The 61,803-nt window shown below is 44.1% G+C and overlaps 1 protein-coding gene across 2 annotated transcripts; it reads left to right on the plus strand.

Moving 5' to 3' along the window:
- Positions 1 to 9,288: 9,288 nt before the first annotated feature.
- SEC11C (SEC11 homolog C, signal peptidase complex subunit) lies at positions 9,289 to 25,515 on the plus strand. 2 transcript variants are annotated; one of them, XM_080919718.1, is made up of 6 exons: positions 9,289 to 9,456; positions 17,462 to 17,571; positions 20,498 to 20,647; positions 22,700 to 22,819; positions 24,667 to 24,724; positions 25,322 to 25,515. In XM_080919718.1, exons 1-6 carry the CDS (start codon positions 9,370 to 9,372, stop codon positions 25,373 to 25,375), a joined length of 579 nt encoding a protein of 192 aa, XP_080775844.1. In that variant the 5' UTR covers positions 9,289 to 9,369; the 3' UTR covers positions 25,376 to 25,515. The 2 variants fall into 2 exon arrangements, with proteins under 2 accessions (XP_080775844.1, XP_080775845.1); XM_080919719.1 differs by having other exon boundaries at positions 22,700 to 22,802; positions 25,322 to 25,454.
- The last annotated feature ends 36,288 nt before the right edge of the window (positions 25,516 to 61,803 follow it).

Genomic DNA, 61,803 nt, shown 5'->3' on the forward strand with positions numbered 1-61,803 from the left:
CACATTCACCAGAAATTTCACTTCCGTCAAGCTGAATTTGAGTGGGGTGATTTGATTATGGGCATTTGCCACATGCTCTTAGCATTCTTACTAATCTTTGGCAGATTTTCTTGAATAGTCTCAGGATTTCTCACATCAAGAAATGCAACTTATGAGAGAGCAATGGCTTCTTTTTTGTTTCAGTCCCCAGAAGCTTTGGTTTGAAAAGCAAGTGTCCAGGAATTTTGACTGCTGTGTTTTCATTTCTCCCAGACCCACTAGAATGCACCAAACATTGTACATGTGTGTGCTTATGCATGTGCATTTAAGACATTGCACCTTCAATGTAATTTTTTTTTATGTCTCCATTACTCCTTGATTCATAAGGTCTTCATTTTTAACTCTGGCATTGGAGTCTAATACCAAATGGTTTACCATTGGGTCTTTTGCCATTGGACCCAAGCCTGTATTCATAGGCTTTTAGAGGACCAGGACCTTGATTTAAAAAAGAAATTGTAACCTCTACTGTGCCGAACCTTTGAATAAATAACCGAATAAATGACATCTTATTGTCCTTACCTCTGTTCCATCATCTTCATTTTGGAGCATGCAATTTCATCAAAAGGCACCATTCCATCCAATTTCCAATATAGGACAATATCTTCATGCTGTTCCTATAGCTGGCCAATCCTTCGTAGATGGAGCTTATACTGCTCCTTCATACTCTAAGGCTCTTTTCCATCTCAGGGCTTTTGTGACTGCTGATCCCCATGTCTAGACTGTTCTTCTCTTAGGGTATAGAACACCAGTCTCTCATCAGTTGTAACATTTGAAATAGTCGAAATGATCTTTGTTATTATTATTATTATATTATTTTGTTATTATTATGTTACATTAATTATATTATTACATAAATAAAATAATATAATTACATTTTATTATTATTATATTATATTATATATTACTGTCTTCCTACTTGAATTAAACATTATGCAAGCACTCAGGTTCTAGAACAATGTGAGTTGTGAGGACACACTTCTGTGCCTGGCTCTTTTAAAACAAATTTGTTTATTTATGTATGTGAGTACACTGTTGCTTTCTTTAGACACACCAGAAGAGTGCTCTCTGGTCACACCTTTATGTCTGGCTCTCTTTTTAAAACTATTTATTTATTTATTTATTTATTTATTTATTTATTTATTTATTTATTTATGTGAGCACACTGTTGCTCTCTTTAGACACACCAGAAGAGGGCATCTGATCCCATTACAGATGGCTGTGATCCACCATGTGGTTTCTGGGATCTGAACTCAGGACCTCTGGAAGAGAAGTCAGTGCTCTTAACCACTGAGCCATCTCTCCAGTCCCATGTCTGGCTCTCTTAATACTGTCATTTGAACCCACCGAAACACTGTCCTAATATTGTCAGCTACACAATATTGTTTCTTTGGGAACATGGGAGTTTTGCAAGGTCTGAGAGTCAGGTGGTGAATTTTTGACTTCAAAGGTCAAAGGTGCCATTCAGATGTAGGATTAAAGGGAAATGGATGGGAAAAAAGAAACCCAGAATATGCCATCTTTGAACTTCCTTCAAAGCTCTTGTAATTAAGTCACAAGGAGTGGGTTGGAGGGGCCAGTGAAAGTTACAAGGGCTGTTCTGGCATTTGCTACCGTCCAGCTGAGCCCCGAAGGTGGAGCACCCTATAAAATACTTGTCCTTTCCCAGAGTAATAATTATTGCATGGAAGAGCATCATTTGGACCTGAGGGTGTCCACAGTTCAGCCAGTGTCCCCAAGCACAATAGTGGACGACAATTTGAGTAGCTGGGGTTTGAAAGTTGTCCAAGAAAGCCCTCAGACAGAATGGGTCTACTCAAAGAACGCCAGGGTTTCAGGCAAAGTCATTAGTGATTCTTGTGGGTAGGGGGGCAGATGCCCCAGCAGGACCCCAGTACTCCAGCAAAGCAGCAAGGACATAATCCCACGACTCAGACTCCTAAGTGAAACAGGTTACACTTCAAAGGACAAATGGACACGACGGGCAGATCAGAAGTGCAAGTCTGTTAAAAAGGGCTCGTGCCCCAAGCCCTGCCGCCTGGGAGCGAGGGCAGGGAGAGGCGGGAGCTCCAGAGTCATCTCACCTTAACGGAGTTAGAACTAGGACAGAACTGCATTTGGCTGCTGCCATGCAGTCTGCAGACTTCCAGACTCACTGAATTGCAGGGAACAAAGCTAACCTTTGCATTTGTGGGAGGCCATGGTTGCGAAACTTGCCAGAGTGCATTTGAAACTGTGAACTTGTCTCTACAGATAAAGAAACTGAGGCTTGAGTGGTAAGGTGGATAGCTCAAGGTGACTCTAATCTCACATGGGAGGGGACAACCTACACGTGCTATGCCTTGCTCCCTGGGCTGCTGCCTTCTAATAATCAAATTCGTGCAGGAAATACTGAGAGTCATCAATAGACCAGTGTAAGAAAAAATGCCTTGTTGGCATCTTAAAAAAACCAAGTAACAGTAACACCACAACAGAGTATGGCCTTGCGGTAAACACCTTTAGTCCTAGCACTCAAGGGGCAGAGGCAGGTGGAGCTCCATGGGTCTGAGATTTGATGCCAAGTTGAAAGAGCTTTGGGCTTTTTCATGACCATCACGTAGCATGGGACATAAACAACGTCTTGTTACTGAATGTCATCTATGTCACCTTCCACTCTCACCCCTTGCTTTTTCTAACACCTTTTTTAAAAAAGTGGTAAAACTCCTTGTAGCAACTACAAGAAAAAAAAAAAAAAAAAAAAAAAAAAAAAAGAGAGAGAGAGGTAATCAGAGCAGTTGGCTGGGGTAGGAGACCGTGGTGATTTGGGTGATGGCCCCTCACTTTCAGAACACTTAGGCAGCAAGATAAGGAAGGGCTGAGGAGGAGGGAGAGGCAGCCCAAATCACTTCTCCTTGGTATGACATCCTGGATATCCCTTCGTGTATGTCTTCTGAGGCATATCCTTCTTCAGCTGTAGAAGATGGAGAAGGCAGAGGATGACTAAGAAGGCTGGTGTCTGGCATCATTAGCCAGGTGCCTCTGACTCAGACCTGCGATGATCAGTTCCTTCCTAGCCAGTTGCTCCAGTGTTTCTATTCAGGCTGACTAACATCCCAGTCACTCATTAGCTGCCATCAGATGAATGCTCCTTTAAGAGTGGAGCTCATCTTTCTCCATCAGGTACCAGCAGATCATGGTCCAGAGTTTCTGATGGTACTTGTGACCTTCAGACACTTCTGGTTCCACTAATCTCCTTGTGCAGGTGACAACCTGAACCTGACAACTGGAAGAGGACACCCCACCTCACCCATCCACCAAGACTGTGTCTGTTTGCGTGGTCCCTTTGGTCCCAAATGGAATAAGAATCGAGAGGGTAGTAGATTAACAGTCAGCTTGGATTTGGTGGACCTGAGTTCAAGTTCTACCTTGCTATTTCATAGCCTGCCATGTTGGAGAAGTTGGTTGTGAACTCAAAATTCTCTGTTATCTAAGATATAGGTTTTGTACAAGAATAAAATTGATGCTAAATAGAAAGGTGCGCTTGACTGATACAGAATTGTCCATTTTGATAACTCATCCTACTCAGAAAGCCCACAGGGAGGTGCTCAAGGGCTCTAAAGCCCACAGGGAGGTGCTCAAGAGAACTCAAAATTCTCTGTTATCTAAGATATAGGTTTTGTACAAGAATAAAGTTGATGCTAAATAGAAAGGTGCGCTTGACTGATACAGAATTATCCATTTTGATAACTCATCCTACTCAGAAAGCCCACAGGGAGGTGCTCAAGGGCTCTAAACTAGAAGATGTACCTTGATTAAGGCCCACCTAGTTACTTTGTTGCTCTGTATGGTAATCATGGCTTCATGCTAGAGATTTGATTGGTTCTGAAGGCTGCCATTCATCTTTGAATTCTTAGCGGATCATTTGGTGCATTAGGGAGAGCTAAACAGCTGTGAATGGGAGTTCTTTAAGTAATTTCATTTCTGATTATCTCACCTGAGGGGGTGGGGAAATTATTAGAAAGGGGTATGTGATGTCAGTCTATGTTTATGGCATTTAACAAGAAAATGCACATGCCTATTTCCCCATAGAAAAAAAGGAGAAATAAATAATACCATGTTTCAGTTTATAACCACCAAGTAGCAAGAGGGTATGAGGTGCCTGCTACATGGTAGGAAACTTCTCAGAGGTGTGGCTTGCTCTGATGAAACTACCTGTTCAAAAGCAAACAGGCAAAATTGGTGTATTTCATTTGGCTTATTTTTCAGGTCACAATGCATCATTGATGAAAGTTATGACAGGATCTGAAACAGGAACTTGAAGCAGAAATTATGAAGGAATTCTTCTTGCTGAATTACAGGCTAATGCTCAGCTCCCTTTTACATATAGTTCAGGAATGGTGCAGTCCACAGTAGGCGGGGCCCTCCTACATCAATTAGCCATCTGGGCAATCTCTCACAGACACACCAACAGGCCAACCTGATTCTCTTAAAGTTATTTATTATTTTTTGAGATGTATGTGTATGGGTGTTTTGTCTGCATATATGCCTAAGCACCTCCAATGTGTACCTGATACCCATGGAAGCCAGAAGAGAACATCAGACACCTGACACTGAGTTAGAGATGGTTGTTGGCCATTATATGCTGGGAACTGAACCCAGGTCCTCTGCAAAGGCAGCCAGTGCTTTTAGTTACCGAGACATCTCTTTTGGCCCATAGACCTGATTACCTTCAATGTCTCAATTGAGATTTTAGGTTATGTTGGGCTGAGGTTGTCAAATGGGACAGGTAGAGAGAGGAGACTGCTCATTGAGGTGCCAGTGTGACTCACCAAGAAGCCAGTTGAGGGACTGATAAAATTCAGTGTCAGGCAGTCTGCAATAAATGGGCCATTACAACTTGCTTGGTGTGAGCAGGACACAGACTTCTGCCTGCCACTGGATGTATACTAAAGGAGCAAAAACCGAACAAACTCTCATTAAATGTGGAGGAATCTCTTTCATCCTTCTGCTGGTGGAGCACTGTGTCAGTCAGTAAAGGAGGAATGTCCCCAGGGTTCAGCTCTTTATCGCTCAGCAGGGCAAGCAAGAGTAGATTTGGAAAGATGATGTAAAATTATTACAGGTCCAAGCTGTAGGTTTATCTCCTTGGGCTCATAGTGGATACATTTGAACTTCTAGACAACAGTGCAACAACCTTGCACTTCTAAATAACAAGACACAACTGGGCTTTGCATGAGGGATGTTCCTACTTTCTCCCAAATGAGGACACTTACAGTGTGTGTGGGTGCACACATGCGTCTATGCTATGCGTGTGGGTTGTGGTAAGCGTTTACTACTGAAAGCAACCAACAGATTGAAAACAAACTTAAACAAGAAATGCCCCATACATAGTGGAAGCAACCTATAGACACAGGCTGATAACACCTATGTGCAGTTTTGACTGCTATTCTGGGTCAGCTGATGATCAGTAAAGTTAACTTCTTCCCTTGTCAATCTCTGTAAAGATTTCTGTAAAAATAAATATAGAGCAAACCTCCCTTTCAGGGACAGTCAACTGGGACAGATATCAGACACATGCAAAAGGCCAATGACAGGCCACAGAGCACAAACTACAGCCAGAAGGAAGACAACGGAAGAGAAAAGGAGAATTCAAATTTGGGCTAATTCTTCGTGTAAACTACTGTAAGAGGGAGTCTCCTGCAGGCTGCAGTGGTCCACACTGCTCTCTGAGCTTCACCATGCCACCCAAAGATGACAACAAGAAGAAAGATGCCAGAAAGTAGGCCAGAAAAGACAAAGACCTAGTAAATAAATCTGGTGGCAAGGCCAAAAAGAAGAAGTGGTCCAAAGGCAAAGTTTGGGACAATTTGAACAATCTTGTCCTGTTTGGCAAAGCTACATATGACAAACTTTGTAAGGAGGTTCCCAACTATAAGTTATTACTCCACCTGTGGTCTCTGAGAGACTGAGGATTCCAGGTTCCTTGGCCAGGGCAACTCTTCAGGAGATACTCAGTAAAGGACTCATCGAGCTGGTTTCAAAGGCACAGACCCGTCATTTACACCAGAAACACAAAGGGTGGAGATGACCCAGCTGCTGGAGAAGATGCATGAACAGGTTCAATCAGCTGTACATTTGGGAAAATAAAACTTTATTGAATCAAAAAAAAAAAAAAAAAGAGGGAGTCTCTTTCATTCTTTGACATGACATTGACATCCTGTAATTTTCAATCAACATTTTCTTTTGATCACAGAGGAATTAAAAGGCATCCCAGATGGCTCCATACATTGTAATCTCCAGTCTCTACGCAGCGACAATCCAGCTTTTTTGCTGGTAACTGGAGCCAATTATTCCAACCATTTTCATGCATTCTAGTTTAGAGGTAGAAGGAACTGCAGGAATTAAAAGGCTACTTCATCTTCTGTGTCCCTTCTGAAAGCATTCCTCTTCAAGGGATAAGATCTCCAAAGAGTGGAGCTTGAGCTATCAAGGTGAGAAGCCAAACTACTGAGAGTGCATTGTCGGGTTTAAGGGTGAGAGGGAACACTCATTTTAATTTCTGAGCCATAGATTCAGGCTGTGGAAACAGCGCCAAGCCAAAGTTATTTAAGTAAATATTCCGTTCTGTTGTAGAATCTCTCAAAAAAATTTTTTTTGAGCCATGGTCTTGCTGTGTAGCCCAGATTAGCAGTGAACTCATACTCCTGTCTCAGACTCTTGAATGTGCTGATGAGGTGTGTTTCATTACACCCAGCCTTCCATTGCTTTTATCTTCAGCCCAGTTGCACATTGTCTTAGTTAGGGTTTTACTGCTATGAACAGATGCCATGACCAAGGCAACTCTTATAAGAACAACATTTAACTAGAGCTGCTTACAGGTTCAGAGGTTCAGTCCATTATCATCAAGGCAGGAACATGGCAGCATCCAGGCAGGCATGGTGCAGGAGGATCTAAGAGTTCTACATCTTCATCTGAAGGCTGGTAGTGGAAGACTCACTTTGCAGCCAGTTAAGACTAGGGTATTATAGCCCATACCCACTGTGACACACCTACTCAAACAATGCCACACCTCCTAATAGTGCCACTTCCTGGCCCAAGCATACTCATGAATGATGGAGTACGTAGTAAAAAGCAGCTTTCTGCACAGGCATGAATTGGTTTCTGTATGTTCTATGGTATAAGATCTATTCCCTTGATTGGAAGCAATACTGATGTGGCATGAAGAGCCATGATGGTAAGGCACACTGTGAGCCCACAGGTGGTGTGGCTGGCAGAAGCATCAGAGACAGGAAGGCAAACCCATAAGCAGATCATGTGACTATATTAGGGAACACAAGTCTCTGCTCTGTCCAGAATAGGATATTCAGTATAGCTGATCTGAGGGTAGGTGGCTGCCTAGTCCAACCAAGGAACTGCCACATTGGGGCACATTGTTGGTCTCTACTGTTTTCAGAAAAGGCAATCTCTAGTGGCACTATTCAGGTCAGCCATAGGGGGAAGGAAAGCCCATGTTGTTGGCCAGTGCATAACCTCTGTTTTGCCACACTGTGCTCACCTAAGTTATGGGAATATTGAGCAAGCACTGGAACGAGGGGAGAAATGGCTGCTATTCATGGATACTTTGGTTTTGTGGTTATATGTTTATGATGTGAGACAGATGTAGTCCATTCACTTGGGATAGGAGTATTTTTGTGATTTGGCCTATTTTGAGAGGCCTTTGCATGTGCCTTTTCCCAAACCTCCTTGTCCCCATTATCAGTTTTCCCATCCTGATCCTTCCCATTCCCATCAGTCAATTTGCAGATCACTATAGCCTCAGGTCTCTGGCATTTCTTCTGTACAGGAACCTACAGTTGTGCTAAGAGGGAAGATTTTCCTCTTGGGTGTCAAATGGGCCTTTGTGCTGACCAGCTGTCTCTTTTTAGGTCATGCTATGATCTAGACTGAGGTTTTTTTTTTTTTTTTTTTTTTTTTTTTCTTTCTTTTCAGAGGTAGCCATGAGGGCAGGACTTGAAGGGAAATGAAGGTGTGTCTTGAAGGAAAGTAGGCAACTTGTTAAAGAAGCCAGAGTCATCTGCTCATGCAAGATACCTGGTTTCTCACATGGCATTTCTTAGATGCTGTATCCATCCACGCTAATGACCACATGGGACATTAAACAGTCCTTGGGCTGCATGGTGATCTGAGGTTCTACTGTGTGAAGGGCTATAAAAGACTCAAGCATAGCAAACATGGAGCTACATTTTCCCCCAGTGTCCTCAAATCCTGCCTTCATTTGACGCTTGAGAGTTTTTAGTTTTCCTATCTGCAAGAACACTTTGAGATAATGTTGCATCCTGAGGTCAAAATGGAGATACTGTATAGTTTAGCTATGTCTACCCAGTAGAATCTAAGTTTTAACAGGGCAACTGTCTTTATATTCTTCACCAATGTTTCTCAGTTACCTAGAACACCACCAGACCCATTGTAGCTGTTTACTAAAAAATTGAGATTAAATAAATAAAACAAAGAATAAGAGAGTGAGTGAATGAGTAAATCAAAGATAATCTAGGTTCAGAACTGGAAATTCTGGACTTGTAATTTGAGATCTATTCCATACTCTACAACTTAACAGTGGCTATGGCATAGACCCTTTCTGGGCCTGTCCACCAAGCATAAAATAAGATGGTTACTTATTCATTCAGTGAATATCCGCTTTGATTAACATCTATAGTAGCCTCGGCTCACAGACTGCTCCATTACAATTCTTTCAAGAGTTATATTCTTTCACAGTGTGGAACCTCAGTTTCAAAACTCCCGCTTCTCACAGGCCCCACCCACCCAGCACGCTAATCTTTAGGCCCCGCCCTGATTCTTCACACTCCGCCCGCAGGGCAGAAGCCCCGCCTTCTCTAGCTACAGTCAGCCAATGGCCGAGATACACGGGTAGGAGAAAGCGAGGAAGCTTTAGGTGTCCGGTTGGCGCCTGACCAGAGTCTTGGAGTTCTGCTCTTCTCAAGCAGTCACTTCCCAGAGTTTCCACCTAGACACGAGGTTCACCAACTACCTTACAATCTCCTAGAAGGGTGGGCTGAAGCTTCACAGCCCGCTCGCCACGCTCCCCAGGAGCCCTGGGTCTTCACTGGCCGAGGCTCTTTGCCTGAAGCATTCTGGAAGTTGTAGTTCTTCTTCTCTCCGTTTTTCTAGGTCCTATGGGGGAAATGAGTCTCACGAGACTACAATTCCCAGAAGCCCATGCGCGACTACGGTCACGTGGCCACATGGACACGGGCTGGCGGGCGGGGCCGGCCGGTGCTCTGCAGCTTAGTGTGACAGACAGAGCCCACCGCCGTCTGGGCCCCCAGAGACCCCGCCATGGTTCGTGCGGGAGCCGTGGGGACGCATCTCCCCACGTCTAGCCTGGACATCTTTGGGGACTTGAGGAAGATGAACAAGCGACAGGTAACAGAGGCTCTGGTGGGGGGCGCGTCCGTTGCACCGGGACCGCGGTGGCTGCAGGAGTTGGGGCTTCTTCTGTGAAGCTCTCTAGGGCAAGGACAGTTCTGTGTGACCGGAGCTCCCTGTCACCCAGAGGCCCTGGGTTCAGATCTTCCCAGACCCACGTGTGAGCAAGTGATTGCATCCCTGCATTGATAGGAACAAATTGGGGAGGGGGTGCGAGAAGGGGAGCGCAATGGATGTCATTTGCGCTTGCGGAAGTGAAGGGAGATGACTGGAGCGCAAGTGACAGCTGTCTGCGCGTTTTGAGGGCCACTCAGTGAAGAGGGAACAGCTTTCTCTGTGTTGCTCCAGAGGCCTGGCTGCGCACTGTTGCAAGAGGCTGACCGAGGGGAAGGGGAGGACTTTCTTACTGTGGGGCTGTTCAAGGATACCTCTCAAAAGGTGTTTTTTTTTTTTTTTTTGCCTTAGTTAGGGGGGTGGTTATCTTGGAGCATGCATCAGGACGCAGTGTTGTTCCTGAATTCTAAGTGGTGCTCAGTCATCATAGACCGAACCAACATTCATAAAAGGATTTCAGAAGTTTTTTTTCTAACTCCCCGAGACCATCCTTCCTGCAGCACCGTCTGTATAAAAGGCCATTAGGGCTGGGGGTCCTTAGACAGCTGGGCTGCAATTTTCACTGCTCTGTAAGAGACCCGCTGAGGCAAAGTCTCCTCCAACTCCCTCTTACTATGCACCATCATTTCCTCCATCAGCCCTGAAAAGTATGGTTGGGTAAGCGTCTAGGCACTGTAGTGCCTCAGTATCTTGACAGATCCCTGCTCTACTATTACCAATGATGACTCACTGTGGTAGGTAAGAAAAGTAAGGTCTTTCTTGAAGAGGGGCTGGATGTTTTTGAACATGGTGTCTTCATGATTTGGATGGCACCTAGACATATTTGTTCCACTATGTAGATTCGGGACCTATGAGAATGAGAGAGTACCTATCTCCCTCCCTCTCCTTTGTCTTCCCCATCTTCCTCTCTCCCTCTTCCCCCTTCTTCTGTTTCTCTCCCCACATCTGTTTTTTTCTTCTTTTTCTGTAGAATTTCAGAAACACACAGCCATATGGGACAGTCTGGTGACTTGAATTTCTTGACATGATTAAGATCTGGTTCTGGCTAGCTGTGCTGAGGAGCTTCTGTGATCTGGTGGCTAAGAAGAGTTAGGGAAAAATCACTAGCTTGGGACAGCAAAGCCTAATGTCTGCTCATAGACACTGTTCACAGGAAGATCAACTTCACTTTAGATTTAGATTATTGGGCAAAGTTTGAATGTGTGGTACTGATTACTAATGGCTGTCATTGCTAATTAGCAGGTGCATGTGTCTGTCCCTCACTCAGCCTGCCCATTGCATCACTTGGGCCGGTAGCTTGTTGTGTGGTTCATTCTGCTGGTTTACCAATTAAAATTTAGGAGCTCAGTTTCTGTACTGCTGTTTGTATAGATGGAAAAAGAATCCCTTTGTCTTTCCTGCTTGCTTGCTTCTTCTTTTCCCTTCATAACAGGATCTTGTGACACCTTGTCAGGCTGTGAGGCAGGACCCTCTTTCTCTACTGCCACCACTTACTAAATAAGAGCTACATGCAAGACAAGGGCTCTTTGTTTCTGCAGTGAGGAAGAGAGGAAGTAATACAGTGACTGGTGTTTTTGCTGCTCTGTGGCCAGAATATCTGGCCTGAAGTGTTTGCTTAAAACTCCTTAGAACTTGCTGATTCCAGTGACTGGGTGCAAGTTTGCTTTAAAACTCGGTTGGGGTCATTATTTGATGAGCCAAAATGAGGAACAACACAAAACGACATGCAAATGCGAACAGGGTATATTTGGAAGGGGTTCGGCTTGTTTATAGTTTGGTTAAAATTATGTTTCTTGGTTGCCAACCCTGCACTGAGATTTGTGGATATTTTAAAGGTAGGGTTTCAGAAGTATGATCCGTGGGAAGTTCCACTGTTAGGTTTTCGTGTGTTTGGCTTTCTCTTTAGTCTTTGTCAAAGGAAGTGTTATTAAGGAATTGACCTTCTTACCTCTCAATGATTTGTTTTCAAGCACAGAGAATCAGACTGGAAAATGTGTTATTAACCCAGAGTTTTATTCAATAAGGGTAAGAGCCTGTAACTTGCGTTTTGGCAAGGTAGAGACTGATGGTCTGAAAACCTATTAAAAATATTAACACTTCTTAAGTAAAACTATGGTTTGGGACTTTCCCAACTAAATCTGTAGTTGATAATGAAACAGCCGTTGTTTTCACACTGTCCTCTAAGTCAAGCAGAGCAGGTGGAGAAGGTTTGTAGCAAAAGACATCTGCTGTAGAATTTCTTTCTTTTCGTTGTGGTTTTGCTCTTCTGGGAATACTGTGATCGTTTCATAATGTGAAAATGGATACAATAGGCAAGTGGTTAAACATGGTGTGCAGCTTGATTATTGAATTATAGTTCTTTTCCTACTTTCATATTGATTGTACCACATTGGAACACAGTCCAAGAACGGAGTTGTGTGTGAATTCTCAGTGCCTGGGAGGAGACTCCAACAAGACAAGAGCCCTGTGACCTCAGTTTTTTCAAAACACAGACTTGCTCTGTCTGGTACTGTTATGCTCTACCCAGGTGCAGCAGATAGGAGTGAGTTTGCTTCAGCTGTTCTCATTCGTATGCCTCCATGTGTCTGCAACATGTGGCATGTCCCTTACGTGATTCTTCCTAACCCTAGAGTATGAATTGCCTGATGCTCTGAATAACGTTGGCTGTTGCATGGGACTTTAGTCTGCCTCATTTTTAGGTCCCACTCTTTCAGGTTCATGCTGTCAGCTAGAGTGATATACAGCACGAAATACCAAAGTTACTTTAAACTTCTTAGGTCCTCCTTTCAGTTGACTCATGATTGCTTCAAGTCCCCTTTCCACCGGATGGTGATATTGGCATTTCCTTTGTTATATCATCTCAGTGCATTTCCATGTTTGAATACTCTCAAAATTATTCATGTTCACATATAAGATCCTGGAATCAGTCTATGCTTACCGTATGGATTTTGAAGAATTGTCTTAGTGTTTTTATGTTGCTGTGATGCAACAACCTGATCAAAAGCAGCTTGAGGAGGAAAGGGTTTTTCTCACCTTACAACCTGTAGTGCAACATCCAGGACATTGGGGTAGACACTTGGAGGCAGGGACCATGGAGTGATGCTGCTTACTGGCTTGCTGCTGATGGCTTTCTCAGCCTATATATATATATATATATATATATATATATATATATATATATATATATATATAGGCTATATATACTCTCTCCAGAAACCTAAAAGAAGAACCAGTGTGTTTTAATCCTATGGCTGGGGAAGTAGATACTAGGAAAATCCCTAGTCAGCCTATCCCAGGCTAGTAGTAAACAACCTTGTCTCAAAAAATCAAGATGGATGGTGTCTTAGGGTTTTTATTGCTGTGAAGAGATTCCATGACCACAGCAACTCTTATAAAGGAAAATATTTAGTTGTAGCACTCAGGCAGACATAGTGCTTAGAGAGGTAGCCAAGAATTTCATATCTGGATTGGTAGGCAGCAGGAAGAGAGAGTGACACTGGGCTTGAGCATTTGAAACCGTAAAGCCCACCCACCAGTGACACACTTCCTCCAACAAGACCACACCTACTCCAAGGCCCCAGCTTCTAATAGTGCCACTCCCTATGACCCTATGGTGGTCATTATCATTCAAACCATCACATAATGGCATCCTGAAGAAAGATGCTGAGGTTAATCTCTGGCTTCCACACAGTGAGCACCAGCGCGCGCGCGCGCACACACACACACACACACACACACACACACACACACACACACACATGGGGGGGAAGGAGAGATATCAATGACTTGTAACTCTAGTGTTCTAAGATCACCTTTGGGTGTGCCTTGGATCATCTCCTGTGCTTATAGTTTGCAAGAGGTCTTGTAGCTGACATCTTTTCATTCAGCATGCTTAGTATTTGATACAAAAGTTGTTTACTCATTATTTGAAATAGTGGAGTAATCGCCCTTTTCTACCTTTTCCTGGGCTGATAGTAATCTTTTGATAGTAATGTCGGCTGAGGGTACTTACATCAACTTTTGCTCTCACACAGTGTACCCAGGAGTACAGTACTACTCCTGGGTCTCGGCATTGCAGGAAGGTGAGAGTATTATGGATCTGAACCTTCCAAATGTGTACTTGCTGCTTATATTTCCTCCCTGGGAAATTACAGCTCTAAGGTTTTGCCTGTTGTTGGCACTCTAGTTTCCCTATAGCTGGTTTGTTTGCATTCAGTGTGTGTTAAAGGTGTTTGTCATTATTTAGCAAATGGAATGCTGACTGTTTCCAGACCTGTGTATTGAGAATACAGTTCCGAATAAGGTGTGGAATGATCTCTGCCACTGTGAAATTCACAGTCTGGCAGGAAGACGAGCGAGCAAGTGAGTGAGGGTGCAGCTGGTGCTGATAGATGCTTCGAGACGCGGGCTGCAGTGAGAACAGGAAACAGGAAGGCGAGCTGGCCTGCGGCAAAGACTGGCAAGCTCCAGTGCTTTGCCAGCTTTTATAAAATTCTCTTGGCACATAGCCGTGCAGATCCTTTTAGATGTTGTCTGTGGCTACTTTCCCAATCCAACAGCAGAGCTAAGTGGCTTTGATAGTTATTATGTGGCTTATAAAGCTAAACTATTTACTATCCAGCCCTTTGAATAGAAAGTTTGGTGACTCTTGATCTCCCACACTGGGGAAGGCTTCCCATGTGCACTGGTGTTAAAAGTGGAACTTGAGAACCAGTGAGTTTTGGCTATGCCAAGAGGCGAGGGAAGGAACTTTCTGGGCAGAGCAAACCCCTGGGTGAAGGGCTTGAAGAAGAAAGGCATATGTACTGTTTGAAGCATCGGTAGATACTACTCGCATGACTGGGCAGGGCAAGCTTCGCCAGCCAGAGCTGGAGAGTAGGGTGTCTGTCAGGCTGGGCATCTGAGGCCGAATTAAGAGAGTAGGCTGCAGCTGAAGGGGTTATGCAAAGCACAGGGGTGACCAGCTGACACTGAAGGCAGGAATACATGTGGAGACCTGTAGGAGGCTCTTACAGTGACCCAGCGGGGCTCCGTTAATGACTTTGATGAGAGTTATAGCAATGGAACTACTTCGGTATTAGAAGGTCAGCTGTGTGTTCAACTTGAAGTATTTTAGTTCCCTTTAAAGCTTCACTGTAGTTCCAGGCAGTTGGGCGTCTCAGCGTTGGGAGGAGTTAGCCTGATGGTGCCGGTGGCAACATTTGGAGGTTCAGGTGGAGACAAGGAACTGTCAGGAGGAAAAAGTATTCAGTGGATGGAGTTTCTACCTAGGGCAGCAGCTCCTTTGAGACCTTTGGCTGTGGAGGAGAAGGGATGTCAAAGGTGGAAGAGGGCAGAATTTGGAAGAAGACTTCATGGTGGAGTGTCTTAAGCTGATTGGATGGAAAAGATGTGGAACAGTGGCCAGCCCCAACCCACTCCCCACCCACCCACCAGAATCTTTCAGCTAAGGTCCAGGGAACATGAATGCTGGTGTTTCCTGCCATGGATTCTGTTGGACTGCTTTCTTGAGCTCTCCTTGTGATTCCAGTGTGTTGGTGAGGACCAGTAGAAAAGCACAGTGGCCCTTGAGCTATGGTCACAAGCCAGCAGCTTCAGTATCACCCGGGAGCTTATTTGAAATGTACTTCTCACGCCTGACAAATGATTGCAGCATGTGTTTGAAAGCTACTGCTGTGAAGGATGGCATGCACTCAGATGTCAGGACCCTGTGAAGCCACACCACACTTCCCTGCTATTCCTGACTGTCCTTGGCTGCGTTTTGAAAACTGTATTTTTGATGACTATTAAACTCTTTTAAAAACTTACACTTATCGACTGTGTAGCTTTATGGGGTACAGTGTGAAGTTTCAGTCGTGTTTGCATTGTATAATGATCAAACACAGTGATTAGCATCGCTGTCACCTCAAACATTTATCAGTTGTTTATGGTAAAGCTTTAAATATCTTGTCATCTCAATATATACAGAGCACCCCACTGTGCTAGAACACCAAAACTCAAAACCAATCTATTCTGTTTCAGTTAACGTTAAATTTGACTATTTGAGGAAATGATGTTTAGAGCCACATGATTTATCTGGCTCCTGTTCCAAACTTACTTCTAAAGGAAGTGCGCAAGTCTGATAGATACTTAAGATGGGCTCTAACTTAGCTAATTTTACTTCTTCTGAAATGCACTAAAAAATGTTTAGTCATCAATTATTTCAAGATAGGGAGTCCAGGCAAGGAAACAAGATTACCCAGGTTCTAGAAGCTGGAAGACTGAGGAAAAAAATGGTAATTGAGGTAACAGGAGAACTAGAAATGCTGAGAGGCTCCAGGGAAGCTGAGGAAAGATGCTATCCCATGATGTGGAATCCTTTGAGACTCGGTTGTAGCAGATGCCTTTAGAAATGGAGAGAAAAGAGGGCAGGCTGAAGTACATCTTGTTTCTCTGACAGTGGAGACGTGTGATGCACCCAGTCCTCCCCATTTCTACCCACTGCACTGACTGGGGTTTCCTCTCCCAGTAGACTAAAGGCTGCCAGATCTGTGGATGGTGTAGACACTACTGCATGAATGCTGTGTGCCAGGGATTGAAGGCTAAGGTGAGGGGCAGAAGTCCTGAAAGAACAGCCCTCCTATCAGTGTGTCCAGACATCTGGAGAATATGAGACAAGGGAGAAAGGACCATATGGCCTCGAAGTAGTGTCCACTCAGGGCAGATGGTCCAAGGGAAGGAATGAAGGTTGCTGGAGCTGAAGGTCTAGGCTTGAGTCAACCAAGTCTACTTGGTTCTGCAAATCATCCTGACAACTGCAGGGCTTGTGGGAGGAAGACTGAGGCAGACAGGTACCAAAGGCAGGTACTGAAGAACTCATCTCTTGGGTAGTATTAACAAGGGTAGCTTTCATTTTTGTGGCGTTCCACTGACAGTTCAGCTGTTGTTGGAAGGGAGTTGGAATGTGTACAGGTGTTGATTTTCTCTTTAGTCCCCAGGGATTGGCAGGTAGAGCAGGCAGCTGTGGCAAGGGAGTCTGTACCTCAGCACACGCACACATGTGTAGCACCTAAGGTGCCTGGTGAACCCTATGGGTTGGAGGGAGTTTCTGAGCTAGGGCTGGAAAGCTCAGAACCTTGCCGATAACAACAGCCATGATATGATCTCTTGGCTTCTGTGACCTCTCTGCTTTTGTTCTTAACCAAATAATTACTGTTCATTTTTTGATTTATTATTGATCATTTAAACATCCAGGCATTTTAAAGCCTTGGTTTTTTAAAACGTTTAACAGGTAAGTTTTGTTTTGTTTTGTTTTTACAGATATAGAGGCCTTCTGGTTGAGCCCTATAGTACTGTTTAGTTTTCATTTGAGGCCATCTTTAGTTGTGGGCTAATGTGCAATGTAGGTGAAGTTACTTTAGGCGTGTCAGAATTTCAGGGTGAGAACATGGGGCTGACAACTAGCTGATGCTAAGGCTGGAATGGAAGCTGTCAGTGGTTGAATTCTGGTAGGGGAAGCATTCAGTGTTTGAAGTGCTGGGGAGCCCCAGAGCTATTACTAGCCTTGTCAGGGAAAATCCTCTGTACATAATTTGGGAGGCAGCAAGCAGGTGTGTAGGATGCTGTATCTAGTGTTTCTGGGGTCACTAAGCTTCACCATCAGTGGCGACCGAGCGCCCTTTGTTATACAAGGGCATCTGATGGTGAGGAGGCTGTGGCAGTCATGACTACACATGATGGCTCACCGACTGAGAGGTGGTATTTAGAAGGCCTATCCTGTGGACAAAAGTTGAAATACTACCTGCCCTAGAAGCACATCTTGTGTAGGTTGTATAAGCACCTCCATCACGTGCATAGTGAACGTTTTGTGGTCAGTCTTCACTTTGGGTGTGGCCTTTTTCTGTTGCAGCTCTACTACCAGGTCTTAAACTTCGCCATGATCGTGTCTTCTGCGCTCATGATATGGAAAGGCTTAATTGTTCTCACAGGCAGCGAGAGTCCCATCGTGGTGGTACTGAGGTAGGTCCTCATCCCGGCCTGCATCCTGCTCGCCCTGGGATCCAGGAGCGAGGGTGCCTTGTGTGACAGCTATGAGTTTAAGATTTTAATTGGATAAACTACTCGAGAGTCTTTACTCTTGGGAGTGTTTCGTTAACTGAAAAGTTCTATCCTTTGAAATGCTGTTTTAGAGCAGTGGCTCTCAGCCTTCCTCATGCTTTAACACAGTTTAACACAGTTCCTCATGTTGTGGAGACCCCCCCCCCCACCATAACATTACTTTTGTTGTATCTCATTACTGTCATTTTGCTACTGTTAAGAATCGTAATGTAAATATCTGTTTTCTGATGGTTTTAGGTGAGCCCTATGAAAGGGCCGTTGGACCCCCAAATGCACTGTGACCCACATGTTGGGAACAGTGCTTTTAGTTCAGCAAAGTGAGATAGCATTATCTGAACACAAGTTGACCTTTATATCTAGCCAGCTTAAAATGTTAAGTCATACATAGTAGGAAGGCTGTGTGTCCCTCTAGTGCCCAGCAAGCGTCAGGAGATGTCAATGGCCATGACCTCCTGTGCTTATTAAACTGTATGTGCTTTAGAAGAGTGGATATTGTCAACTTCATACAGCCATAAGTTATTCAGGGGAGAAATCTTCAGTTCATTTGAAGCCAAATGACCCTGCTTGGAGCCAGCAGGTGTACCAGGGTACTTTGTCCGGTGTGTCTGACATCATTAGGTCCCATTGTTGGTAGCAATAGAGCCTCTTTGTTGTCTAGGGGCAGAAGGGGAGCTATTGTGGTCACTTGATCAGAGTCATAGCTGACCAGTCCAGTAGCCAAAGCCACCGTACAGGGCTTTTGCTGTTTCCAAACCAGTGCTTTTCCTTGTACTGGGCTCTGCTGACAGGTCATAGGGCTGCAGCTGTGTCTGTATTTCCCCAGCTGCCTCAGTGTGACTAACCAAGGGGTGGGCTTGCAGTTTTCATAAATGTAGATGTCTGAGGAAGTGTAGTTACAGAGGAGTGCGTGTGTGTGTGTGTGTGTGTGTGTGTGTTAGTATTTCAGCAGTGCCTTAGGGTCCCGTGGTGCATTAGGAGCGAGGAGTTCACCAGGCTCCCAGGTCCTGGACATTGCACGTAGGTGGGTGTAGTGCTCAGAAGCTGTTTGAGGGAATTTATTTTAAGTTCTTTTGGACATCTTAGGACATCATTCTACAATAAAACGAATGTATAGAACATTCGAGGTTCTGAGTTGTGTCCTTAGGAAGGGAACAGGAAGAAGGAAGAGGGAAGAGACACACAAGCTTTTGGGGAGAAGGCCTGGGGACATACGTCAGTGGCAGAGTGTATTTGTAGTGTAGCATGTGTGAGGCACTGGGTTCCATCTTCAGATGCAAAAGGGAGAGGAGGAATCTGGATGTGTCCTCTCATGCATAACACACTGAGACTAAGCGTTTCAACAACACTGGATCTCAGATCATTAGGTTCCCTTCTAATCACACAAGCATACACAGGGACTTTAAAAATCCTTTATAGTTTTTAAAGCAGTCTGGTTTGAAGTCATGAGCTAGTAACGTCCTTGGGTTGCTTGGGGTCCCCAGCCATGGAGGAAGAGACTTACAAGTTGATGCTACTGGACTTGGAGAATTGCCAGACTTCAGTGCCCTCTCCCTGGGACTTTGGGAGGGGTGTCTTTTGTTGGTGCAGTCTGTTGTCACAAACAAGAGAGTTTCTAACACTGACCTCCATACTGATGGCTCTGGGAAGTCCATTGAAGAAATAAAGATGAAGCTATGAATTGAGAAAGCAGGCATTTTAGTGGTTGTTCAGTAAAAGAAAATAAAGTCAGAAGCGCAGTACTCCATCAGAGGGAGACACAGTAGGGGACATGTTGGGGCCAAATTTGTTTTACCCAGCTGCCCCTTATCTTTCTCTCCCTTGCTTCTGTTGTCACCCTTCCCCCTTCTTATTCAGCTTTCCTGGTTAGTGTGCCAGGTCTGATCCTGTACTCAGAACAGAACTCGGGGTTCGCTTTAATACGGAGCCCTTGCAGACACTTAGTGACAGGCCAGCTTAGCCACGCACCTCTTCCCCACCTCTGTCTGCTAGGAAGCTTGTGCAGCACCAGGACTGTATTCCTTCAAAGGCCCCCGAGCTTCAGTCAGCCTGCTTCTTCCTGACGAGCAGATATCTAGCTCATTCTTGGGTGCACAGTTCCTGTGCAGCTGAATGTATAGCTGTTACTCCTTCCCTGTGTATTGCATTTTAGCTTTCAAGTCCCAGTAGCTTTCAGTTTACCTTGAGTACATCAGAGATGTTGACATAGATTTGAACTATGAAGAGTTCAGATAGATTACCGTGAAGATCCCTTTTCTGTCTCTACACTAATACTTGTTAGCATTGGGCTCTTGTAGAACACAGTCAAAAGGTTGCTGCTGAAAGAGGCAAAACCAGGCTTCAGATTTTGTCCCAACTGTCAGCATGCTTCGTGACAAGGACCTGCTCACTACCTTTATTCGTCTGTTTTTCTTCCCTTGGAAATACCCTGCAGTATTGTGGGTGTGCCATGAAGTGAAGGGACAGCTCTAGATGTTAACCAGAACTAGCAGCATGCAGCTCCAAATGAACTGTAAGCGGATGCAGGACTGTTTTAAGGTCATAAGTAGGCAACTTCTACTTCAGAGTTGGCCCTATTCTTGGTTCAGCTCCAATGCAGTACTTGTTCAAGGAGTGAGAAGCAGACAGTGGAGTGACAGGCTGAGGGAAGGAGTCCCTGGTGCCCTTCCATGCACAAGCATCTCGAGCCATTTCCTCCTCTGAGCTGTAGGGAAGCCCTCTAGGTTTGCATGCAGTGCCTTTGTGAACATGGACTCAAGGGTGGCTGGGAGTTTGCTTGTGATACCCTGTGGGTACTGGGGACACTGACGGTGACTGTGTTTCTTTCCAGTGGCAGTATGGAACCGGCCTTTCACAGGGGAGACCTGCTGTTCCTCACGAATTTCCGGGAGGACCCCATCAGAGCTGGTGAAATAGTTGTTTTTAAAGTTGAAGGAAGAGACATTCCGATAGTTCACAGAGTAATCAAGGTTCATGAAAAGTAAAGAGGCTTTACTTGCTTTTATTTTGGTACTGTAAATTTTGGTAGATGCTTTTAAAGACCAGTGAGAAATCAGAAGAGGCAGATTTGTTCTCAATCTGCCATTTACTAACCAGGCAACTTTGCACCAGTGACCTGACTTGGTCTGTAAGCCAGGAGTGATAGTGTTTTACCCACAGAAATTCACAGGGTGACTATGAGGGCTAGGGGAAATATTTACTAAAACATGTAAAAACAAAACAAAAACAAGTGAAAACAAACCCAGACTCCTGCACAATTGCAAGGGGTCTATTATCTTAACTGCTTAAAGGAGACTTCAAGAGTCAAACTAACCAGATATTAACCAGATACCAGATACTGCTCCGATACCAGGATTTCCTTCTGACATACTAAAGATAGATCTTTCTCTGTGTTACTTTAGCCAAAGGAACTTTTTGTTTTTTAAGCAGTAACTTCAGCCCTCACTGGATAAAATCTCTTTCCCCAGGATGCCACATGATTTGGCCATAACCTTTGGTCTTGTATTAGTCCGTCCCTGACAGCCAGCCTCACTTTCCCCTTAGGTAGCAGTGATGACTTAAGACCTTAATAACGTCTGGCTTTTGGAACGAAACCATTTAATCTTAGCTCAGATACAGGAAGTTTTCATGTGAGAGTGGGGGATTTACATTTTATATACTTGGTGTATTACCCTTACCTTTGTGTAGCTTTTATAATAGCATTTTGTGTTCGTGGTTTATAATGCTAAATTTAGATCTGTCTTTTCAAAGATGGTGGATCTTTCACCCTGGGTGGGAGGAGGGAGAAGGCTAGTGAGGGACTGCGAGTTTGGCTCCTGGTATTGGACACTCATGCCTTTCCGTGTTTCCAGGTCTACTTAAATATTCACTTCATTACACTGACTTTTACACTAATCCAGATTCAGTACACACTACTCACCAACAGTCATTGTTTAATGCTCACGGGCCCTCTGTGTGCAAACCTCCAGAGGAAGAATCAGGGATGGCCTGACAGTGTTCACCTCCTCTGAGAGCCATTTCTAAACACAACTGTGTGTTCAGAGCTGAGGCAGGGATGACTTTGTGCTGTAACTCCCACAAACTGTGAATGAGGAAGGATGTCACCCTCTGAAGTCTACACAGCACAATGCATCCTTCTCCTTTAGACATGGGTTTAGGTGCTTGTAGGCTTTGAGCCTCTTGCTTCATTCTAATGGTGCCTGTTTTCTTTTTTCTGTTATGAAGACCCCTCTTCATAACTCTGTAGAGCTACAGAGTTCTGTCTGTGTTTCCAGTACCACATTTACAGTGACTGCCCGTTTAGAACACTTAGTCTCACCTGTCAGCTGACTGTCTCCCTGAAAACGGGATTTTCCACCATGTGCTTGTGGTGAAGGAAGTGAGGCTTTAACTGCTCTTTGTATAGTAAGCTCGAGGGCAGTCCTAAAGCACCGCCACACCGAATTTTCCACAGACCAGTGTGGTTTGGGCAAGCTCGTATACAGACTGGGGGGGGGGGGTAAGGTCCATTCTTACAGACTTTCCCAGGACAGCAGAGAAGGGATGAGAGCTTCATCTGACCGAGTCAGACTTGAGGAGAAGCAACGGAAGCAAGTATGGAAAAGCTCACTGTCTCCTTCGTTTTGGAGAGCTGTGAACCTGGACGGGACCTGTTCCCATGACCTTGCCCATTGATGAGTGACACTAATATTCTTAGTTTTTTGATTAACAAAACAAGTACCAGCTCTGTTTTTACCGTGAGGGTGCCTAAGTGAGGAGTGATGCTGTGTACCAGTGCCTGGAGTTTGCTTTGTGTTTGGTTGCCAGGGTTACTTGAATGTTTTGGAATTTAAGTCCATGAAATTGTCATTAGATCAGTGCTTCAGCTGGGTGGTTATCTGTAAGCAATCAACTTAGACCAAAGAGAGGTCAAGTCTTCCTCAACTGCTTTCCAAGTGCTTGTGTCTGGCTGTAATGTCTGGGTTAAACTAATACGTTTTTAATGATGCTGTCCTGAAAATGATTTCTGAGAGGATGTCATTTTGCTTTCCAGAGATAATGGAGACATCAAGTTTCTGACTAAAGGAGATAATAATGAAGTTGATGACAGAGGCCTGTACAAAGAAGGGCAGAACTGGCTGGAGAAGAAGGACGTGGTAGGAAGAGCTCGAGGGTGAGGAGGAACTTGTTGCTGGTCAGAAGGCTCAGAAACCAGGAAAACTTTCAAAAATGAAGAAGCTTGTAACTTCTGTTCTCTCACAAGCTTCTTCATGACAGAGTCACTTGTCACGTGACGCACCAGAAGTGCTGTAAGCAGGTCCAGGCTGTGCTTTGAGACCAATAGAATTTAAGCCTGAGCTATGCAGTGACGCTCTGTCTTCAACAAAACACATGCAAGGTCTGGAGAGATGGCCAGGCTGTTTAGAGCACTGGCTGCTTTTCCAGAGGACCCAGGTTCGATTCCTAACATGGCAGCTTCGGTCCATGGGATCTGATGCTCTTTTCTGGACTCTTATGGTACTGTACACACTGGCACAGACATATAAACAGGCAAAACACCCATACATATAAGATAGATAATATTTTTAAATGAAGGACCCAAAAGCTATAACTGAACTAGAATATATTACCTATACACTGGGTTTAATTCTATTCTAAAACACACCTTTACCTAAAGGTTAATTATTTGGGGGTTGTAAATGCCCGTGACCAGAAACCCTCCAAGACATGGCTTCTGCTTAACATTTCAGTGAATGTCTGGACACTCTACTAATAGTCGTGTGTACATTTAACACACAGTTATAGCTGGAAGGACTGAGTCTTTATCTCCAGCACTAAGCAGAAGTAGCTTTTTGTGTCAAACCTACATTTTTACCTTTTTAAGTGGCTAAATGCTGCTTGGTTGGCACCATAGTTTTATATCCAACCATCTTGGAAGACTTTTTGTAATAGATTTTTGGACTATTTTCTATTTTTTCCTCATAATTAGAAAGTTTTGTGGAAAAATTTATATGCATGATTATTTCAAGAATTAACTATGATTAACACTGTGCAGAATGTATCCTCGTTTTAAAAACTAGTAAAGGGGATGTTTTTTCCTCTCTCAGTGGCCAGTTTATAAATGCTAATAATAATAAAGTTTAAGACTTCTGTTAGCAATGTCTGCCGCCTCAGCCACACAGAGCAGAGCAGATAGCTCCTGTGTGTAAAGTCATCTTTATTAATCGGGTGGTGACACATGGGCTCTTACTAAGCTTTCACACACACTGCTGTACTCCCACTCACGTGTCTGCAGGGAGGCCGGGGGGCTTCTGCTAGCCAGTCCTGTATTTCTAATGCTGATGCAGGCCGTGGACAGTGCTGTGGACGTGGTGCCTGTTTCTCACTAGTGTAGATAGCGCTGCTGGAGCACACTGCTTACGCATTGATGCTCAGCCTGTGGCTGACCACTCGCTGTGCACTGTCCTCGCTGGGACTGGGGACATATTTGAGTCTGAGTTACACAATACACATTTGTGTCCATTCCTCAGGAAACTCACGTGTTAATTTGAAAAGCACTGAATGAAAATCACAGTTGTCTAAATGCTGGCCAGTTTCCTGTGTGCTTACAAACTTCAGTTGTCTGGTTTCCATTTCAGGTCATACAAATCTTAGGCTTTTATTTTTGAGCTTTTTCTGGGAGCCATTTTTGTATAGGTCACCTGAAAATACTTTCTTCCTGAAAACAAGACCAACTACATTTATGAAAGTTGCTTATCGTACTTGAACACACGGCTCAACTAGTTATTTTAATGGTGCCAAGTCCAGCCAGGGGGCTTTGCTGATCAAACTCTGCACTCACTTAAACCCGCCCGGCCTTTAGTGCTCCTACAGTTTGCTGCTCAAGCCTTGAGAAAGCAGTGAGCCTCAGGCAGTGGTGTGCCCTGGGAAGCCTGGTGTCCTGAGCTATGGAGCAGTAAGTGCTATGTCAACATAAATAAACACATGTTATATCTTGTGCTTTTCATTCCCACAATTTAGGTTCTTACCTTACGTTGGCATGGTCACCATTATAATGAATGACTATCCAAAATTCAAGGTAGGAGTTTATGTGTGTGTATATTTACTTAAGTTTTAAGTAGTGGAGCTTTTACCTGTGCAGTTGTAAATAGGAAGCTGTCATAAAATGTTTTGCCATTGATTTTCTGTGGAGCATTTGTAGTTGCCTACAAATTAACATAATAACCTAAATCAGTAACATTTAAATTAGTTATTTAAAACAGCTTCTTTTACCTTTTACATTAATTGTGTTCTGAAACGCCGCTTATAGGATTGTTGATTATTAGGAAAAATTTAGCATAATCAGAAATAGCATCACAAGCCTGGTCATATTTATCAACCAACTTCAGTAGAAATGACATTTCTATTTTAAAAAAGACAATAGCGAATGTACAAAGGAACAGGCACCACATTAGCCGTTGTCTGTGTGGTATTTGATCCTGAGCCATCAGTATATTTTTGGGTCTTTATTCAGTATGCACTGAACTGCTAATCTAGAGAACAAGGCCAGGTGGGGGAGAGGTCATCTTTTGAGCCTGTCTTCAGTCTAGCATTGAGTGGGCTTCATCTGAATACATCTATGAGCCCGAGTTTGTTGTAGACCTCATGATGCTTTCCCACTGTGCTTTCTTTACAGTATGCTCTTTTGGCTGTGATGGGCGCATATGTGCTACTAAAACGTGAATCCTAACACGAGAAGCAGTTCCTGGAACCAGACTGAAATGAATTCTGTTGAAAAAGAGAAAAGCTAATATATTTGAAATGCTCCACTTTCTGTATAAAGAGAAACCAGGTGGAGATGTTTTTGTCTTGTCTAAATAAATGATTCACCGTTAAACATGGTGTCCTTTTGTGGCCTCTGACCGGGGTCTGCTCAGGCTCTGCTGCTGGAGGCAGTGGCTCCTACAGAAGGTGGGGTCAGCAGTACTTCAGACACTGGGCACGGGTCTGGGCCTGGCCTGTAGAAGGGAGCCATGCGCAGTAACTAGCTTCAAAAATAAAGTTCCTAGCTTACTAAGATGCATCTTCAAAGCGGAGGACTTTTTATTCATTCAAGTGTAATCTGATAAACAAATGAAGTCTACAGCTTTTTAGAAGGAACAGATGCAATCTGCTTTGTTTTTTGTGATATATTTTGGGGGTGGTTTATGCAGTTATTTAAAGTATTCAGTAAATTCTAAAGGCAGTGTGGGAGCTGGAGAGATAGCTTACTAGTTAGGAGAGCTTACAGCTCTAGCAGAGGTCCTGGGTTTGGTTCCCAACATCCACGTCAGGCAGTTCATGCCCTCTGGCTTTCTCAGGCACCTGCACATACACACACACACACACACACGTGCACACACACATGTGCACACACACACAATGCACATACATTCACATGGCAGATATGTATACACATAATAAATGAATAAATATAAAACAACGAAAAACCTTTGAAAAATGTTAGAATTCAGAAGTCAAAGGGAGCCATTCTTTCCCTTACCCCTTCCCTTCGCTCAAGGATGAATCTCTTCGGTAGAGTTGGCTATTTCTACTCTAAATAGCCCTGCATCGAAATCAGTCCTTCATTGAAATACTGAGCAAGTGCCTCTGGCTAAGGTGTTGGAGACACACAGTCTGAGTCCTAGCGGAGGTTCCAGAGTAGTTGGAAGAGAAACAAATCTGGGGTTTCAGGTGGTAATCATTCTTGTGACCAAAGATTTAGCAGAAGAATCAAATGGAAGGTATCAGAAATTACGATTTGACGGGGAGGGGGTGATAGCTCAGTCAGTGAAGTGCCTTGCACCGTAAGGACAAGTTTGGTTCCCAGGCAATGAATGTACATACATCCTTGCTAGCACAGGGGAGACAGATGCATCCTTGGGTCTCACCTATGGAACAGCCTGCCTCGCTCAGAGAGATCCGGACCAATGAGAGACCTTGTCTCTGAAAAGAACAAAAGAAAAAAATGGTAGAGCATGCCTTTGTCTGAGGAACAAACACACTCGACAGGGTGTAAGGCTCAAAAAGCAAGCTGGCCAACACCTGAGGTTGTCCTCTGGCCTTCGCACACACGTAAGCACGTCTCTGTATGTACAAACACACACACACATATAGAAGTTGTTGCTCATATGGGCATCAGGGAAGCTGTTCTCAGGGTAAGCTGCATTGATGTAACATTGAAAAATGAAAAAAAAAATAGTTTGAACCAAGACTGAGTCCAAATTTGAATTTTCCAGTTTTCTCCATTTATCTTCTGTCTGTCTATAGTTTTGTGGTCTGATCTGTTTGTCATGTGTGATGGCTCCTGTCCTTCACAAAGGGCTTAACTCTATTCATCAGCACAGAAAATGTGGTATGGGATGGAAATGAAAATACTTCTCACAGAAATCTTTAACAAGGACATTTTTTACAAGGAAAGAGTTTACCTTACTGACCCCCACTGATCAAGAATAGCATCCCCAACCAAACCCTTTCTCAACCTATACCACTGTTTCTTCCAGCATTGTACATTTGTTGTTTGAGGTTGCTTTCAACTTGGCTGCTTTCAGCAAATGATTACCAAAACCCACACCCACACCTACGCCTACGCATGTACATTATTCTGGGTCTGGAGCATGGAGAAATACATAATTAAAGCTATGCACTTAGGTTAAAGCTGATTACATGGGAGGTGCAAGCTGTAGTAAGGTTGGTTACATAACAAGAGAACACTTAACGGCCAGTTAAAATTGAACCAGGCCGAGCACATAGTAGGACACCAGATTGAGTACATGGTCTCAAGGCTTATTTTTAATGTAACTGCATGGTCTGGCAAAAGTTGTCTCTTTGAAGGGGTGGGGGTGGGGTGAGGCAGTCTCTGCAAACAGCACAGCCAGCAGTGTCCATCCGTGAGAGACAAGAAGGCAGTTCAGTTCAACATGACTCAGTATCTGGTGTTGGTTCAAACTTTGAAAAGCATGACTTTGAGTAGTTTATTTCAGGCACATTTAAGCGGAGTTTCCTTGTGATAATTTACTCAGTCCCACGTGTACAGCAAAACTCAAGACATGACCTCTTCAAAACTCTTTGTAATATGACATCTTCCATAAAGATAGGCTCTATACATTAACTGAGAAAACAGTCTCAAGGGTCTGGGGGAGGTCTGGCCACATGGATAGCACAAAAGTGACCAAGCTGTTACCCATGTCTGTTCCCAGCCTTCTGGGAAGATACTAAGTTATATTTCTTTTCCTTTGAGAAGACAGTCCTGTGTGTTCCACAGGCCTGGTGCTTATCTGTGAGCCCAAGGGCCTACATGCCTCCTACATGAAGGCAGCAGGGATTTTCCCAAAGATATTCCAGCAAGCATGGGGTTCCTGGGGACGAGCACTCCAGCCTACAGGAACAGAAATTACAAAGGAGTCAGGCCAGTTCATCTCTTCTCAGGCTTGCTGGAGCCTGCAGGTCTTTGGCTGTGCTGATAGGTTCTGGCTCAGGAAGTCTGGGATTCTCTGGTAACATGCTCGTGGGGGGATGCTGAGGTGTCCAGACCACAGGTCACACAGCCACTGTTACGGGAATGAAAAGCATCACTGTGCTCTGAGCACCGAGACGTCCGTGTCTGGGTCAGAATTCAGTCGCTTTCATTCTTTGAAATTTCTTCCATTCTGAACTAAGACTTTAAGATCCCTGAAAGCTCATTGGTTACCTTCCTGGCCTTAGACAAATTACTTAACTTCCCTGGGCTACGGATGGAAGATAGAAACTGCACTTACTAAAGTAGGCCACCAGGAATGAAGCCATAGGAGGGTGCTGGAAGCATAGGGTTTGGCATGCACACACTACCCACTCAATAAATGCTGCCCTTTAGTCAGTGGTGGGGTGTCGGAGGCTGCAAGCCATTTCTGGGTCTTACTCCATTGCCTTGATGATAGGCTTCTCAGATGGCAAGAGGCTTCAACCAGATCCCAGGAGAGGACCGTCTTTCTTCCCCATCCTCACGACTTCCTTTCTGGCCTGCCTTACTATGGCACTTCTGGTTCAGTGTGAGACTGTACCTTGTCATTAGCCACTCCAGTCCCCTGCAGGGACTCCTGAAGACCAGCAGGGGTGCTCTGTTGGGGGCCACCTGCCTCCCATCCTGTTAAATGGGCTGTTGCAACAATAATAGGCCTCTTCCTGTTAAAATCAGCCAATTTAAAGGAAAAGAAATGTTTACAGAATGCTTCCCAAAGAGATTGTTCTCCTGTGCCCTTTAATGAAACAGTGAAGAAAATCAAGTTTTCCTTCCGGATAACAGGATTTTAAAATGGCAGGTCAAAACTTGATGCTTTTATCATCTTCTTGGGACTCTAGTGGTTAATACAACTTTTAAAAGGGCTCTTATGATTGAGATACTAGGAGTTTGAAGACCCCTGGCAGGCAGGCAGACAGGGAGAAGAGGCGCTTCTCCAAGATTTTTCCTATCAGAGAAAAAACAAAACAAAACAAACAAACAAACAAAAAAACAAAAACCACCAAACCTATTTATTGGAATTTTCAAACCTCTCATAAGGGAGGCTGTTGTGGTGGGGAACCAACCAGTTTCCTTCCCTTTATCTGAGGGGGAAAAGAGATCATCACATCCTCAAAGATAGGTAAAAGTTTTGGCTTTGCCAGACAAAGTTGGATTTCCAGTTCTGAATTCCCTCCAAACCTCACCACCGCCATCCCCAGCTGGGGTGTGTGAATGCCAATGAGGTATCCTCCTGCCTCTAACCTCCTTAAGCAAACACTATCACACAGTCTTCATGCTTGCACAGCCATTTCAGCCCCAGAGAGGTCTGTTAGGACTTTTCTATGTCCTTAGTCCTTAAAAGAGGAAGTAATGAGAGTCGGTAAAGGTCGGATTGAATGCTTTTGTTGTTTTGTTTTTTAACCTGCGGCAACTGAGATGATCCTTATTGATGGCAGGTGACAGATTTTTCACGACTGGGATGGCAAGTTTCTCATTGGGAAGTAGCTCAGAGGCAGCAAAGTAATGGATAAGGCTGGCAAGATGGCTCAACAAGTTAAGGTGCTCGCCACAGGCCTGAAAAATACTTAAAAGGACCCAAATGGTAGGGGCGAGAACTGGTTTTTTCACATCGTCCTCTGACCTCCACACTGGAATGTGACTGCAGGGGGTGAAAAAGAATCAATTTTAATACCCACCCACCAAGAAGGGAGGAAATGAAGTATATAAAAACCAGGCAGTACCTCCTATATCACCTTCTATAGGACAGCCCCCAGGACTCGGGGCTTCATTGTGCATCTGAATAGGTCATTTATAACAAGGTCTATTTAGATTTTTCACCCAAACTGCACAAATCTGCCATGGAGTAAGCTTCTAGTTGTCCAAGAGGTTAGTGTGAAACTGGTCCCAACCCACAGGCCACAGCTGTGCCTCCCCAAACCCTCCCACTTCAACAATCTGTGTGCTAATCTTATACAAATTCCAGACAAAGACCGAAGTGTGTGATTTCGTGCATACCCCAATGCCAGAGAGCAGACACTGAATTCCTCTATTAAAAATTTGGACGTAGTCTGTCCCAATAAACCTAGGCAAATGAACCATTGTAACAAAGAGAAATTCTGACCTTTTTAAAAAAACAAAAAACAAAAAACTATTCTGTATGTTGCAGGGGCAAAGAATGTACACGCCACAGCACATGTATGGAGGTCAGAGAACTACCTGTGTGTTGGACCTTGCTCTCCACCCTGTTTGATTCAGGGTCTTTTGTTTGCAACCGTGTGTGCTCCAGGCTGGCTGGCCAGTGAGCATCTGGAGACTTGTTTCTGCTTCCCACCCTGCTGAAGGAAGATTGGAATTACAGATGTGCATTACCACATCTGGTTTTATGTGGTTTCTGGTGGTTTTAACTCAGGTCCTCCCACTATGTGACAAGTGCTTTACAGAGCCATCTCCTTAGCTCAATTCCAGACCTTTTTTTCAAAAATATATATATTTTTTACTATTTCATTTTATGTGTATGGGTGTTTTGCCATCATGTATGTCTGTGTAGCATGTGTGTGCAGTACCCACAGAAGTCAGAAGTGGGTGTCGGCTCCAATGAAAATAGAGTTATAGATGCCGATGCTGGGAATTAAACCCAGGTCCTCTGGAAGAGCAACAAGTGCTCTTAACTGCGGAGCCATCTCTCCAGCCTGCTGACCTTTGTAAATACACCAAGTATGAGAATCTTTGGGCTAGGGGAAGCAACCCTGGGCATTGCAGCCTCCCAAAAACCCACCCCTAGGTGATCAACGTGCAGGACTGAGAACCAGAAAAACCAAAATTCACATATTGGGAGTAAATGGGATTCAGATGCTTGGCTGTTCAGACCTTCCTTCTCTTCATGAAGACATTTTTAAGGTTGCTTGAGAGGAAGAAAAAGTAGACACACTGTATCTCCATGCTGTTCTCTCATCATATCTCCACCCAAGACAATGCTAACCTCACTATTAATGATCGTCCAGTTTACACTGAGCACCACATCTTACAGAGGAGCATTTGGCCCAACGCCTTGGCCAATCAGTTTATTCACATCCTAAAATTCTGGGCAGACAGCCATCTGTCACCATGGTTTGGGTTTAACTGGTTTCCTCTGCTTCAAATGAGACAAATGGTGGAGAGTAGGGGTGTGTAGACACAAAGAGGGCTCTTGGGTCACAACACGGGATCACAGCATGACCTCTGAGCAGTTGGTAACCAACTTGGCCCCATTCCTTGTCTCCAGAATTAGGATCAGGGCCAAGAACAGATCAAACATGGTAAGAAAGCTTTATTCCTTTGAGATCCTCTGGAATAATCTTAACTTATCTTTGGTCATAAAACTTCCGCTTATATTTTCTCAGAAATTTTTTTTGGCTTGTTTAGGTTTACTTGTGTTTTTAATTATGTGTGTGGGTATGTGCCTGTGGAGGTCAGAGGTTCAGGCTCTGCCTGTTCAGGCTGTCTGTCGGAAGACACCTAGTGTGGGTGCTAGAAACTGAACTCAGGACATTTAACTGGGGCTGGCTTACAGTCCAGAGGTTTAGTCCATAATCACTATGGCAGGGAGCATGGTAACATGCCGGAGCTGAGAGTTCTACATCTGGATCCTCAGGCAGCAGAAAAGACTGAGCCACACTAGGAGTATCTGAGTTCTCTAAACCCACCTCCACAGTGACACACTTCCTCCAACAAGGCCATGCCTCCTAATAATCCCAGTCTCTATGGGCTAAGCATTCAAACACATGAGTCCATTTCTATTTAAACTACCACACTGATCAATAGAAGCTTAGGGGATATATATATATATATTTGGCTCACAAGTCTACAGCAAAGCATCCCAGTGATGTAACAGTGGCAGGCTGGGGCAGCTGGTCAAGAACAGAGAGAAATGAGTGCACTCTTTTCAAGTCTTTGCCTTTAGTCCGGTGATGCTTTAGGGTGACTTGAAAAACCACAACCCCTCCTGCAGTGAATTCTTTGTCTGTGCCCAGCTGTGTGCCCTTTGGAGAAATGGGGTGCTGCTTCTATGTGATTTCTAAGACGGGGCATTAGCTGTTAGGATTTCTTTGAGGTTCTCTGCATTCCCCCATCCTTACCCAGGAACTCTATTATATGACTCTTTTTAGGATTAATGATATTCTTACAGGGGCATGGCCCCTCTAAGAGTGAAGAATTTTGTTTCTTTGATAAGGGATATTTTTAGAGCAATTTTAAACAAAATGTAGTGGAAAGTATGAAGACTTCCCACATACTCTGTGCATGTATCACATTTCATGTGAACATGCCCTGTCACCATGACACACATACCACAGTCAGTGAGTTTACATGATTTGCCATCAGTCAAAGCCCACAGTTCTTTCACATTGAGTTTTCTCTTGGTCTTGAACATTCTGTGGGTTTGTTTTTTTAAACACAGATGGAAAGATGGGTTAGGGTTGGTAAGATGGCTCTGTGGGTAAAGGTGTTTGCTGGGTAAGCAAGTTGACCTAGCTTGATCCTGGAACCTGCTTACAGGTGCAAGGAGAGAACAGATTCCATAAAGTTGTCCTCTGAACCTCCACATGTGTGCCTGCCATGTCACATGAATACGCACATACAACATGCATACACACAATTATAATAAATAAAACATTTCAAAAGGACATATCTATCATTGATCTCAGACAGTATTTTCACTGTGCTAAAACTTTCCACTCTGCCTCCAACTCCTGGAAAATATGGTTCACTCTGCCGTTGCCATAGTTTTGCCTTCCACAGAATGTTCCAGAACTGTAATCACATGCAGTGAAGCTGACCTGCCTTACTAGACAGTCTTCTTTCACTCCACACCACTCAGTTAAATCCATGTCTTTTTGGGGGGTTGTTGGCTTTTTTTTTTTTTTTTTCAGTGCTGAATAATGGTCTGTCAACTGAATATTGCGAATTGTATCTGGCCATATTCAGGAGGATATGTTGGTTGTGGCTAAAACTACAAACATCAGTGTGCAGAGTTTTTTAGGGTGCAAGTTTTCAGTCCAAGAACGTGATTTCTGGAGCCTATGCTAAGAGCACATTTCATTTTATAAGAAACTGCCAAACTCTCTTTATGAACAGTGGCATATTCTTGTCCCGCGCAACCGTCTCGCCAGCAAGAGCGACGCGGCACACAAAATAGGATTCTTCTGTGGTAAAGCTTTAATGCATCTCGAGAGGCAGAGCATAAGCTTGCAACACGTGAAGACGAAGACCCCGAACTATCTAGCCCATCCCCTTATAAAGGGATCAGTCCTTGCCTTGGACGTGGAGCCCCCTGATAGGTTGAAACTCATCAGGCCCTATGATGCCACGGGAGAGGCAGAGCTCAAGGAGTGGAAAGTTACCCAGCACGTGCGCACATGGCTTGTTTACTGCTAACTCCAGCCGGATGTCAGCGCCATCTTGTAATGGAGAATGTGCAGGCAGCGCCCCACATATTCTCTCAGTCCATATCTTATCAGCGCTGGGTTTGAGTGTCTTGGATTTTGAGCACTCTTAATAGCTATGCAGTGGGTGTCTCTGTGCTTAAACTTGTATGTGTGTAGTCCGAGTGTTTATGTACACGTGTGTGCTGAGGCATGTGTACCCAGGCCTGAACACATGGAGGCCAGGGAAAGATGTCAGATGCCTCATCCTATCATGCTTTACCTCAATTCCCTGACACAGGGCCTCTTACTAACTTTAGCTATGAACTGGCAACCAACAAGCCCCTGTCTCAGCTCCTCCTTGGTAAGGCTGGGGTTACAAGCTCGTACATACGTATGCAGCCACACTCAACATTTCATGTGGGTTCTAGGGATTTGAACTCAGGTCCTTAAGCTCTTATCGTCTGAGCCAGCAGCACCTTAGCCCATGAAACAATCTTGATTTTTTGATACCATATTGAGCATGTTTGCATATTTATTATTCACCTGAATATTCTGTGGTGAAGTGTTCCGGTGTTTTGCTCATCTTAAATTACTTTTTTTTTTTTTTTTTACTGCTAAGAGCTCTTTTTATATTTTGATGGATTGTGCTTTAAACAGAATTCTCTTTTGCAAGTATTTTCTCCCAGTCACTATCATTCTCTTGCCATTGCTTTTAATTGTTATTAATTTTAATGACACCCAGATCAGCAACCATCCCTTTTAGGTCATATCTAAACCTTTATTTTAAGGCCATCTAAATTTTCTTCTGTGTTATCTTCTAGGGGATGTACAGTTTTGCAGACTTCAGTCTGCAATTTATTCTAGTTAGCTTTTCTAGGCGGTAAGAGAGCTGTGCAGATATTTGTGTGGATAGCTACTTTCCCCCCACATATATTGAGATTATCCTCTCTTCATTGTATTACCTTTCCACACGTGTGTGTGTGTGTGTGTGTGTGTGTGTGTGTGTGTGTGTGTGTGTATGTGCCTGCGCATGCACACGCATACTTGTGGAGTATGTGTGCATGTGTAGGTGTGTGTTTAGAGGCCAGAGGTTGACATCTGGTGTCTCTCTTAATGCCTGTCTACCTTAATTTTTGAGATAAGTCTCTTACAGAATCTAGGGCTTATGGATTCAGTTAGGCTGACTGGTCAATGAGCTATGAAGATCTGCCCATTTCCAAGCCACCCACCACCCTACCCAGCACTAGTGTAACTGGTGCACACTACCACTGGGTTCTGAACTCAGGTCCTCTTGCTTGGGCACTTGTACTTTGACAACTGGGCCAAAGCTTCATCCCCTCCTGGTCTTCATTTTTATGAAGGACTATGAGTCCTCCAACTTTGTTCTCTTACCTTTAATATTGTGTCACCCCCCAGGTCTTTGGACACTCCATATAAACTTTAGAATCTGTTTGCTGATGTTCATACTGTTGAGTTTTTGCTAAGAATTTGTTTGGGAGAACACAGCCTTCCATTGCTTTACTATTGCGAGGTTTATTCTTTGAACTCATCAACAAGACAGGATTTTTCACTCGAGTTGATTTCATCTCCTTTCCCCAATTTGCTCACTGATATGGAAACATCTGATCTCTTCCTCCCTGGTAATTACTGAGAATTTCTTCTGTTATTTTTCTGATTCACTGTGACTCGCCTGCCATGTTTCCCAGCATCCGGTTTCTCTATTTTGCTAGGTAGACGTCCTTAGTTATCAGCTTCAAGCCCTCATGATTAGATCAGTGAATTTAAAGTCAGAGAGATTGATTCTATCTTCTCACTAGGGGAGGAAACGGTTCCTAACAGAATCAGGCTGCTACTTAGCGCTTCTACCTGTGGCCCTGAGAGTAGTTACTCGGAACTCAAGAATGGATTAAAGACCTGAAGGGAGCCTGGTGAGTCACTTCCCAATCTAGCAATCATCCCAAAGATGGGATATTTCAGTCCCTGCCGGGGCAAAGCTCCATTACATGGTCCCACGTCATACAGACACTGCGCGGTCCAGATGCCTTTTCAACCGGTGTGGGGAACAGAAACGGAAAACAGCATTGAGAGACTATCTTTCACATCTGTCTAATTAAATGTTATGTTTTCTACTTTCTAATGTCTAATGTCTACAGATAAACCATCGTGAGGGAGATATTTGTAACTGAACAAAGTCTCAGTAAAAATGCCTCTTCATATGCATGTGGTCACGAAGCAAACACTGGCTGGTTGCTGGTTCTCTGGCCATGAAGGAAGGAGGGAGCTTGCTGTGTTCAAAGGTGCCAGAAGAAGCCTTGTCTAAGAAACTGAATGGAAGGACTGTGGATGTAGCTTTATGGTAGGAGGCTTACCTAGAGGGAGGGCCTATGTTCAACCCCCAGTACCACGCACACTAAAATAGAGTGAAATCAAATAAAGTAATTGGAGGAAGTTGGTTCTCATAGAAAACGTTCTCTCTGGTTTTAATTCTAATCCCAAAGAGCCTGTTGAAACTGTCGCTGTGCTGGTAATTTTTCTAGCATGTTTGGCTCATGAGGAGGTCATTTTCAAGACATGGTTAGATCCCCCATCCCCCGACAGCCACCTACTCTGGCTGAGATCCTAGACATAGAAGTTTTAGACGAGTGCCTTTACACGGTCCAGAGGAGTGGTGGGAAAGATGGAGCATTGTGAACTTTGGCACTTTCTCACAAGTACATTCTGATGTGGAGAGAGTGGGTTCCATCAGCCCGACCACCTGGGATCCCCTAGAAGCACTTGCCCATTGTCACACTAACTTATGGTTTTTCAGAAGTGAAGACAACAAAACTCTGGACAGCAATTGCATTAAAAAGGTGTGTGAAGAAGCCCTCGGAGGAGCAGAGATCCCTGGACTGACAGGAAGAATAAAGGAGCAAAGGCTGATTGGGAGGTCCAGGGAGAGGGAGGGGGAGGGGAAGGGGAAGAAGAGAGAGAGGGGGAGGGAGGAAGGAGGGATGGAGGGGGAGAGGGAGAAGGAGAAGGGGAAAGTCAGTCACTGACATTCATGAAGATGAGTGAAACCAGGAAAACATTTGCTAGATGCTTATTGGTTGGGGTTAAGAGTTGATATAATACGTTCATGAGGCAAAGGTTATCATGTTTCAGTGGTTGAAGGGAAAATAGGCCAGAGGCTGAGTAGTAGAAAAGTTTTATTATGTGCTCTATGCAGGGTGTTAAATGAGCAAAGAAGCAGTATTTCCAGTGTCCAGTTCAGGTTATTACTCCCACACACTCATTCCATTCATCCATTCATTAATCCCTCCCTCCATATATCTATTCCCAATCCATCCACCCACCCACCATCCATCCATCCACCCATCTATCCACCCATCCATCCAACCATTCATCCATCCATCTATTCCCCATCCATCCACTAATTCCTCCCTTCATATATCTATCCATCTATCCACCCATCCACTCATCCACCATCTATCCATTCACCCACCATATATCTATCCAAACATCCATCCATCCATCTATCTATCCATCCATCTGTCCATCCCCCTTCCATCCTCCATCCATCCATCCATCCATCCATCCATCCATTCCCCCACCCATCCATGACTCACCCCGTCAGTACATCTGGAATAATGACTTTAACCCTAAAGTTTGTAGTGTGGCATCAAGGGATTCAGAACTGGGAGGCCAGAATAAACAGCCATCTCAGCATGGCTCATCCGAAGACCATACCTCCTTTCCTCTCTCCTTCAAGCCACATGAGGGAATCCCCTCATGTAAGATTCTAAGGGTTTCCCCTTGGAAGCTGTGGCCCATCTGTGAATGACAAGCTGTGGCCCATCTGTGAGTGACAGGCTGTGTCCCTTCTATGAGTAAGAAGCTGTGTACCATCTGTGAATGACAATGCTCACAGAAGGGTTATCTATCACCACTTGCACACTCTCTTCTTCCCACTTTAAAGTACTGAACTCTACATCTAATAGTTTGAGGACTGCATTGACTTGGAACAGGTTTTCCCTGGGCACCCTCTGGAGGCTTTTGAGAGGGATGTCTCTGGGACCCTGCACGTCTGCACTGTTGAGGGAAGATGGCTGTGGTTTTTCAGATGAGATTGTCATTCACAGCTTTAGGAATTTGAGCACAGCCTCAAGCTGGTGGTGCTGTGGGCGGCTATGGAACCTTCAGGAGGTGGCGCCTTGCTAGAGGAAGTATGTCACTGGACCTGGGCTTTGAAGTTTTATAGTCTGAGCCCATTTCTTGCTTTCTCTGCTTCCAGTGTGGGGATGAATGTGATCATTCTGCTTTTGGCTGTCATGACATCCCTGCCTTGACCTCTCTTTCTGGACCTATAATCCAAAATAACCCTTTTCTTTCCTCTGTTGCTTTTGGTTGGGGCATGCTATCACAGCAGCAGGCAGCAACACACCGACCTGTGTATACCTATGACCCTGAGTGCAGCATCCTCCTGCTGATGGAGGATACCGGATTTCAACTTAAGGCTGCCAATGCCATTCTCTCCCATGACATTTCTTGAGACAGTTAAGCTACCTTGACTAGGAAGCATCTGGCCTCAGGCCACCATATATATATGGATAGGAGATTTTGAGTTTCCCTAAGCAGTCACAGCCAGTGTCAAAAGCTAAGCCTGAAGAACAAGGAGCCAGGAAGGTCAGGATGCTTCTGTGTTGCTCTGCACACAGAGGCTGAGACACAGACTTTTGCCATTTCGTCTGTGGACTGGGTTTGGTTGTCATTTATTCTCGATGCTTTATTCATCCTCTTCCTTCAGCTTCTCAATAGTTTGTGAAAGCTGTGGAGGTTTATTGAGAGTCAGTCCTAAACAAACAACACAAAATCCCCACGAAACTGAAGAGAACATAGCTGAACTTTCTACTCCTTGCTGGAGTGCATTTTGGGTCTCCTTGGACCCTCTCTACGGCTGTATAGTTTGTGAGCATCTCTCATGAGCACATAGGCAGGATGTAGCAAATTATGAAGGTGTAATGCCTACCTGTCTCAAAAGGAGAGAGAGAGGAAGGGAGAGGGGAGGGAGGGGAAAGGGGGAGGAGAGAGGGGGAGGGGAGGGAGAGATGGGAGAGAGGGGAGAGAGAGAGAGAGAGAGAGAGAGAGAGAGAGAGAGAGAGAGAGAGAGAGAGAGAGAGAGAGAGTGAGAGAGAGAGAACTTTTAATCATGGGAGTTTACAACAAAGAGGTCATTGCAGATACCTGGGTGGCTCAGGCAGGGGGAATTTGGGGTGTGGACGACTGTAAATTCCTCACCCACAGAATTTCTCATTTGCTTCCATTCAACAATAGTGATTCCAGCCACTTAGGTGAATTTTAAAGGATGTTCTGGGTGGTCACCCGTATGTGTAGACTCTGCTTCCTATTGTACAAGGAAGTGTTAGTGAACCCCAATCAGGGACAGATCTAAGCAATTGATGTAATTCATAAGGAACTTTATTTACAAGCTGAGCTTGGGCACAGTTCACTGCTGACCCATAGGACAGTTTTGGTGTAGAAGAACCCTGAACATTTATGGGCAAGATTTTATACAAGGTAGAAAGCAAGGGATGAGTGTTTCTAGCCTGGCAAGCATCTAACTGGGGAGCTACTGAGGTCTTTAGCAGAACTGGTTGCTGTTGGGAGTCAGACCACAAACTTAATTTCTGCTCCCCTCTGCGTTGGCGATTGTTAGGCCGGGCAGGCTTGTAACCAGGGGTGCAGATTTGTTGGGGGTAACCTGGAAATTCTGGATTTGTTGGGGAGAGATTAACCTGGAGACACACAGGTCTTATTGGGGATTAGCTTAGAAACTGGAGCTAAGTTTGGGTTTTGTTGGGGGGGGGGTGGTAACTTGGAAACTAATGCTAGGTACTAGCTTGCTGGTTTATCTGAGTTTAAACTTAGGCCGGGTTCTCTAAAATGGAGTCTGAACTTAAAAGAGTTGGCCTCTCACTCAAAATTAACCAATGAAAAAACGTCTTGATGCCTATGCATCTTGCCACCGTCATCTGCAGGTGGACAAGCTCATATCCCGCACGTGGGTATCTAAGGCGTTTTGATGCATAGGCCAGTTTAAAATGAGGGCCCAAACTTGTCCAAAGAATTAAACAATTTTTATCATTCAAGTGTCTGGTAGAGACTTACAAAAAGAGAAACGACAGCAAGGAGTGTAATGGGTGAGACATCTGGTGAAGACTGAATGACTTAAGGGATGGATTGCATGGGCCGGGAGTTTCAGGCAGTTGGTAATTCTTCTTGGCTATAAGCTGAGCATCCCCGCAATTCTGGGGGATCCCAGCTCCCAAAGCCTCTGCTGTGCTGGGGCTATGTAGCCCTCCCTTATTTCTTGCCACATTCAATTTTTTTCCAGGTAGGGAATGAGAAAAAGGAAGGAGCAGTAGTTCCCTTGTAAACCACCAAAGTCCGTTTCTCATAGATGTGAAGTTGGCAAAATCCAAGATCAAGGTGCTGGCAGATCCAGTGCCTGGCAAAGGCACTCTTGGGTCTACAGACAGCCATTTTGTGGCTGAGCATTCCTCACACGGCACAAAGGGATAAGAGAGCCATCTGCATCCATCCCTTTATGAAGCCATAATCCCATTGCCCCTAAAGCAATACTTCCCATAATTCCATTCCCCCTAAAGCAATATTTCCCACAACTTTTCTGTGCACACACAACCTGGTAAAGTATAAGCGTGTTTGGGATGGGGTCTGAGATCCTGTGATCTCTTAACAAGCCCCCAGCAGGTGCAGCTGGGGCCATAGCAATACCCTAGGTCTCTGGCGTCTTCCAATCCCTTTCTCTAAAGCTTGGGGATTAAGTTTGAAGCTCCTGGGTCATATTAGCTAAGCCTACCAGGAGTAGGACAAACCTGCAGCTCTTGCCTGGAAAAAGTTGCCTCTGTGTTACTGCTTCTGTTCTTATCACTCCAAGGCTAGTGCTAGGTTGCCAGGCACAAGGCTTATCAGCAGAAAACCATCCCAGATATCAACACAACATGGAGGATAGTTTTCCTTTGTTTTCATCCAGTCTGATATGGATGCATCACTCAAGGCCACACCCTCTCCATTCAGGCTGACCTGCTTTGAAGGGTACCATCTCCTGCTTTGAAGGGTACCATCTCCTGTTTTGATGGGTACCATCTCCTGCTTTGATGAGTACCATCTCCTGCTTTGATGGGTACCGTGTCCTGCTTTGATGGGTACCATCTCCTGCTCTGATGGGTACCATGTCCTGCTTTGATGGGTACCATCTCCTGCTTTGATGGGTACCATCTCCTGCTTTGATGGGTACTGTGACCTGCTTTGATGGGTACCATCTCCTGCTTTGATGGGTACCGTGTCCTGCTTTGATGGGTACCATCTCCTGCTTTGATGGGTACCATGTCCTGCTTTGATGGGTACCATCTCCTGCTCTGATGGGTACCATGTCCTGCTTTGATGGGTACCATCTCCTGCTTTGATGGGTACCATCTCCTGCTCTGATGGGTACCATGTCCTGCTTTGATGGGTACCATCTCCTGCTTTGATGGGTACCATCTCCTGCTTTGATGGGTACCATGTCCTGCTTTGATGGGTACCATCTCCTGCTTTGATGGGTACTATCTTACAACAGCCTTTGCTTTGTGTCTTTAGGGAGCCAAGAGTATGATTCCTCCGCTGGAATCAAATGTCACAATCAAACTACAAAGCAGGACCTCTGTGCTGCAAGCACCCCATGATGGCTACCACAGGTCTTTCTCACAAACCCTGCCTTTTCTCTGCGTGGGTTCCCAACTCCTTGTCATTCACTCAGCTTGTCTATCCAAACAAAGCCTCTTCTCCACAAAGGGCCAAGTAACCCTCTGAAGAAGGCAAAAGCGATTTGTACTTCTAACCACAAGGAAATGACTACTGACAGCCCCAAATAAAGTACAATATTAAGAATGGCCGCTGAAGTTCCTGTCCCAGAAGAAAGATGGAGTATTAATGAAAAGAAATTTAGAGGTCAGAGCACAATTAGATATAAATTATAATTCATGAACAAATACTCAGAGTCTGCATGGAAGCCAGTTATCGTTGAATCTAGAAATTTGAATCTAGCAGTGATGTATCCTGTCTCAACTAGCTGCTTCTTCTTCTTCTTTTTTAAATTATGGTAGCTTTATCATTGCACCTATCTAATTTCCTTATCTGATCACTTTGCAGAAACACTAGGTCCATGCCTGTTCTTCAGCCCTGAATGAGGACAGGTAGGGAGCACGGGGAGGAGTGGATGGCTGTTTGTGAGTGTTATAGACATCTGAATTTCGGGGTTGCGAGCTTCTGGCTCACATGTACAAAAGAAGGGGGATTCAGGAAGGCTAAATGCCTCAGTATGTTTTGTACCTACTTATTAAATGTCCTGACAGAAAGGAAGAGAGCGGTAAGGAATGCCAGGGTTTGGTCTATTGATACTTAACCTGAGGTTCTTGTTAGTCTGGTGACCTCATCTTGTCCTTTGCCGCTGTGGGGTGAGGTCTGTGACGTGAGTACATGGTATTAATTTGATGTTGCTAAAGGCCACTCAGGAATACAATAATAATAAATGTTGTAGTCTTAATTAAAAATAAATCCACCCATCATGTCCTATTTTTATCATCTAATCAAAGAGCCTTTTGATGGTGTTCATGTGCACTCGTGAATTAATTAGGGGTCAGCACTCACAAAGACTCTGAGCCTCCTCTTGACCATATGTGAAACCAAACTCTTGAAGTAGAAATATGATCCATGGTTCTAGAGGCAAGAACTCTCGTAAATATATGGTTTCTACTTTAATACCAATAAATATTCTCTTTAAAAAATGGAAATGAATCCAGCCTCACAGTCCTTTTTCTCCCGGAGATCATCTCTCACGATGTCACTGCAAAGTCCACACCACACTCAGGAGACCAGCGGATGTTACTGTGAAGTCCACATCACCTGCCACACCAAGAACACCAATTTTTAGAGATCAGGTTCCAACAGATTTCCAGTTTTAAGGGAATTATGTCTATGTGGACGATGGAAGGAATGGGCGGAAAACTGAATTTTGAGTTTCACACACCACAGGGCATTTTGTGCCAGATGTGTCAACATCAGAAAATCCCTCTGGTTGCCAGGAGTGAGGGACGGTCTTTTCAAATTTAGCTAGGTTCTGTAAGTGACACGTATTCCTTCTTCCAGACAATGATGTGCTCTATGTACTAAGAACAGCACAGCTTTAAAACAAATAAAATAGGGTTTGGAGAGATGGCTCAGCAGTTAAGAGCACTGGTTGCTCTTCCAGAAGACCCCAGTTCAATTCCCATCACCCACATGGAGCTTCACAACTGTCTGTAACTCCACTTTACTGTAACATGTAGCATGTGTGTGGTGTGCTTTTGTGAGCTGTCTATCTAATGCTGTCCATGAATAAAGTAGAAATAATATGGTCCCCAAGACTTCCCAAAGGAAAGAACGCTTTGCACTTAAAGGAAAGAACGCTTTGAAGGTGAGTTAATTTAGGCTCCACTCCCCAGATTGGCGGCCTATTCTTTAGCTGGTAAGAATATCAGAGAGAAATGACCCAAAATCTACAAAGAAACATTTTAGACAGAAAGTGGACATTTTATCAGCCACAGCTTATTCTAGAAGTTAATGGACCAAAATCTTCAAAGTGCTCAGAAAAAGTATGTTAACCAGAAATTCTACCCGAGTTCACCATCACATAAGAAGGGGTCACTCTAATGACCCTCGAAGACATGCAGCGACCAGGGATGATCAACCACAAAGCCTTACAGAGCCAGACAAATACCAAATCCAGACAGAAAGCAAATGCAATCAAGGAACAACAGCAAACACAGAAATGAAAAGGGCATTGGTAAATTTAATTAATTATTGATTACTAAAAGGAGAAAAGCAAATGAGCATATTTTTGTGCATTTTATTTTTTTAGAGTATAAAGCTCTGGACAATAACAGGAAGACACATGAGGGTTTCGATTCCCCATTGACTATAACAAGCCTCCGAGAGTATCTTCTGTCAACCCCCAGCTTGGCGAGCAAATAGATGTGTAGGAAATACGTGCTCTAGAAGAGGTGAGTGAGGGTCCATTTAAGAACAGACCTTAAGTAGATGGATGTTCTTGAGAATCCACCTCATTCAGGAGAGGACTGTATACTGATGAGTTCTGCTCGGTGTCAGGAAGAACAAAACAAAAAAAGAGCAGGTCATGCCAAAATAAGGGAAATACCTTCCAGAAGAGGTGGGAGGACCCACATAAAACTTTACTTTATCCAAGGAGTACTGAGAGTGAGAGACATAGTCCTCCCCAGGGAGGAGTCCTCTGGTTATCTAATATCAAGTGATCAACCCTGAAATCATATACATACAAGTAATACTAAATCAACCAAGCAGATTATTCACACACACACATACACACACACACACACACACACACACACACACACACACACACACCAACTAAATAAAAAGAACCTATGATTTTGAAAGTGAACAAGGAGGATGTGTGTGACGGGGTTAGAGGGGGAAAGAGGAAGGGGGGGGGGAAACGGTGTAAGTATATTTTAATGTAAAACCATCAGAAAGCATAGAAGAAAAGCAAAAAGGTCTGTAAAGAGAAGCTAGAAGGTAGAAATCAATTCAAATGTATCAAGGAGTCAATCAAATTATCCTGCCTTTAAAGGGCAGAGACCACCAGGATGGATTAGAACAAGCCAAATTCGGAAATTTCTAAAACAAACTCACCATTGAAAGGTTTAAAAAGAAGGTTCGGGAAATGATCCTGCAGGTAGCGTTAGTCACAGGAAGCTTAACAACATAAATAAAAACCCCACAGCTTTTAACTGGAAAAGGAATTACAAAAGATAAAGACCCCACATCACAGTAAGAACGACTCTCCAGGGGGACACAGAATGCATAATCTCAAATGTATCTAAACACACAGTCCCAGGGCACAGAAGCAAAGGCTGGAAGAAACAGACGTGGGCAAAGCCAGAGGAGGGATGATCAGATTCAAATAATACCAGAATGTCTGTAGAATATGACTCTTGCACAACCAACAATATGACACAAGATTGTGGATTCAGACGTCTGCACCGTGTGAAGGTACCCAGTATTTCTAGTTTTTAAAGAACGCTTGAATTTCCAAGAAAAAAGAATGTCATGTTAGGGCCACAATTTTTTCAAGCAAGTTTTTATTCCTACCATCACAGAATAATCATTTAAATCCTTAGCTAATATCTTCTACCCTCCATAGACCTAAATAGCTTTCCTGGCATATTTCATCTAATGTTCAGGAAGATACAGTTTGCACATCATACATACATGTTTATGAAAAAGAAAAAGAGATTAAGTGGTTAGATATACTAGCTGAGAGAGGCTTCCTCCAGCCATTGGTTCCTGTGGGAGGCATAAAAACACGGAGCTCTGATTCAAAGCTTCTCCCTCTTCCTCCCCTCCCCCTCCCCCTGTGTTGTGTGTTTACATTCATGCATGTGTATATTTTTGCATGTGTACACATATGTGTGTATGTGTTTATGTTCATGTGTGTTTGTGTTTGTGTGTGTGTGTGTTAATGGGATAACAATTGATGCTGTGGCAATATTCAACAAAGCATTCTAGCTTACAATCAGGATGCACATCTCTAAGTGATGGAGTAAGTGGCAACCTGCTTGGTTCCAGGCAGGAGCCCACTGCTGCACTTCCTAGGCTATGGATGAGTTCCCCACACCAGAGGGAATGCTGTTCATAGCTATGACTCCAGCTGCTGTGGGCTGGCAGGTAGAGAAGGCAATCTGTTTGAACAAAGCTAGACAAATTCCTGCCCTGTGCTCGACAAGAGAAGCATAAGGAAACCAAGGGTGCCATGCTGAGAACTCAGGGTTGGTCTCTGCTGTTGGAAGATGAGGCATTCACCAAAAGCATGAGCCAGGCTGGCTTTGGCAAAGGGAAACCTGTGTTCTTGAGCCTCTTCACAAGCTCCAAACTGAACACCAGGGATGGCCCACTAAACACAGACAGGCACAGGAGCCAACGTCCTCAGGACACAACAGGTTATAGATCATTTTGCAAGGCCCCCTCATCAGTGAATGTCTTTTGGTCTAGATTCACAAGATACAGATATTTTCACAATTTGTGCCCATAGACTTATCATCCAATGTCCCTGTCACCAACATCCAACTCTGCCTCCTAGTCGTAACTAGCAGGGGGCTAAAGGCCAATGGCAACTTTCCACGAATTAATGCCCGTCTGGCTGTCTCTCATTCCTGGTCTATTAAGCAAGAGAACACACTGCTACAGGTTTCCCCACTGGATTTCCCTTCACTGCCAACGCCGTTGCTGCTCGTAAGTCCTGCTGCTAACTATGCTGACAGGCCAATTAAGTCACAGGCAAGGTGCTGAGACAAGGAGGTTGACTTTATTAAAAAGCCAGCTCAGCCGGAAGAAGAGGGCTCTTGCCACCTTCTCGGGAGATGCTTCTTGGTTCTGAACAATCTGATAACGAAGAGCATTATTCTGTAGGCTGTTCTCATCACTGGTTCATTTGCCCATGAGCGTGTACGTCAGTTCTGTGATACAGTGGACAGGCATAGCTGCCCTAAGTCCCTCTTGCTGATTACCAAACTCATAATCACCCCCGCTCCTTCCATGCTATGAGGACAGCTGTTTGATAACTCATGCAACCATTCTGAGGGACCTAAGGGACAGGTCCATGTGAAGAGAAACAAACTTCCTACTGACGGCTAACACCAACTTCCCAGCCTTGTGAGCTAACTGCCTGGGAGAGGTAGGCCCTTAGCCTGGTCAAGCCTGTGGATGACTGCAACTCTCCCCCAAGTAGTTTGTCTATGTTCTCAGGACTTCTCAAGACAGAGAAAGGCAATAGATTTGGAAAGGAGCTCAAAGGAAGTTTCAGAAGTGTTAGTGACATTTATTTATTTATTTGTTTTCAGAAAGAGAAGATGGAGAAATGACTCTGCAATTAATTACACTGGCTGCTCTTCCAAAGGACCCGGGTTCAGTGCCCGGCATCCACATGGCAGCTCATGACCATTTGTAACTTTAGTTTCTAGGGGATCTAGAGCCCTCTTCTGGCATCTGCAGGCATACATGCAGTATCTTTACATACACATAGGCAAAACCTCATACACATAAATCGAAAATAAATAAATATTAAAAACACAGAGAGAGAAGAAATAAATATGCTTTCTTCCTTTGTCTTTTCCAGCACTGAGGGCCCCACGCATTCATGTTAAGCAAGTACTAAACTTCTGAGCTACATCCGTACCCTGATCTGTGCTTTCATACATGTTAAACACTACATTTAGCTATTGGGTAGTACATAACTCAGTGAGCACTGGGGGACTGGGATTGAGACTACACAGAACCTTCATTCTGTCGTTCTAGTGTCTTTCATGGGGAAGGTACTTGGCAGGTCACCAAAAGAGAAAGGTAAGTACCAACCCAGCCATAAAACCTTTGATCTATATATCTTGCCTTCAAAATATGCTAGGGCAATGGTGGCACAAATCTGTGGGGGTAACCAACCAAGATCTGATTTGATTTAAGGCCCACATCTATGAGATGGAACTCATACCCAATACTGCTTTAGGGACCAAGAACCTTAGACTAGATAGGCCAGGGTCTAAGGGAAATTAGAAATACTACTGTTCTACAAAAGGAACATAGCAATAAATGACTCCTAATAACATTCTGCTATACTGTGGAAGAGGCAGCAGAAAACATGTAAGAATCAGAGGGGATGGAGGACACCAGAAGAACAAGGCCCCCTAAATCCACCAAGCAAAGCTCATCTGAACCCACAGAGACTGAAACAGCAAACACCGCATGTATCCTTTGCATATATAATGCAGCTTTCAGCAGAGTCTTTGTAGGACCTCTGAGTGTGTGAACAAGTAGGTCTCTGATTCTTGTGCCTTTTCTTGGGGCTCCCTTTCTTCTGTTGGCTTGACCTTGTTCAATAACAATGGGATGGACTTGTCTTATCTTATTAGCTTTTATTTTCCTGTGTTTTTGTTGATATCTCTTAGAAGCCTGTTCTTTTCTAATGAGAGATAGACAGAGAAAAAGGTGTATGTGTGGGAGGGATCTGGCAGGGAAAGGAAGTGGGAGGAGGAAAGGAAAACTAATCAGGATATATTGCATGAGTAAAGAATCTATTTTTAATAAAAGGGATAAAGAATTTACTACTAAAGAGAGATGCCAGGCTAAGGAGACTACAAGTACTGTTGTCAAGGTAATGATTCGTCTTTTCTTCTGCTGTCAGGGATTAAGCCTAGAATGTCACGCACACTGGTCAGGCAGTCCATCAATGGCTACATCCCCAGCAGCAAGAATGATTTTGCCTAACATCAAGTGTACAACAGGAGACATTCATGAATCTCTAACGGATTGATTATATATCTTTTATGTCTTCAAGGGAAATTTATATGAAGGAACTAGAAGAACAAGATGATACAGACCAAAGAATTTTGAAGAAGAGAGGAAAATCCTGTCCACCCCCTCTTGCATAGCAGGGATGTCTTTTACAGCGTCCTTCATAGGAGGTGACAGGTGTTCTCGGTCTCTCATGGGGCAGTGTGTTCCGTGGAACAGTGTGGAAAGTGTTCAACTCTTGCTGAGCAGAGGTCCCTGGGACTCCCACCCACAGTGTTCTGCTTCCAAAACAATACAGAAAAGGTTTACTCACTTTCCACATGACAGCCCTTCCAGTGTTTGACAACAGCAGTCTGGTCCCTCTTTAGACTTCTTTTTTTTCTCTCCCCAGGAACACATCCTCAATTCCTTGGGGAGGGAAGAATCTGCAGTTCTCAACAGTGTGTTTGTTATGTATGCCAGGTGCTTGTCTGCGTCTCATTTTCAATCATCTCCCAAGCTTCCTGCCATTATCCACCTCACTACTAGGAGACTGGAGGCTCCTGGGACTAAAGTCATCATCCATCATAAGCTCCCTGGGCTGGGACAGCAGCAACACTAGGGGATGTGACTAAATCCTGCTGTCTGTGGATACATTGTAGCTACAGGGAGCCCTTCTGGCTTTCAGTTCTCTCTTGTGATCTGCGGGATTCTGAAACCCACTGCTAAAAACCACAGGTGATATAATGATTTATGTCACTCTTTGGGATATCCCAGTGTCTTTTAATTCTCTAGCTTTTTCAGACACACCAGGAAGGCATATTACATGTTACAGACTAAGCAACAGTAGGAAGCTAGGAGATCTAGGAGGGCAGACTGCCTGGACAAGCCAGCCAATCCCTCAATGGAGGCATTGGTATGCAAACCCAAATCTTCACAAGCAACAACAAGCCTTTCCAGGACCCATGAGAGTTCACTTGGACTTATATTAGGGAACACAGTTTCAGCTGCCTTCAGCTTATTTCTTTGCCTTATTTCATGTAGCTGAGACACTGTTGTATTAAATAAATTCTTTCAGTGACTTCTGTCCCAATCTCTCTCTTTGTCATAAAACCTTCTGGCATGGCTTGATCTACCACACAGCAAAATGGCTCATTGGGTAAAGGTCCAGTCTTCAGGCCTAAGGACTCGAGTTTTATTCCCAGGACTGTCCTTCATTGTGGAAGGAGGGAACCAACACCCAACATTATCTTGTAACATTCACATCATGGCATGCGTGGACTCCAACACACATACAAATAGACAAATAAGTGTAATAAACTTAATTTAAAATAAATAAAAATGTCTGGAACAAGGCTGCAGGGATGGTTCAGGAAAGGCACAGGCCACCAGGCCCAACAATCTGAGTTTTATCCCAGGGACCCACAGAGTGGAGAGAACCAACTTCCTCAAGTTGTCCTCTGACCTTCCACTTGAGTATTACATCAAATAGATACAATGTAATAGAGATCAATGAAAAAGAAAGCCTCGTGGGGCATCCTTTGTTCTCCTGTCCTGATGCATTTGCACTGACCCTTGCAAACTTCTTGCTCCCAAGCTGTGAGCTGGCCCCGCAAGTGCCAGTGAGGGATGGTTATTGGTTGATGATGGTGACTATTACTGCTCGAACTGATCGCTGTAATCCTTAATAAGCGTGGGTTTGATCTCTCACAGTCATTGCTCACGGCTGGAATCCGTGTGCCAGAGACTGAACACTGTGGTGTAGATTTCAAGCCCTATGTTCTCAGGCAGTCTGATGGTGGAAGCCAACACGTGTTCAGATGCCAGGACTGTGCCGTGTCGTGCCATAGGCATGGGAAGTAGAGCAGCGTGCACCCCAGTCTTCGGAGGTGTAGACTTCCAAGCAGTGCTGAAGGCTGATGATGGCTTTCGAAGGAATAAATCATGCAAGGGCTCACCACCACCCTCATTTCCACATGTCATAAAACTACTATTCCAATCCATTACGAACCACCTCTTGTGCCAGTGAAGGCTATTTGCTATTTGATGCCACTGGTCTTTCCCATCTCCACCTCAGTGGTGGAATTCAAGCCGCGTGAAAAACTCCCATCGCTGTCTTCCTCTTCATGAAAGCATAGAATGCTTGAACACACACACACACACACACACACACACACACACACACACACACACACACACACACAGAGGGGGTAGAGAGAGAGGGGAAGGAGGAGGGGGGAGGGGAAGGGATAGAAAACTCAGATTACATACATAGCTTGCTTTTCTCTATTGCTTAGCATCCTCTCCTTATCCTGTTACCGTTTCCTCTCAAGCAGATGGTGTTTGCAGACAGGAAAGAAGTGTTAGTAGCTCAGTCATAATTCTGATAATTATACCCAGAAACCGCTGAAGATGTTTACCCATGGGGGGTACTGGGGGTCGCAGCAATGGAGATATAACCATGCAGAGGCCAACACATGACCTAGTCCTAGGACAGGGTGACAGCTTGGGTTACTATACCTGTGTCTGTCCAATGGGAAGCATCTGTATGCAGTGACAGTTCCCTTCCTGCCTGTGGACTTCAGGGTAATGTGGGAGTTCTGTCCACGAAGCCAGTGGCAAGCAGAGACCAGATTACCCCTGAACCATGACAGATCTCATTGCTGCGACAGACAGATTACAAAGTGCTTGCTCAGACCCCCCCCCATTCTCTCGGTACTTGCTGCCATGGGACCCGGGGACAGGTGTGGGGGCTCTGAGATAGACAAGCAGCCTGCTCTGCTGAGGTTCACGTCCCTTCTGGAGGAGACCTGGAAAAGCTTACGTAACATAGGAATAGAGAGGTAGGGAGATGTTGCATTGGTTTGTTGGGAACTATGGGAACAAGAAAGCATAAACTCTGTTCTCTTTCTCACAGATGGCCATGTCCTTCGGTGTCTGAGACTACTGTACACTCGTCTTCTCTGCTCCCTTTGGAAGTCACCACAGATAGCTAACCCATGAGGCCGGTTTAACCCTGTCTTTGCCGTCGTCACACGGACTACTTTCATGGCAAAACAGTGGGTGGCTGGCATTAACGCTTTCCTTTCCGTAGTCAAACAAGCCAGAACAAACAAACCGGTACGGCTTCTCCTTCCAAAGCAGGTCTTCCTATTTTAAAGATCAATCAAAAATCAGTTTATCTGGTTCTCTTAGAACACAAGAAAGTTAAAACATGGTGGGAATGGCTCAGATGGAAGAGCCTGTACACAATTCAACCAGCCTAGTTAGGACATTTACGACCTTGGATTAAAAACCCCATCACTGAAGGGAGATTAATGGCTTATTTGTGATTAGATCACAGCTGTGTTCATAAATTACAGATGATGATTGGGTTCCCTTCACGCCATCCCCAAACCAGTTTTATCATTCCCGTTCCACTCATTGAGACTAACGGTTAATTTGCTCCAGAAATTTCAATAGAGCCAGGTACAGCAGAGGTGCTCCAGGGAGCCTCCCAACCACAGGGTACCCTCCACACTAATTGGCTGGAAACCATTAAGCGGCTTAGCCTGAGGCCTCGGGTAAAAGGAAATCAAACCAGGCCCTAACCAGCTCCCAGGCACATGACAGCATTCAAAAATGTGCCACAGGTCTTTTTAAAAATGACCATCAAGTGCGCATGTCCACATTTCTGCGCAGTGTTTCCAGTTTTGGCATCGTACCGTGTAGAGATACAGAGAAATGCACACAAAAATCATGCCATGTGGCTGCTCACCACAGTGATCTTTGTAGTACCGAGAAGGCAACTGCCTTAGATTGCCATCGTTAGGGAACGGGTTTTAAATAACTCCGTCTTTGTAAAACAAGACCAGTGAGAACCCTCTCAGAGGCGCATGATGAACTCCCATCAAACTATCAGACAAGCCATTAACTGTTGACCCCAGGGAACTGGACTTGAAGGAAAAGAGAACCGTAATTTTATAGTAGTTCCTCCCTGACTTCTTTATGTTTTTGATGAGACCACTTAAATGAACTCAGGAAAACCTTTTTTATCCATGTGTGTACGTATGGACCTGTATGGATGCCCCATGCCTTTCAGGGATTCCCTTGTTCCCTATCTCCTTGTAGGAGCACCGAGACAGCAGACACTGCCAGAGCTGCCGTTCTCACGGACCTCTGTTCTTGCTGAATTCTCACTGAACTTCCTTCCCAGGCACGGAATGGTTGTGTTAAAATATGTCTTCTGGGCTACGGCTGTAGCAGAGTGGAAAAGCCCTTGCTAGCACGCTCAATCCCCAGCAATATAAAAATAATATCACAAGTGTCCCCTCTGAATAAGAAGCTGCACATTAGCAGATGACAACCACTGCCGTTCCTTCAGTGGATGGGGATTATCAGTTAACCCCGGAGCAAAATAAAGAACAAAAACTTCAAATACACAAAGCTTCTTCCCAGGGGTGGGAGTCCATAAGAAGTGATTCTGGCCCAGGGAAGAGAGTTCTGTCCTAGGGAGCCAGACCCAGCACAGACTGCAAAACCCTTGGGGGCAAATGGCTCCTTCCAGTGAACCCACACTTAGAGATTTGACAAAGTACCATGGCTTTTGTCAGAAGGAGACTGTGTTCCTGGAATGATCCTTTAAAAGCTCATATATTGTCAAAAGAAAAATACTTTGTTCCAGCTAAAACCCGATTGCAAGTCCCTGGCCTCCTCTCCTCCAGGGTTGTTTCACAAAGTTTAAGTCAGAGGCCACTCTCCACTTACTTTGCCAAACAAGTTTCTACCAGCAAAGGCAATGACTAAAAAGTTCCCTGGAAGCCATCTTCTTTTTCAAAGCAAGGAAGCATAGGATAACCCCCACCCCTCGACTTCCTAGTCTCCATGGGAAGACCTGAAACTGGATAGCTATCTTGCTTCAAACTAAAAAAAATAAAAAGAAGACCGTTTATGACAAAGATAGCAGATGTAGTCACACAAACCAAAATTCCCATCTGGGATGGAGGCAGGCAGACTGCAGTTCAAAGTCAGCCTGTGCTGGGTGCTTTTGTGTGCACTGTCAGGTGACCAGTGGCATTTCTGGTTCTACCCTCTTGACTTGGTGGTATTGCTGTTGGGCATTCCAGGGGTGACAACGAAAAGTGTCTTGAGGCATGGTCAAATATCTCTTAGGAGTGGGGTGTGGTAAGGGTGAGTGGACAAACTTGGCAAAGATGGAGAAAAGAATATTGATTAGAAGATAATGTTATAACTAGTATAGGGATTTCTGAAATTCAGTTCTTCAGCAGAAATGGGAGACATGTTTGGCTCTCATTACTCAAAGCCATGGTGGCCCTTGCTGAAGATACAACAGGACCCCAGAACCTTGCATACTTTCAAACTTCAGACTCAGAAAAAGATTAATAGATGCAATGACTCAGGAAATGAATATTGTCCTGGTCTGCCTGTTATTCCAGGTAAGCTAAGAAATTTAATAAGAAAATTGATCTCCTTGCACACGGTGAAGGAGAATCTAATGAGCAACAAGCCAGGCAGATTCAAAAGCCTCCAATTATTCTTTCTAATATAGGCTCAACCATTTTTGAACACAATTATAGACTTGAAACCCCGCAGGGGAATTCAGTGGAAATCATTTAAACATTTATTTGATGTGAAACCTATGACCCAAGCAATTCATAGAGCAATTAAAAAACTGGAGCCTGGAAGAATTGACAGTAACATCATTTTGGGTTTTGTTGAGAAATGGCCAATATAAATAATCACTGGCTGCATCTTAAATTAAATCCGAATGCGAATCAGAACGGAGAGAGCGCTCCCACAGGGTGCAAGACCGGAAACTGTATTATTCAATAAACAGTGCTCATTACCAACCTGAAAGTAAATTTGACTTTGATTACATTTGTAGATAAGACAAAAGCAAGTGAGAAATGGAAAATACAGGATGTAAATTAAAGTTAAAATGACTGAGTCCAAATATTTGAGAGCTTTGATCAACATTCAGTCAGGTGAAGTTTAACATGAGAAGAGAAGATTCCGTGGTTAGGGTTGGTTGCTTGTGAGAGTCTCAGTAATCAGCACACACCAGGGGAAGCGGGGTGGGGGTGGTGGATGCTCGCCAGGGAGACTTGGTATTCCTCCCACGAACCTTGGAAGGTGGGTTAATAACAGCAGATCGTGTTGAAGGAAGCTTTGTAGCAGGGGAAGCAGGAAGTGGTGGATCAAATCCGTTATTTCCGAAATCTTCATTGAGAGCCAAGTTGTGCTTCAAAAAAATGGAAATGCTGGCTAAGCTGGTGTCCTAGTGTGGCTACAGGAGAACTCTGAGCTTTGCCCGGTCCTCTTTTTTTTTTTTTTTTCTCTTCCCCTCCTCCTCCTTCACCTTCAACTTTACATCCTGAGTTTCCACACACAGGTAAAGGAAAAAAAAAAAAAAACCTTTATTTTGCTTTTAAAACTCCCCTTTAGCTCTTCGGAACAATTATTACTACCCATCCGTTCCACCAGAAGAAACAGTGATGCAGAGAGGTTGAGAGCGTTGTCCAAGGCCCCACAGTCAGTGGCAGAGGATTGCCAGTGGTATTGTTTGGGTAACAGCAGGTGGCATAAGGAAAATCTCTGGGATTTTAAGAGATTTGAGAAGTGGTGCTATTTGTAGACAACGTCGCCCGCCCGAGTCAAAGAAGGAGGATATTTGTTTTCCATCTGCTCCAGACTTCATTTTCAGAACCTCCCTGCATAATCTAGGGATGTATTTAGCTGCAACAAAGACCTTTTAAACAGCAGCTTAAATACATAGGGGTTTATTTATCAAATGCACCCAGAGGACAGAGCGCGGCAGCAACCAGGGAAGCTCTCTCACGCCCATAGAGCCAAAGCCTCTGCTTGTTTCCTGTTCTGTCCTCTGATGGCGCAAGATGGCTGCCAGAGCTGCACCGGAGAGCCCACGTTCAAGGCTGTGGAAAAGGAGAGAGTGTTTGATATCTTATCCCTTAGTCCAGTGCTTCTCCTTAAAGCTGCAACCCTTTAATACAGTTCCTCGTGTTGTTGAGACCCTCGATCATAAAATTATCTTGTTGCTACTTCATAACTGTAATTTTGCTTCTGTTATGAGTCATAATGTAAATATCTGATATGTGATCCCTGTGCAAGGGTTGTTAGACCCCGAAGGGTTACACCCACAGGCTTAGAATCACTACCTTAGTCAGAAATGCAATGGTTTTCCTAGGAGGCACTGTGGTCTTATCTAAGTTCTCATTGGCCATCATTGCCCTTGGAGAGCCTGGGACAGCGAGAAGAGGATGTTGCCAATGACCCCAAGCAGTTTCAATACCTGAGCCTGGGGTTTTAGGGTTTCTCTGCTAGGGGAAAGAAGTGGAATATATGGGTGTTGAGTAAGCTTATCATGTTACCTACCAGTTTCTTAATACCCCACTTTAATTGGGAAAGCTCATTCTCCATCTGAGGCACCTGGTACACTCGAGCTGAGGTATGGGCCAGGGAGACAGAGCTAGGAACATCCTTATGAGTGATGCTCAGTAGAATGTAAAGTGAAGCATATGGAACTGAAACCATAACTCTATAGATTCAACAGGATTCCTTTCTGGGGCAAGAGTTTGAATATTCAATGCAATTAGGATCTTCAATCACTGCTATCTTGTGAGCAAAACCAGAATCAGAAATCTCCCTGAAATATTTGGGACTAATGGGATAGATCTCACGATAGGGAAGACAAACTTTTGTACCAGGAAAAGTCTGGTCAACGGCAACAGACAAGAAAACCAAAACAAAAAGCAAACAAATTTAAAAGAAGTAGATCTGGAAACAGCCCAGATATCCATCAGCTGGTGAATGAGTAGATAAATTGAGGAACAGCCACACTAGGGAATGAGACTCAGTAGGAAGGAACAAACATCTGACACACACAACAGTGTCTGAGTCTCAGAAGCATATGGCAGCAGATGGAAGGACTGTGTACTGTAGAGCATTGCTAATGTGTAATTCGAAAACCCAAGCTGGTCTGCTGTGGCAAAAGCTGAAGCTGGAGGAACTGAGGTGACAGAGATGTGCGGTGTCAACCGTGGTGATCGTACACGTTTGCAGAGCTCCATGGCTGTATTTTAGCATGCACACTATACTTCAGTAAAGCTGATTCGTGTTTTTTGTTTCAGCTGGGTTTTTAAAATATTTTTATTTATTTTTTTCATATTCTTTCTCCACTTCCAGTTCCTCCCAGATGCTCTCCACACCCCCAACTTCATTTTCCTTTTTCACTCAAAAAACAAAACAAAACAAGACATTAGGAAAAACAACAACAATAGCAACAACAAGAACAAAACCACAATGGAAATAAAAACAGGAAAACCAAAACAAACCCCCAAACCAAAACCATTTACACACACACACACACACACACACACACACACACACACTCACACACACACACACATACTCACACACACACATACTCACACACACACATACTCACACACACACACATACATACACACACACACTCACACACACACACACACACACACACACACACGGAATCTATTTTGTGTTGACCAACTACTCCTGGACATGAAGCCTCCCCCAAGAGTGTGGTTGATATTGCCGGTGATACTCCATTGGAGAAAACTGATTTGCCCTTTCCCAACAGGCATCAACTGTAAATAGCTTCCTGATTAGGGTGGGGCATTGTGTCCATGTTTCTTCCTCTGCTGGGATTTTTTTGGTTTGAACCTGTGCAGATCTTGTGCATGTTGTGAGTTTCTGTGAGCTCTAATGTGTATCAGTCATGTTGTGTCTGGAGAACACAGTAGTCACCCGCCACCTTGGGCTCTTACGACCTTTCTGTCTCCTCTTCGTAACAGACCCACAAGCTTTGAGAGAAGGGCTTTGGAAAAGACATACCATTTAGGACTGTGCACTCCAAAGTCTCTGACTCTCTGCACATTGTCCAGATGTGGATCTCCTTGATTATTACCATTAACAAGGAAAAGAAGCTTCTCTGATGAGTGTTGAACAATGTTCTGCTCTATGAGTATAGCAATATGTCATTAGGAATCATGTTAGAGCTAAGTCCCTGTAGCAGAATACTGGTAAAAGATTTTCCCTAAGTCCATGACCTATCTTGCCTCAAACTTTTGGCCAGTGAAGTTATAATGCTGTAAGTCAAATAGACACAACAGAATCTACAGAAAAATCACACCAAACACTAAGTGATTTATTTTTCTTCTCAGCCGTCATGAAAGTTTCTCCAAAATTGACAACATATTAAGACAAAAAGCAGAATGCAACAGATAGATTCCTTTTAATTGAAATAACATTCTGCAGCCTACCTGACAATGGTAGACTGAACTGAATATCAACAATAGCAGAAACAATAAAATGTGTAGAAATTCACTGGAAGATTTTTAAAGTATGCCCTTATGGTCCTCTGGCTTTCCTTGGTGTCTGTTATAATGTCTCCCTTCCCTTGGTAATTTTATTAATTTTCATCTTCTCTTTCTGCCTTTTGGTTAATTTGTCTAGAAGCTTCTCAATCTTGTTGATTTTCTCAAAGAATTAACTCTTTATATTATTGATTTTTTTGTTTGGTTTTGGTTTGTTTCCAATTCACGGATTTCAGCCCTAATTCCTTCCCATCTATTCTGTTTGGGTACTTTTTTTTTTTAATGTATGTGTAGGCATTTAGTGCTATGAATTTGCCTCTTTGAACTGCTTTCACTGTATCCCACAGATTTGGGTATGTTTTGTTTTAATTTTCATGTGATTCTAAAAAGTTTAAAATTTTCTTCTTGACTCAAGTTTTATTCAGTAGTGAGTTGTTCAGCTTAACAAGCTTAAGCCTAACTATATAACCTAGAAACACCTCACACATCCTGACTCAGGATGTTTCCCTCCTCTTTCCATATCATTGGAAGGCAGAATAGACAAAGAGTAGCCTGTCCAAACAAGAATTCTTTTGGAAGCCTCGAGTTGCATTTGAATTGCAAACCAACTCTTCCCTAGTCTCTGCTGCTGCTGTGCATTTTGGTAGGCTGGTTGTCTTGCTTAGGGTCTTTATTGCTGTGATAAAGCACCATGACCAAAACTTGGGGAGGGAAAGTTTTATTTCAGCTTACACTTCCAGGTAACAATACAGTGCTGAGAAAGGCAAGGCAGGAAGTCAAGATGGCAATGTGGAGTCAGGAACTAAAAGCAAAGACCACGGAGAAGCACTATTTGTTGTCCTGTCCCATGCAGCTTGCTCAGCCTGTTTTCTGAACTGCCCCATTATCACCTACCAAGCAGTGGCACCATCCACAAAGAAGTAGGCCTTTTCACATCGATTGACAATCAAAGAAATACCCTACAGGTTTGCCCATAGGCCAATCTGGTAGGGACATTTTTCTCAGTTAAGATTTTCTCAGTTAAGAGGTCATATGTGTCAGCTTATGTCAAGTTGACAAAGGGCTAGCTAGGACACTTGTCAAGTTTTCAAAAATCACTTGGGTCAGTTCCTTAAAATAAACCTTTCTCAAAATAGACAAATCGATCATAGCTGGAAAGATGATGACTAAAGATAAGTACATATGTACAGAGAGACATATTGGTTCTCTCCTTTTGACAACATTTATTTTTATTTAATGTTGTATGGACATTTTCCTCATACGTGTGTCTGTACACTATGCATATGCCCACAGTGCATGCAGAGGCCAGGAGAGGGCATTGGATTCCCTGGTCATGGACATACACACGGTTGTTCGTGCTGAGAATTGAACCCAGCTTCTCTGGAAGAGCAGCCAGTGCTCTCAATCACAGAGTCATCCCTCTAACCACTGCTATTGATTCTCTTAGGAACCTGGAATAATTCAGAAAGTTATCGATTGAAACTAGACAAGAGTAGTGATGTTCTAGATCTTGCATGTATAAGCTGTCTCTTCAAAGTTGAGTAGTGAAGAGAAGTGGATTTCACTAATAGAGGACTCTAACATCAGTAGTCCTATCATTAACATAGACTTACAGCTTATAAGCCTCATCTGAAAAGGGACTATATCCCTCATTATTAAGTGAGGCATCAAGGCAATTCCTAATCTACCATAAATGATATTTGCCATCCAAAGGTGACTTACTCCAAGTTCCACAGAGTTCATTAAATCTCCCCATTCCTAAGCAATGCTCTGGCTACCTACAGGTGTCCCTGCTTTGTCACAGATGACAACTAAAGTGGGTCCCATCACGGTGAACCTCAAAAGGACCAACACTAATTTAAACTTGAGTTAAGAATTCTAATATTGGGCAGAGGAGAGAGTTGTATTGGTAAGTACTTACGATGTAAGCATGAAGATTTGAGTATGATCCCCAGGGTCCTTGGGGAAAAATGACAAGCATGATGGTACATGCTTGTAATCCCAGTGTTGGGCAAGGAGGAGACAGAAGGATCTATGTAGCTTCTGGAACAGCTACCTTATCCTACTTGGGGAGTTGCTGGCTGGTAAGAGACCCTGCCTCAAAAAAAAAAAGGGAGTAGGGGATAGGTGGGTGGACTGTGTCTGAGTAATGACATCCAAGATTGTCCTCTGGCCTCCATGTACACATTCATCCTCATGGCTATGCCTACAGCTTACACATATGCTCACATAGAAATAAAAATTCCAGTGTTAATTGGAAGGACTGCGAAGCTATTGCCCTATCGTGTGGGCTAGGGTTGGTTTTAAGCTGTTTTCTAATAGGTTGTTTGCATTGGCCTTACTCACTGCACCACCACCATAAGCAGGCTGGAAAAAGTCTGTTCACACAACATGATGAGGCCTTAGCAGCTGTGCTCAGAGCTTTTGGAACCTCCCCAGGGGCCCTGCATGAAGGGCTTGCATATTCTTGGCCCTTCCAGATACCCTCATTTCTGCTATAATACAATATACTGGTCTGAACTCCTGGATGCCATAGAGTGCAAGGCGCCATCAAGAAGGAGGGCAAGGGAGATGGATAGATGCCTCTTGATTTAATAAGTCAAATCAGATTCGACTAATAGCATTTCAGAAAATTTTTCTGAATAATTTTGTCATTGGGAACTTGCTATAAGACTTGCTTTGCAACTTAGCTTGGCCTCAGTTGAGAGCGGATAACTGGAGAAGCTGGTCGTTGGGAGGGCGAGACCGAAGACATAATCCTATTTTGTGGTCCTGTGGTCAGCTTTCTGAACAAAGGCTCTGTGAAGTGGTTTCAGAGCCTTATCTGCAGAAGGGGTCCTAGAAAAAAAAGGACCAGGGTTTCCCAGAGCATCACCCCCCGCCCCCACGCAACCTCAAGGCCACCTGAATAATGATTATCTTAGTTAAGTGAGGTGTGGTCATTACCTCTGAGGCTTCTCAATCTTCTAGGTAGGGTTGACCCAGAATACACAATGACCCTTTTATTTCCAGGCTTGGGTCTCTTGGTCAGAGGTTTGCTGACATAAGTAAATGTGGAAAGTTCTGGAAAGGTATTCTTCTTGTTCACCAGGTCACTGATCACCTCCCTTGGAAATGAATGAAGGAGCTTGTAGTCATGCCCAATGCTTCTGTCTGTCTTCTTCTCCACTCTAAAGAAGAAAAGAAACTGCACCAGAAAGGTGTTCACAGATGGAATGGGGATGGGGAAGAGCCATCGTTCCAATGAGGAACTGCTGATGGGGTACGATGTATGTAGTCCAGAGAAGAATCCAAGGCACACAACATGTTTGAATACTTGAGATGCTGCCACAATGACAGAAGGGAAGAGCAGAATAGGCCTGGGTACCAGAAGAATGTGAAGAGACACAGAGGACTCTGGGAGATTCTTTCTAAGGAAGACTTCCCTCAATTCAGGCTTGCCCAGCTGTGAGAAACTGCATTCTCTAGTCCTGGACAAGTCCAGTTATGACACCAGGAGGACTCAGCGGAGATGGAGTTGGAGAGGATGAGCCGTTACAGAGAAACAGGTTTCAAATGTGGGACACTGTAGACTTGAAGACCTTTGGATGATTACAACTGTGGGGGCTGTTGGCATTCAGCGAGTAGAGGCTGGGCTGCTGCTCAAGTCCTACAATGCACAGGACAACTCCCACCACAAGCCATCCAGTGCTCATCAGACATAATGCCAAGGCTGAAGAAACCTGGCTTAGGCAAACTGTAAGCTTGGTTCCAGGTAATCCCCCCACTCCAATCTGTCTGGTAATTCGGAAGACTGAGAAAGTTAATTAGTGAATGTATGAGGCCTGCCCAGAACTCAAGGGGATTGTGTGGTAAAGACTTTGAAGTCGATGAAGCTCGGAAACATATTTTCCCCTTTGGACTATATTTTGGGACTCTGGCCATCCTTATTGTCGCCAAAACTATGAGTCTGTTATTCTCTAAAAAGCAAATTTTCTCTTCCCACCACTTCCACCTACTACTGCACATAAGTTGGGATGTGACACACACACACACACACACACACACACACAGAGGTAGGCAATGTGTGTGCATTGTGTGTTTAGAAAAGCACAAAATAAGCAAAACTGAGGGGTTTGTGGCAAAATTTCCCCCAACAGCTTCTAAAAATCACCCCCATGTCACTTCTAAAATTATTTTTCATGATTCTTTTTATGTCTTCTGGGTGGTGAGCCTGTTTCTGCCAGATCTCTAACACGCAAGAGTCTGAGGAGCAGACGGAGCCGAGGATGGCTCTTGGCTCTGCTGGTTGCTGTCTAGGTAATGGGCAAGTTGTTTAGCCTTTCTGAGCCTCTGTTTCCTCAGTTGTGAGATGGAATGAATAGGCCTGGCCTCGTAGGACAGCTGGAAGATTATATAAGCACATTTAGAGAAAACCATGACAGCCTTTAGACTTATAACAGACACTAGATTGCAACTGTTTCTTGTAGAGTCCCCTCCTCAGAAGCCAACATAACATTTGACATTG

The sequence above is a fragment of the Micromys minutus genome, assembly GCF_963924665.1.
Source record: "Micromys minutus genome assembly, chromosome: 8".
Classification (NCBI taxonomy): Eukaryota; Metazoa; Chordata; class Mammalia; order Rodentia; family Muridae; genus Micromys; species Micromys minutus.

What these genes read in the sequence shown, in the direction of transcription:
- SEC11C (XM_080919718.1), top strand. Translation starts at nt 9,370, where the DNA reads ATGGTTCGTGCGGGAGCCGTGGGGACGCATCTCCCCACGTCTAGCCTG. An exon ending in GGAAGATGAACAAGCGACAG is followed by an intron (nt 9,457 to 17,461) that starts GTAACAGAGGCT and finishes TTTCTGTTGCAG; the next exon opens with CTCTACTACCAGGTCTTAAA. An exon ending in CCCATCGTGGTGGTACTGAG is followed by an intron (nt 17,572 to 20,497) that starts GTAGGTCCTCAT and finishes GTTTCTTTCCAG; the next exon opens with TGGCAGTATGGAACCGGCCT.